General features: G+C 37.1%; 6 protein-coding genes across 7 annotated transcripts in view; 3 read left to right on the forward strand and 3 right to left on the reverse strand.

The window, feature by feature from the left end:
- Positions 1 to 11,260: 11,260 nt before the first annotated feature.
- On the reverse strand, positions 11,261 to 13,954 carry LOC122313814 (pathogenesis-related thaumatin-like protein 3.5). The gene is made up of 3 exons (XM_043129065.1): positions 13,827 to 13,954; positions 12,431 to 13,094; positions 11,261 to 11,413 (listed from the first exon to the last, which is right to left on the reverse strand). Exons 1-3 carry the CDS (start codon positions 13,888 to 13,890, stop codon positions 11,287 to 11,289), a joined length of 855 nt encoding a protein of 284 aa, XP_042984999.1. The 5' UTR covers positions 13,891 to 13,954; the 3' UTR covers positions 11,261 to 11,286.
- A 4,439-nt stretch (positions 13,955 to 18,393) lies between these two features.
- LOC122312378 (auxin transporter-like protein 3) lies at positions 18,394 to 21,496 on the forward strand. Its single transcript, XM_043126959.1, has 8 exons — positions 18,394 to 18,782; positions 18,898 to 19,083; positions 19,276 to 19,388; positions 19,511 to 19,694; positions 19,820 to 19,917; positions 20,359 to 20,566; positions 20,653 to 20,910; positions 21,026 to 21,496. The coding sequence occupies exons 1-8, from the start codon at positions 18,627 to 18,629 to the stop codon at positions 21,218 to 21,220; spliced, it is 1,398 nt and encodes a 465-aa protein (XP_042982893.1). The 5' UTR covers positions 18,394 to 18,626; the 3' UTR covers positions 21,221 to 21,496.
- A 9,635-nt stretch (positions 21,497 to 31,131) lies between these two features.
- On the reverse strand, positions 31,132 to 33,543 carry LOC122314051 (selenoprotein K-like). 2 transcript variants are annotated; one of them, XM_043129431.1, is made up of 4 exons: positions 33,388 to 33,543; positions 31,747 to 31,850; positions 31,475 to 31,637; positions 31,132 to 31,382 (listed from the first exon to the last, which is right to left on the reverse strand). In XM_043129431.1, exons 1-4 carry the CDS (start codon positions 33,404 to 33,406, stop codon positions 31,348 to 31,350), a joined length of 321 nt encoding a protein of 106 aa, XP_042985365.1. In that variant the 5' UTR covers positions 33,407 to 33,543; the 3' UTR covers positions 31,132 to 31,347. The 2 variants fall into 2 exon arrangements, with proteins under 2 accessions (XP_042985365.1, XP_042985366.1); XM_043129432.1 differs by lacking the exon at positions 31,747 to 31,850 and having other exon boundaries at positions 33,388 to 33,518.
- Positions 33,544 to 36,719: 3,176 nt separating this feature from the next.
- On the reverse strand, positions 36,720 to 40,263 carry LOC122314052 (protein STABILIZED1). Its single transcript, XM_043129434.1, has one exon. It carries the CDS (start codon positions 40,193 to 40,195, stop codon positions 37,097 to 37,099), a length of 3,099 nt encoding a protein of 1,032 aa, XP_042985368.1. The 5' UTR covers positions 40,196 to 40,263; the 3' UTR covers positions 36,720 to 37,096.
- A 16,753-nt stretch (positions 40,264 to 57,016) lies between these two features.
- LOC122314053 (probable N-succinyldiaminopimelate aminotransferase DapC) lies at positions 57,017 to 59,668 on the forward strand (the record flags this gene model as incomplete). Its single annotated transcript, XM_043129435.1, has 2 exons — positions 57,017 to 57,250; positions 58,323 to 59,668. Coding segments are annotated over 2 exons (1,386 nt in total), but the record flags the coding sequence as incomplete, so codon positions are not given.
- An 11,364-nt stretch (positions 59,669 to 71,032) lies between these two features.
- Positions 71,033 to 72,089, forward strand: part of LOC122312570 (inorganic phosphate transporter 1-4-like) — a 1,726-nt gene continuing 669 nt past the window's right edge. Inside the window, exons 1-2 of the mRNA XM_043127212.1 lie at positions 71,033 to 71,477; positions 71,558 to 72,089. The exon at positions 71,558 to 72,089 is cut by the window's right edge and continues 669 nt beyond it. Of these exons, the coding sequence (XP_042983146.1) occupies positions 71,077 to 71,477; positions 71,558 to 72,089 (933 nt within the window). The 5' untranslated portion in view covers positions 71,033 to 71,076. The remainder of the gene's footprint in view (positions 71,478 to 71,557) is intronic.

The following is a 72,089-nucleotide window of genomic DNA, read 5'->3' on the forward strand; positions in this document are numbered from 1 at the left end:
CTCATGCTTGTTTCCTTGATGTGCTTGACTCCATTGTGTAGACAACTTGAGCTTGAGACTTCTTTATTCTTTGAATTCATTTGTTATCATCAAAATCCATGTGTAGATTTATAATCACATGAAACTTGAAATCTTGAGTTCAACACTACTCTTTTTGAACCTAAATTCTTTCATCAAGCTGTTAAACTTCCACATTGGAGAACTGCCATGGCTGAAGAAATTACAGCCTTAGAACATAACAAAACATGGACTTTAACTAATCTTCCCCCTGGTAAGAGTACAATTGGCTGCAAATGGGTCTATAAAGTGAAGCTTAGGTCTGATGGAACACTTGAGAGGTATAAGGCTCGCTTAGTTGCTAAAGGGTTTACACAACAAGAGGGTGTTGACTACTTTGACACATTCTGTCCAGTAGCTAAGATGGTGACAGTTAAGTGTATGCTTTCCATAGCAGCAGTTAAGGGTTGGCATCTCATTCAGTTAGATGTAAACAACGCTTTTCTTCATGGAGATTTGTTGGAAGAAGTATATATGGATTTACCTCCTGGTTTTGGTGACAAGCATGACAAAAGAGTCTGTCGATTGAATAAATCCTTGTATGGATTAAAGCAAGCTTCCAGACAGTGGTTTGATAAGTTTTCCACTACAATCATTTCTCTTGGTTTTACACAATCCAAGACTGATTATTCCCTTTTTACAAAAACTCAGGGCTCTAGTTTCATGGCTCTATTGGTTTATGTCGATGACATTCTTATTGCCAGCAATGATATGGATTTTGTTAACAACTTCAAAGCCTTTCTTGACCAAAAGTTTAAACTTAAGGATCTTGGACCTTTGAAGTATTTTTTGGGGCTCGAAATAGCAAGAAATACATCTGGCATTTCTTTATCCCAGAGAAAATATGCTTTAGATCTCCTATCCGATACTGGTTTTCTTGGTTCCAAACCAGTTAAAACACCTATGGAACAACATCTAAAGCTGTCCAGAACTGATGGTGCTCTTCTTGATGATCCCAAATCTTATAGAAGCTTGGTTGGCAGGTTACTTTACCTTACTATTACCAGACCAGACCTTACTTTTGCAGTTCACACATTGAGTCAGTTTATGGATTCTCCTCGACAACCCCATTTACATGCTGCTCAAAGAGTTCTTCAGTATATCAAAGATTCACCTGGTCAAGGACTTTTTTTTCCTTCCAATTCAGATTTCAAACTCACTGCCTTTGCTGATTCTGATTGGGCAGGGTGTCAAGACACCAGAAGATCCATCACAGGTTTTTGCATATTTCTTGGAAGTTCTCTCATCTCTTGGAAATCGAAGAAACAATCTGTGGTTTCAAGGTCATCAGCTGAAGCTGAATATAGAGCACTAGCTAATACAGTTTCTGAGATCGTTTGGCTCCTGTCCTTGCTACAAGATCTACAAGTAGATCCTTCCAGTACCACTGCTTTATATTGTGACAACAAGTCTACAATCCACATTGCCACAAACCCTGTATTCCATGAACGCACAAAACATATAGAGATCGATTGCCATTTTGTCCGTGAGAAGATTCAAGATGGTTCCATCAAACTTTTTCATGTTAATTCTCACAATCAGCTTGCTGATTGCTTCACTAAACCACTTGGTTTTCCCTTGTTCTCTACTTTAGTTTCCAAGCTGGGTATGCTTAACATTCATCCTCCAGCTTGAAGGGGGGGTATTAGAAGTATTAGTTGTATTACTTTTTTCATTCTTTCATTCAGTTAGTTAGTTCCAGATTAGTTAGTTAGGTGTGAACTAAGTTAAGTTAGTTTTCATTTTATTTTTCCCGCCTATTCTGGCTTGTATATAAAGAGCACATGTGTACTCTGATTTCATAATAATACATTTTTCACTTCTAAGTTCAACATTTATCAACGGGGAGGTGAGGGAGGTGGACTGGGGGAAGTGTTGCCACAGCCACCGCCTCCGCCGCAGTTGTCGCTGGAGTAGCCATTGCCGTTGGGAGGGTGGATCTTGGGTTTCATGGCAATCTTCAACTTCAAAGTGCGAGTCAGAGATAGAGAGTAGCACAGTTTGTCGGTCTACTTTGCCAGAAAGTGAAAAAGAAAAGGGTGTTTTGGACTCTGTGACAGACCGTATCTTCTGCTGCTAGCAGATATATGTTTATTTAATTTAAAAGTACATAAATCACGCAGAGACAGTCACACTTTCAGATTCACAGAGGGAGAGAGAGAGATTTTGGAGTTGGAGGCGATGACAGTGACAGTAGTGGGTATAGTATGCTCGCCATTCGACTTCCTTGTAGAAGTACGTCGAGAATTATTCAGTATCATAAAAAGAGCCGAGAGAGAAGTCTCCGAGACATGCGGCTGGCTCATCCGCTTTTCTCGTTTACAGAAGCAAACTTTGCTTTACAGAATGTTCTCTTTGACTATTAAGGGCGTCTGTGTAAAATGATACTAATATTTACTTATTTTTTATTTTATTTTGTCTTCTTCTTTGGATCTGGCACCCACTATCTCAAGGCTTGGGCTTTACCCTTTCATGTTGGTGGCTTTTTATTTATTTATTATTATTTATTATTATTATTATTATAAATAAAGAATTGCGAGTAGTGGCACACATTCTTAAGCCTTGTGTATTTTCGCTTTCGAGAACATATCCTTTTATTCTATTCGATTAGTTATAATATTTTTATAAATATTTTTTTAGGGAAATGCTTGATGCAATTATAGATGGTGCAAGCAAAGAATATTCATTTAAAAAAATAAAATAAAATTTAGAATAAAAAATTAATTTTTTCATGTATAACTTATATTTATTCACTTAAAAAAACTTAAATGTCGCTTACACATTTTGTAACTGTAAATATCATTTCATTTTAATATAAATTCTATATTTTAATTTCTTGGAATTGGCAATGGCTTATACCAATCCTTTTTTTTTTTTTGAAAAGTAGACTCCATTCATTCATAAAAGTGAAGTTACAGCTTTGACTTGATACAATTACAAGCCAACTACTCACAATTGAGGCATCCCTAATACACAAATTACTTTGTGACTGATATGGTCTTAATTTCTATAACTCTTTACAGATAAATTGTCTGAAAGACAACACTATGTTTAAAGCAAAGATTCCATCCCCCATCCCTAAGAGGTGAAAAGTAAGGGTGGAAAAAAAAAACAGTGAATCAATAAATTGGACCAAACTGGTGGGATCGGTCTGGTTCGAAGTTTGATTCGATTTGATACCAGTTCTATTTTTCTTAAAACAGGTCAAAACCGATTCGGTTCTGATTTTTCTTTTTTTAAAACCGGACTGGACCGGACCAGTTTATATATATATATTATTTTTTTTATTGAATATAATTTTTATATATAATTATATATAAAATAGTTTTGTATTATATGATAAATTACTAATTAATATAATATTAAATTTTAAAATCTTATATCATTTTGTTTATTGTATTAATAGTTATACTAATATTATATCACTATATATTATAATATATCATTATATTATATATTATAATATATCACTATATTATATATTATAATATATCACTATAGTCTATAATACAATTATAATATATATTATAATATATTACAATATATTATCACTATATTATTATATATTATAATATACTATATTATATAATATATAATATAGTACATTAAAACTGAAAAACCTAACTGGAAACGGGTGAAACTGGAGTATTGGTTTAGGAAGAAAACTTGTGTGTAATCAGTTTTGAAAAATACAAAACCGTTACATACCGGTTCGGTTTTAAATTTTGTTCAAAATTAGACTAGACCAGATCGGTTACACCTCTAATAAAGAGAGCTTTCAAAACCCATTCTCCATAAGAAGAGAAGACTTTTATTCTATAGACAAAACGTTTAAGAAACTATTTTTTTATTTTTTATTTTACTTAAACAAAAGTAAATAATAAAAATAGAAAAGATAGATGTGAAAATTATACATTCAACTTAGCAATGGGTCATACCAATTTCTTATATTAATTTAGAATTTTTTTATTAACATTGAATGTTTGGATTACTAATGTTTTGGTTAACTTTATATCGCGCTGGCATTCGATAAAAAGTTTTTCACAGTATATTTTGCTAATCTAAGAGAAATTTTTTTCAATTTGATAATCCAATAGTTTAACTATCCTATTCTTTAAAATATATAATTAAAATTCACTTTTTTATTTTATGTACTAAATTTTACAATATATTATATATCAGCTTATTTATTTTCTCATTACATCATTTAAATGTTATATTATTTAATAATTTGTTGGAAAAAAAAGTACAAAGATAGAGAAATTATTATGGGAGACAGAGTACATGAAAAGAAAAAAAATAAATATATTTTTTCATATCTTTATACATATAACTTATAACATTTTTAATTTTTCATAAATGAAATTAAACTCATCTTAACATCTAAATACATTTAAATTTATTTTATATGGGTCTCATATAACTCACTCTACCTACCCAACTCATTACTATTAATGAAAAAAAAAAAAAAGATTTAAAGACTTTGCATTTTTTAACTATCCATCGCCAACCCATGTCACATGCTTCGAATGAAATGACACCCATCAACACCATAAAAATGTTATCATAGAAGTTGTATTTGTCTTGGATTTTCCGCACTAATTGAGGGACTTGAATGAATTATGCAAGGAGTTATGGGTGGGTCTGCAACTCCCCTGTTTTGTTACTTATTAATGTGACGGGGACAACGGAGGGAGATTCAAATTCATGACCCCATTCAATGGCCGGTTTGTTAGATACAATATCTGATTGCCTTTGTCGTAAGTGCCCCACACACCCCTAAATATAAGCTGATCGGTCATAGATATGATGCCCAAAGTGGACCTACAACTCATTACACCCAGCCAACTTATCGACTTAACTAGATAGTAGATATCTATGTCATTTTGTATTATTTTTATTTTTTCACTATCTATAGTTCCACATGAATTCAGCATAAACAATTAAGTTTGACAGATGGTGATGGTATCAGTTACACTGGGATGATGTGCAGAAAGAGTAAAATTCCTTCCTATAAAGAAAATGCAAACATTCAAGAATGTGAATCCAAATTAGCCGGCGAGAATAGGCCAGACTCTCTACTTTGACAATAATGCAACTTTCATTACATCTCATATGCTCCAACCCTATCCCGAGGTAGGGGTAGACAAAATTTATGATGTTCTGACTTTGTTCGAACTCTGACGACCCTCTGCTCTCTATTGGAGCTTTCGAAAATCGGAGTCCGACTCCCCTGGTTGGAGTCCGAAAGCCTTGTTGGCTCCGAACTGCAATTCCAAACTCTGACTTTTATACCTTGTATATTATATATTATAATGTAAATGTTAGATGACCAAGTGACCTAATGGTAGAGACCCGGTTTTGGTTCTTAGAGAACCTGCGTTCGAGTCCCTCATGCCCCCCATATCGTGTTTTGCAAATTTTTTTTAGAAACCCTTAAACGACACTAGTTTAGGTATATATATTCATCTTTTTCAAAGGCATTTCCTCTCCTCTCTTCCCCCTTCCAGCGCCTCTTCCCATTTCCTCTCTTCTTCGCACCATAGTGAAGATACTCTAGCCAACGGGTAGCACCGATGCAAATTTGGAAATATGATTTCCATGGAAGAGGACTCAGAGGTGGGGCTTTTGTTTTGTGAAGATGCTCGCAGAGAGCCCCATGAGAATCTGAGACTAATCAACGGCATGAGGTGAACGTGGCAGAGTTGGGACTGGGAGACAACTCCAATTTTTTTGATTCTTTTATTGGCATTCTTGCGTATCTTGATGTGGGGTATTTTTGCAATTTTATTTGGTTTCGCTTTTGCTTTCGTGGGTGATTTCAGTTATTTGTGCATATAATTTCTTGATTTGGTTTGGTTTTTACTTCTGTGGATGATTTTGTTTGGTCTTCACTTCACTTCGTAGGATTTAATCTCCACTTCTCTCCACTTCACATTTGTCTTATTCCTTATTTCTTTAGGGCTTCTGTCATTGCTTGGTTGCTAACACTGCTAGATCTCTCATCTTCATTGCTAGATTGATTTTTTTGTTGTTGGTGTTTTGGCAATCACCTCCAACATCCTAACTCCGACTCCAATTAGAGTTGGAGTATGAGTAAAATTTTGCCTCTGACTCCAACGGAGTCGAAGCCCACCCGACCCTACCGGAGATGAGGTGTAGTTCGGAACCATGTTTCAGGAAGACATTGTTTACAGAACAAAACAAATATTTTCTTGTGACAACCATCTATCTAAATGCAAACAGTATACAAATTAGGGTGCCCACCCAACAATCCTAACATGACATTTCAAAGCTCTTTTGGGTGATGTATGAATATAACAACATGATATGGTGCATTTCAGCCTTTTATTTTTCTTTTTATAATTCGACAAGAAAAGGCATAAGAAATATCAATTGTAAATGACCAATCGAAATAATAGTACTTGAGTCATCATCATTATTATCGTAGTAACATTTTTCTGACCGCTTTTAGCTAGCATCTAAGCATGGTGACATGAAGTTTACCATGAATGGATTATAGATAATAAAAGCTAAGAGGTGAAAAGAGAAAAGTAATGAGAGAATGTAAGGCCAGAAATGAATCAACGAATGAATTTTTTACTGACACATGGACAACTTTGTCTAAGAACAATATGCAAGGAGCTTGAAACATTGGGTATGTTACATTCACAATATGGTCATTGAACGAGAAGGGAGGTTGATATATTATATCTTAAAGTGAGTTATAGACACAATTAAATGGTATAACAATCAGAATACCATCCAGAATGAAGTATAAAAGAAGAAAATAATTTAATTATATTGCTCACAAACCTTTGTAATAGGATGTTGAATTGGCCTTGAAAGAGTCAACATGAGCAAAATGGAAGATTGTTGTTGGTCACCGTGCCATCAAAAGTGTTGGACATCAAAAGTGGTTATACAAAGGATTTTTCAAGGTGGCTTCTCCCAATGCTTCAGGTTAATAAGTGTTAGAAACCACCCTTCAGACTAAATTCTGGTAAATGTCATTTGAAAAAAAAAAAAAAAAAAAAAAAGAGGCTAACAATGTTGGTTTTTACATGAATGGGCATGACCATTGTCTTGAGCATGTAAGTGACACAGACAGGTAAACACCATCTGAATTCACACCCTTGTCTAAAATTGCAGGAACTTTGTATTTCACTAATGCTGAAACTTCTTGTCGCCCTTTGCAGTTTCTAACTAGTGTAGTGGATCTGGGTCGAAGGCATGGAGAGGAGACATTAAAGGATTGAATAGAGGTGGTTTGAAGTTCTTCTGTGATGGACAGGGTTTCATGTCTGTCGAGATGGATAAGATGGATGCAGAAATTATATTCAATGATGTTTTTGGCAGAATTTTGCACAGATGGAGAACATCGAAGTAGCTTCACCAATCAACATGAAGTTTTGCCACTAAAGCAAAGCCCAATGTAAACTTACCTTGTTATGGGCTGGATTTTTGTATGCCTTAGTGATTAATTAATGATAAACTAGATCATTTTGCTTAGAATATAGCGCAAATATACTTTGTGTAATATATTGCTTTATAGATTGTAATTTAATGTAAGATGCATACTATTTTAATGTATTTTTTCAATACTATTTTTTATTTTATTTTGTAGCATACTAATTCTGGCAATATATGTTCGTTGGAAATAAATTTTATTTTTGTCACAAATTTTTATTATCGTTAAGCGTAATCGATGCAAAGATGTATTTGCAACCAAAATAAATTTGTGTAAGCTTTACGACGGAATATATTTTTTGTGATGATATAATCGTCGCATAAAATTATTCGCAAACAAAATTCGTATTATAAATGACATTTTCTGGAGAGAAAAATTGTCGGGAAAAATTATATCGGCAATAATTAACCATGTTTGATTTTTTTTTTGACGACATCTGAGATTATTTATGGCTTTATAAATCGGTGCAAATAGTGCTTTGCTTATAGTTGGGAATGTCTTTTGCATCGCTCCTATTCTCCATTGGCATCAACCAATTTTACAGCAAATGTGCATATTTTTAAGATGATATTTCATTTCAACGTGAAAAGTATTTAGTATTACCGACCATGTTGCGTTGATTCGTAATTGACTTCAATTGCGACACTGATCATGCTTTTTGTAACGGTTTTAGGAGATGCAAAAAATTATTTTACTTGTACTGACATTTATATCCCAAATATACATATATTTATCCAAAAAAGTTTCAAGGAGAGAAATACTTTACCTATAAAGAGATTTCACAAGAGTAAAATTACAAATTGACATATTTTTATGTAATAAATCGTAAAGTTAGTTTTATTATAAAATAGATTTAATATACCATATAAAACCTTATCATTTTTTAGTTTATTTTTATAAAATTTCTTTGTAGATATAGCACCGGGCCTAATAGATTTTCAGCCTCTTTTTTCTTTTCCTTTTTCTTTCACTACAGCAAGTTGCTTTTGTGGGAGGCAGAACAATATGAGTCTATTAGAGCATTGGCAATGGCCTCGCCATTGCCATATGCAAGTTTAAAATAGCCAGCATGAGAGACGTTTATCACCTGCAATGGCCTGGTCAAAAACAGAAGGTTTGACATAAAGGCTACAGTAATTGTTGGGTCCTCGCCAACAATGAAGAGCTACTGTACCGAGTCTATCCAATTGTTTAATCATTTTTCTTGTACTGGTTTTCTCTCATTTCCCTCGGTTTACCGTTTTCCCCCAAAATCACAATTTCTCCTCTGCAGCTTCTCCCGAACGAAGCTCTCCCCCCATTCGGCCTTCCTCGTCCAACTCCCTCGAATCATCTGCAAGGGTTGCCTTCTCCAGCAGACGTCGTCGTCTCCGAGCTGTCGATGGTAAGTTTCTCTTCCTCTCTCTTCCTCCCTCTTCTCCGATTTACTGAGCAACATTTTCGTGCCCTATTTTGCCCAGCCATTATCAAATCACTTGACCGAACAGCAACTTGCTAATCGATTGGAAGGTATCGGTTTGCTCCACCATTCACGCCGACGCTTGTGATAGGACCCCAACGCAACATGATAATGTTGTTGTCCAAGCAACTCCAAATGACGGTGAAAAGAGGCATTTTTCAAAAAAAGTTCAACGAGGTGCATTTTTCACCGTTGAAGAGGAAAACCTCCTCGTCTCAACTTGGCTCAATATTAGCATTGATGCAATTAGGGGTACTGATCAAAAGTCCACTCAAATGTGGGAAAGAATTACAATATTTTATCATGAATATAAAAAATCGAACATTGCCAATCGTTCTGAAGGGTCTTTGATGAATCGGTGGTTCACGATTCAAAAATGGACCAATAAATTTTGTGCATATATAGCACAGGTAGAGTCATTGCACCCAAGTGGTGCAACGGAGCAAGATAAGGTATGTACCCTAAAACCTTTTTCCATTTAATTATTTTGTGGACTTACTTATGAACTAATAGAAATTAATTAATTTTTGTAGATTGAGAAAGCAAAGGTATTGTACAAAGAGATTGTTGGAAGTAATTTCACAATGGAGCACTGTTGGTATCTTCTGAGCCACCAACCAAAATGGCAGCAACACATCTCAACCGTTGGTAAGAAGAGAAAGTCACCTGAAAAGGTGACTAATATTGTTGATGTTGACCAAGCTGAGGAGGACATAGAGGTTCTTGCTGAGAGACCTCCAGGCAAAAAGGCTGAGAAAGAAAGGGAGAGGAAACGGAAGTCCATGGAAGGCAACGATGGTGAGATCAAGACTGCTTTGGCCAAAATGACCGAGGATCGAGCGACTACCATAGAAGAGCGTAGGAATGCAACCCTGAAGGCAGACCTAGAGAGATCAGCAATATTTGAACTTAAAAAAAAAAAAATTATGAAGCGAAAATGATGTTACTAGATTTAAGTACCCTAAATGCCATGCAAGCAGAATATTTTGGCTACATTCAACGGAAAATTTTTGAGGAATATCGGAAGGAAATCGGGTGGACATCTACTTTTCCTTCGACACCTTATGGAGGTGTCTAATTTATAAATGAAGTCCTTGAAGATTATTTTGTTGATAGTAGTGGCATTTTTTGTGGACTGTTGTTTGTATATTTATGGACTATATTGGAAATATGAGAAAGAGTATTATGGATGTTAGTATTATTCCAAGCAACATAGTATCTCTTTCTAACTATTTGATTAATTTTTGAGATGTCAGGTTATAACATTTCCATCAACAATATTCTAACATTGTAGGTTCATAGAGGTTATTGTGGAAATGTCACTTAGAATAACCTTGAATTTGAACAAGAAAAAATATCGAAAATTCAGCTTGGATATTCCATGAACTACAAAGAAAATAAATTAATAAACTTTGCTTCAAGTTGAATATTGAATTGACAATCACATGAACTCCAAATCTAAATTATAAAATAGAATTAGAAATCCAAGTTGTTGGCATGTTTGTTGGCTTCAACCACAATTCTAAATATAAAAGTTGGGTAAAATAAATAGTTAAATAATAATTTATTTAATAAAGTTATTAATTAATATATTAAGTGTATTTGTAAAATATAAAAAAAATTATATTATTAAAATAAATAATATTTTATTATTATTTAGACTTCAAGATAGCTAGTCCAATGTAAACTAATCTATCTAAAAATCTATTTTAGATAGATTAGTCCACATTCTAACTAAATTATGGACTTGGCAATGCTCTTACATTAGCGCATGAAATTGCTCAAAGTCTATCCTAACTAACATTTAACTTTGGCCTTTTTACGTAAAAGAGATTCAATAAAAATAAATTTATAAAATAATATAATTTTATGTGATTTGTTAAAATTATTTTTAAAATAAAAGTAAGTTTAAAATTTATAGATTTATTTTTAGGTAATTTTTTTTTATAAATAAAGCATTTTTTTTATTAAGATAACTGGATACAATCTAGTTTTTTTGATAGACTAAGCATTAAAAAACTTGTACCATCTTTACAGAGTTTATAGCATAATCTTTCTACTTACAAGTCAGAGTAGAAGACAAAACCTGCACACCGATGACATGACTGGACCCAGTTTCTAAAGAAGTTTCAAAACTTTAATTTTAATGTTTTTTTTCCTAAATATGAAGTGTCGATAATATGGAAAGTGCAAATATATATATATTTTAATAATAAAGTAAGCCCAAATTAACACACGGCCAAGAAATTAAAGAAAACATGACACATATTTTTAAAAAAAAAAAACTAATAGTCCAATATTATAAGTAATTAACAGCCAACATGGAAGCAAGAATTAGAGACCACCATCTCTCATCCGACGATTTGGAACCTTTTGATTCGTTGCAGACCAGCCTGTTGTTATGATATGTGCACACTGGTTGATTCCTGATCAGGGTTCCAGATTCATTATTAATTTGTTCAGTAAATATTGATAGCAAAGCATGAAAGTTGAGTTGGAAAAAGATTATAAAAGTTATTGTACCAGCCCATAGAGAGAAAAGGAATTACTTTAGAAATTCTTCATATCTATATATATATACACATACCATTTATAATTAAGTATCTCTCCCAAAACCTGTAGCCTGATTGACATTATTTCTAGCCTCCAAAATGAATATATGGATTTCAAAACCCGTCTCCCCAAATATATATAAAAAAAAAATTAAGCTTTTTCTGCTAAAAAATGGTGCAACTATATAATATATCTTATGAAATTAACAAAAAGCCTACAATACATCACTCAAACACAAATATATATTTTTCAATTTCAAATCTTCAACTTAATCATTTAATTATTGTCTAATCATTATTTAAACGTAAAACTTAATACAACTTTTCTAAACTTTTAAACAAATACAAAAACAATTCAACTTTTTCAAATTTTAAAATAAAAATAATATTAAAAAATTATATTATAATAATATTTTAATTTTACAATATTTTAATTTAACTTTTTCTCTCTTATTTTTCAAAACTCAATAAATTATCTCAACTCAAACTATTTTATACTATTATTCACAAACTATTTTATTATTATTTACATATTTCTCATTTCATCTCATTTCTCAAATGAAGCCTTAATACTATTGATGTGGTAGGCATGCATGCTTGTCATAGAAAATCGAAATTGAAAAATTAAACCATAACTGTTATTGTGTGTACCACACTAATAATGTTATGTGAGTGGAGTTTTGCTATAAATCAGTCACTCATGTGATACAGATCTTATTGTTAGAATATTATTTTTATTTTAAAATTTAAAAAAATTAAATTATTTATTATATTTTATATATTAATTTTAAAAAATTTTAATAATTAAATAAAATGAGATAAGATGAATTGAGAGGCTCACTCAATTCAAGATTATAAATATTATAATATCATGTGAAATATAAATATTACCTGGATGAGCAGAAAGCGACGACATAGTCCGTCCCAGAGCACGTAAATATGCTGGTGGGATCGTCATATGCATAGCTATAAGCAGTAGGGCAGACTGCCTTGAACTTCTTCGAATAATACGTCGGTTGACAAGTCACTGGGTTCCCAAAAACCCCTCTGCAACAGTACTCGTCCGTGTTGAACACATCGCATGCGCTCCGGCACGACACGACCTTACCATTGGCCTTCACTGCCAGCTCCGACGGGCATTCCGTCCTCAAATCGCCGTCACAACCGGCAATGCTGCAGTTTCCACTGCCGTGTAAGGGCGTGATGACTACCGGCAAGTTGAAGCCGTCCACGAGACTGACATCGTAATAGTCGAGTGCTGCGAGGGTGAATTCCGCTAGGGAAGCTGGGGGCTTTCCGGAGGCCGTGCACTTGAGGGAAGAACCGCAGGCTCCGGTCTGGCATGATCCCTTGCCGTTCTTGTCGAAGTTGCAGCCCGTCCGACCCCAAATCCGGCCGACCCAGCCTACCGGAGCTTTGAAAACTACGGACTGGCCTTGTTTCAGCTCAAAACCGCCTCCGTTGAAACTTGCCCCTGGCGTAACTCCCGGCCAGATTGTCTCCTTGCAGTTGTTTATAATGGTGAAGATTCTTGCGGACTCGGACACTTTGGCTCCTGGTCATCCAAGGAAAATTAGATCATTTCTATTCCTACGATAATAAAACAGTGCAAAAACTGCCCCTTTAATCTTTATGCACGTAAGATTCAAGAATTGACTTGAAGTAAGAAAAATAACTCTATTTGGCAATATAATCTCACATATATACCATGTATTTTTTAATTTTTTCTCTTTTTTTTCCATAACAAGTATGTGATATATGGATGATAAGTGAATCAACTCAATTAATTTAGTGAGAATAAAAGAAAATAAAAAAGAAAATAAAAAATTTAAAATATATTAAGTGCATGATGTGAGATAATGAGTAACATCTCTCGAAAAAAAAATATCCCATATATCAATTGGTCCAAATTTAGGGGCTTTGGTAGTAGGAAAATAGACTCATAAATTTACTACAAGAGAAACGAGTTTTTGTAACCAAAATGACTATTTTTGACGAGTACGTTTTAGTTATAAATAGTTTTTTTGATCACAAAAACCCGTTTATTTTGTAGTGAAAATAGATTTTAAAGTATTTATTTTTGTTTGTATAGATTTTCCGAATAAAATTACCTGTTCAATAAATAATATTGTAAGATTACTTCGCATGGTCACGACATCTCACTATTATTAGAGACTTTCAAACTTGGGAAAGAAACTGAGAGAATGTTGATATGTAAAAAGCAATAGATAAATAAAATTAAGAGCAAATAAAGGAGAAGACAAAGATAGACAAAGGTAGTAGATACCTGATGAAATCATGATAACTAGAACCCAGAGAACTGGTAAAAGCACATGAGTATGAAATGCCATTTCTTCTGGCCTCTCTTTTTAGTTAGTACGTTGTCTGTGGGTTTAGTTAAATTAGGTACACAACAAGAGAGGTAGAAATGCAGCACTTTATATAAAGGTGGTAGATCAGTTGATGAGAAGAATACGTGCGGAGTGAGGGATTCTAGTGGATCAAAAGCATGCACTTTTGTCCACCGGAGAAAACTCTACTGCCAAAAGACTGTTAGATTCTTTTCCTGATCCTTGAATGCAAGTTTATTCGGGTTCCTTTCTTTGCTACCTCATCATTTCACCTTTGTACGTATATTAATTAATTCTAGATGATCTGCGCGCCTCCTGGTGGCAAGCATACATACACATATTGAGTTCATGTTTCACCGCTTAATTAACTTGAATATAAATTCATTCAAGCAAAAATAATCTTGTTAATACTGAAAAAATCACACAATAGGCCAGAATGAGAGAATGTGTCATTCTCAATCTACTATGACGATTTGGGTTTCAATTGTTATGGTCTGGAGCCCCTAACAATGATCCGGTGTGGCTGTACAGCTACTGTGTGTAAATCTATGGTAATGAATGGAAATAAATGTAGGAAAAATAAATAGAGAATGAGATACACATGTTTATGTGGTTCATAATAGGCCTATGTCTACGAGTCGTTTAGAGGACAAATCCACTATAATATATATATATTTTATAATTTTTAACAGTCTCTAACTTCTCACTGTATAATGAGAACTGAAGATCTATTTGTTAGATGAGATATTATTACTAGAGTTCACGTCGTGAGGTTGAAGCTAGAAATTGTTGAAGAAGAAGTCGAACTCCCAGTCGAAGAAGCCCCCTTTCACGTCTAGTCCGATTTCTCTTTTATCCTTGTCCTAAAGAGTGATGAGGGATGACAGTCTTTTCTCTTGTGTGTGTGTCTGGCCACTTTTCCTTTTTCAATTTTTTTCTTTTCCTTTACGTCTCTTCCTTACTTTCCTCTTGACACTATTGTTCTCGTTATTTCCTTTTTGTCACTTCTTCCTCTCTATTTCTCTATCTTTTAGTGAGGCCCTTTGATGGCTAGCCCTGGTTATTTGAATCGATTCATGTGGAAATTGGCCGGCCTATCGACTAGCTCTAAAAGCCGAGGCAAACCTAATTAAGAGGAGTGCAAAGCGGCGCCAAAGGTGATATATAGTCACTAAGGGATAGATCACAATAAACAGATCAACTTTATTATATGCATATGGATGGATGAATGCACTTGGACTAGCTAGTTCGTCTAACTCTAAACCTATATATGCGCCTACAACTTCGTTTCTGAGGAAGATTTTTAATTTGGGATTTGGAGGATATGGGTCAGCTATGAATTCTGACATCCAGTACGGTGTTTTCTTTATACATTTAATTTCACTTTGGATATAACCCTACATCATATAAGTTGTGACTCTCCATGCAAAGGAACATATATATACTTGTTCTACAAAAAAAGTTAAGTCATTATGCACAGGTTTAATCATAGGGACAATATTTTTATAACTTCCCCTTCAAATGAAAGAAAATGAAATGTGTTTTGGACGTGTTTAATTCGATCTTGACCATTAACCCGTAACAAGACAATATGGTGGCCAAGTGTGTGCCTGGTGCACCTTCGATATTAAAGTTAAAAATCTATATGTATTGCCTTACAATGATGGATTAGAAAAATTACTTTGGATTTCTGAAGTTAGTCCTTTATATAGGGGTAGATTATTGCTGTTAAGGATAGTTCAATCCCTTCCTCGAATCTTGGATGTTTTAATAAGGAGAGGATTAAAATATTGAAGATAAACATATCAAATATCTTGCTGATTCTTTAGGAGTATATATTCTTGTTTGGCGACGGTTACCATATTAATCCCATTGAGCGGTACGATCTCATGGTAGCGAGTGTATAGTGTACCTGCAGTTTTTCTCTCACTCGGTATAGTTAATTGGGCCCGTACAGAAGAGATAAATAAGTCTTTCTAAAATATTTCCGAGCAAGAACTTGAGGTTTTTACAAAAAAGCTAAAATTTATACTGTTCATTACATGGTTCATGTAAACAACATTTTACCATCCGTGCTCTTAGATGAATTAACTCTGTTTTACAAAAATCCGTTCCATATACAATTCAAGGATTAAAAGGAATTCCAAATACAAACATTGGGTCAATGATATACGACTTTCATGGCTCATAATCTTGGTATCTGGTTTAGAATCCAAAATGTGTGCTTTACTGCTTAAAAGGCCTATGATTTATGAATGAAATTCGGCATACCCGTCCATTGCCAACCCAAATGTAAAGGCTATTTGGGCCCAGCCCATTTTTCTAAAGGCATATTTTATTAGGCCAAGCCCTTAATTTTAAGCCTTGTTGCATTTTCTAAACCTTGGATCTTTTTCATTTGTTCATCCTATACCGTCCACCCTAGCTCAAAACAAAGGGTAATTCCATCTCAAATTTCATGCTCAGCTTGTTGTGTCTTAAGAGAGGAGAGAATGTTTTAATAGTAGATTCGATCATTTTCATTAATACTTGATCATATAAATCATTTTAAATGAATTTTTATCAAAATGATTGACATATAAAACTATTTAAAATGTGATATAGAATAATTGTGATTGAAAATGATAAAATTTGACATAAAAAATAGGGTTGTTGTAATGAAAATAACTCTATGTCCCATCGAAACATGCCGAATGATCAAATGATCATTAGGAACTAGAGAAAAATGATTGATGTCTAACAAGTATATATGGTCAAAGTGGGGATTTCAATGGCTTCTTGGTCCCCCATTGCTAGTATCGTGTACATTAATTTTCTTTTATGTCTATACTTGCACATGCAAGGTTGGTTAGGACCTACTGATTTGGACATGTAACGATTGGGTTATCCATTATCATCACTACCAAAATCAGGCTGCATGCATAGAAAGACTGACTTATCGATGCTTTATAGCATTTTTAGATCTTGAGATATCATGACATTGTATCTATTGTAACTATCTACAATCTTTTAGAAAGCAATAACTCAGATAAAAGTTATAGATATGGGGTCACTTTTATGGATCGTGGCATGCGATATATACAAGACATTTTGATACATTAAAAGCATAAATCTAATTAGAGAACCTTTTTAACCAATTATGAAATTCAATAAGTAGAGTAGTCTAGTTTTAGGATCATAGTTTATGAAGGGAAAGTTACTAATTTAAGAAAAATGATTCGTAAAGTTTTAGAGAGTGTAAGTCTTGCATACTCACTTTATAAAAAGTAAATACATTTGAAACTCACATGAAAAAATCTATTTTTAATGGTTTTTAAAGAGGGTGCGCAAGTCTTATACACTGTAACATTATGAGTTTTGCTACTCATCATCCCCCCTTTTACCAAGAGTTTGATAGCTTGATGACATATAACACAGTTCTCCAAATAGAAAACCTTAGTTCAAAACTCCCCACTGCCCTCTATCAAAAAAAAAAGAAAAAATCTCCCTCTTTCTTTCATCATGGCCAAACATATTCATAAAAAGATACAAAGAAAATGACTTCTTTTATAGTCCAAAAAATGATTAATTTCATTTGAATTTCTTTTTTTAAACTTCAATTCAATCAGCATTGAGACAGCCATAATGAGGAAGCAGTCAAATCACTTATTGGCTATCTAACAAGACATACTACCCAAATTTATATTTCATGAAAATTATTCCAAAAGGCTAAACAAAAACTTAAAGAAAACATAACTATTTGTATAATGCACCAAATTCATCATAATATATACTTTATTTTGCACTCACTAAATAGTCCTTACATAGATGTGTAAAACAAAAAAGATAAATGAAAAAGATGACATGACACTATCTTAAAGGAGAGGAAAAATGGTAATTTCGGGATAATTATGATTAGGTTGGTAATTTGAGGTTAACTGTATTTATGTTTTTCTAATTATACCTTAGTTGAACTGAATTTAGACACGTTGGTCCAATCTCAAAACTTGCCACTGAAATGTGACTTCAGGAGGCACTTAGGATCATGATTAAAGGATGCCAAATCTGTTGCCATATAGCTTTCTTTGAACGGAGGAAAGGATTATTATTACATCTTTTTTGTGAAGCCAGTTGGCACACGTGTGTCACTGATCATGCTCAGCACCAAGCTCACCTCAAAGTAATGATTTTGTCCATCTTCTTCACTCTGGATTAAGAGTCCCCTACCACAGAAATGAACCTTCTTTTTTCTGTTCTCTGTCTGACTATGAAAAGCTTCTCTTTTCCTTACTTTTCCTTATATCCATTCATGTTCACTCAGTTTTACATGGGTTCTTTCTCATTAGAAAAAGCCCATGGTGAGCCATCCCGCTCGTGCAGTGCATGTTGGTCCAGGCCCATTCAAGCCTACAGATGGAAATTAGCATCTTTAATTCTACTATTCTAGAAAAGAAAACGAAAATGTATTATCGAGTATACATGTCACCTGTTGGGGACATATCTGTTTCACCTGCAAATGAAGCTATAGGGGTAGAGCCACATGATACATGTACTAAATTTGCAATCACAGTCCTTAGGGGGTGACCCAGTTAGGTTCGCAGTTGGGTGATTCCATTATTGGTTGTAAAAGTTGTAGAAGGGAAAGAGATTTAGCAGCATAAGAAGTAGTAGCAAAGAGTGAACAGCACTTTCCCCATCTATTTATAGGATAAGCTGAATTAGTCCTTTTCTTCTCCTATATCACAGAGGCTATAACAATGGCTTCTGAGAAGGTTGAGACTGTTATAGTTGGAAACTATGTTGAAATGGAGCGGGAGGAAGGAGATCCCAAGTTGGGTAAGAGCAAATTATCAAAGCTGTTTTGGCATGGTGGCTCGGTCTATGATGCTTGGTTTAGTTGTGCTTCTAACCAGGCATGCACTTGTTCATGATCAAGATATAAGATTTCATTGTTTTTGGACTCAGATTGTTATGGAAACTTCATTGTTCAGTGGGTTACTTATGTATTTTTTGTGTTATGGAATGCAGGTTGCACAAGTGCTTCTTACACTTCCCTACTCATTTTCACAACTGGGAATGGCATCAGGAATCATTTTTCAGCTCTTTTATGGGTTGATGGGAAGCTGGACTGCGTACCTTATCAGTGTACTTTATGTTGAGTACAGAACTAGAAAAGAGAGAGAAAAAGTTGACTTCAGGAATCATGTTATTCAGGCAATTACATCTCTCTCCCATTAATTATTATGCAGCTAGCTAGATTTGGTACAAATATTACCTATGAGAAACGGTGCAGAAGAGATGCAAGTTTATCACCATCTGTTCTTTCTTTTTTTTTTTTTCTTTTTTTTGGCTACAAACCAAATTTCTCTTTTCTGTTTCCAAGATTCTTACTTTGATTGTGGGCAGTGGTTTGAAGTTCTTGATGGGTTGTTGGGGAAACACTGGAGGAATGTAGGCCTCTTTTTCAACTGCACTTTTCTTCTATTTGGGTCTGTAATTCAATTGATCGCATGTGCAAGGTAATTAAATAGAGAATTTTTCATTGCCATATATATATAACAACAATAATTTTCATTTTAATGAAAGAATTATTATATATATGTTGACTGACTCGTATTTTCAATCAACATTATTACTGCAGTAATATATACTACATAAACGACAATCTTGACAAGAGAACTTGGACTTATATCTTTGGCGCATGTTGTGCAACAACTGTCTTCATTCCATCATTCCATAATTACAGAGTTTGGTCTTTCTTGGGCCTTATAATGACCACTTTCACTGCATGGTATCTCACCATTGCTTCCCTTGTCCACGGGCAGGTAAAAATCAGACTGTAATATATGAATTTAGATCAATAAAATTAAAAAAAGTGAATACATGCACAATTTCTTTCTCAGGATCTATTTTTCTTACATCTTTTGCTATCCTATATCTGCTCCTGTAGGTAGAGGGAGTGAAGCACTCAGGACCAGCCCAAATGGTTCTCTACTTCACCGGGGCCACCAACATTCTCTACACCTTTGGTGGGCATGCTGTCACAGTGTGAGGATTTACTAATATTTCTAGGGTCATTCTATTTGTAAGTAGGTGTAGAGGACACCCCTCCACACGCTTATATAGTAGCTACCAAATACTATGGTATTTGATTTGAGAAATGTAATTATATGTCAGTAGTGCAGAGGGTGCATCTTCTACACTAACTTGCAAATATAATTTTTCTGTGAGACTCACACGCACATGTACAATGTGCCAGCATGTGTATACAACCATACACGTATGCATGACAGCCAATGTTCATTGGAAACTATTCACCTTCAGAGGGAACACTTTTTATTGAGAAGCTGGTACGAAGCACGTGGAGTATGCTGAGTTGTATGTTGTCCATATTGAGCATGGACAAGCACTCAAGTCTATGATTAATTGCACAGGCACTCGTGAATGTGAAATTTTTTTGTTAACGGGGGAATTGAATTTACATTGCAGGGAGATTATGCATGCAATGTGGAAGCCTCAGAAATTCAAGCTAATATACTTGATAGCAACACTATATGTGCTCACTTTAACTTTACCATCAGCTTCTGCTGTCTACTGGGCTTTCGGGGACTTGCTTCTCAACCATGCCAATGCTCTCTCTTTGCTCCCAAGGACTGGATTTAGAGACACTGCTGTCATTCTTATGCTTATTCACCAGGTTATAAATATTACAGTTATATAGGCTTAAGTATTAATGGAATCATTAATTCACTTTGAACCTAAGAATTTTGGCTTTCCTTGCAGTTCATAACATTTGGGTTTGCTTGCACCCCACTGTACTTTGTGTGGGAGAAATTCATTAGAATGCATGATACAAAGAGCATGTTCAAGAGAGCTATAGCCAGACTCCCTGTGGTGATCCCCATATGGTTCCTCGCAGTTATTTTTCCTTTCTTTGGCCCCATCAACTCAACTGTTGGATCTCTTCTGGTCAGCTTCACCGTTTACATAATTCCTGCCCTAGCACACATGGTGACCTTTGCTTCTGCATCTGCCAGAGAGGTTTGCTTTTGGCTAAAACAAGTTTTCATTTTTCTTAGGAAAACCTTTATTTATCATTTATATGAAGATTTTTAAGACAGACAAACCTAATTTGTTTTCTTATTGTTCTTGACAGAATGCAGTGGAGAGACCACCATCATTCATAGGAAGTTGGGCAGGATTGTACACCATGAACATCTTTGTGGTGGTGTGGGTATTGATTGTAGGTTTTGGGTTTGGAGGATGGGCAAGCATACTCAATTTCATTCGACAAGTTGATACCTTTGGTCTATTCACCAAGTGCTACCAGTGTCCCCCACACAAGGCTTGATGATCAGCAGATTCCCTTCCTGCTTTTTAAAAGGCTTTTACAAATTAAGTATACATATGTAAGCGTGCAAAGTGATTGGCATTTGAAACCTTTTCTTCCTTGATCTTCTTCTCCCCCTCCATGGCCCCTGGCCTTTTGTAGAAGCAATTGCTGATTGGTTTACAGAGGTGTGATGGCCATCATGGCCACCCTAATCAGACTTACCTACAATTGTAACCTGTGTGCGGATTAATCATCATTTTTCTTCTTTTTGAAATGCAACTTCCTTGTTTTTTTTGTCGGATGCATACAACTGAATTCCTTTTGATCATCTCGAGTTCTTGATAATAAAGGGATGGCACACTAGAACATGACCTAGCTAGTCTGAGAACCAAGTGAGCAGAGCTGTTTTTCTGTTTCTTTTCCTTGTTTTGTTTTTGTCCCCCAGCTGCAATATCCAGGAAATTCTCTCAGCGGTTGATGAGATACTAAGATTAGGTCATTAGTCATATGTATCTTAGCTCATGCATACTTTCAAGCTGGTAGTGATATTCTTTATTTCCCTTTTTTTTTTTTTTATATATATCTTCTTAGTCCATCTGAAAAAGTAAAGTTGTTGTTAACCATCTAAAACCACTAGTCGCGTGAACAGTGCATGAGCAATAACCTCCCTTCTTTGTATAATGCATTATTCCTGTGAGTTTAGCATCACAGCTCTTCAAAACCAATATTATCTATGGCCAACTTTATTTGGAAAGTTGCATGAGAAGGTCTAGTACTAGAAGCACCAAACTGATAATGACAGTGCCATGGAGTACTTGACCAAAAGGACATGCAACTTTAGGTTCAATTTTCCACATATTCATTAGGTTCTTCTCATCAGATAACTCTTTACACATTAGCAAGACCAAAAACCTCACCATCTTTGTTTTAAGTAATCAAAAAGCTCCATCTGGTGTGAAAAGTTGGCATGGAGTTGGAAAGGAGAGTGGTGCCAGAACCATTATGAGTGATGATGGTCTTTGTTTTGAACCGAATGATGTAAGGGACTAATAATTTAGGGCCATGTGAAGTACTTTATTTTGGCTCCTATCACATAACCCAAATGAGCAAATTGTGCGTTCTTTAGACATGCACTAATCGACAAAAAGAATGAGCAAATTGTGAATTCAGCCGTTTATCAATTGTAAATTTAGCAAATTATACATGACACTTGAAAAAAGTACAGGGTTTCTTCTCCAACTTTCTCCCCCCTCCCTTTTATTTATTTTTCTTTGAGAAGTTGATGTATAAAGATCCAATAATATAGGGCTATTCTGATGAGAAAAAAAGGGTTAAAAACATGGAGAAAAAGGCTTGAAAAGCAAGCAATATTATTGATGCCCACCATACCTATCCCACATGAAACTCGTACGTAAAAGCAGTGCTTTCATACACCAAACCCTGTAGAATTGAGTGTGAGAGAAAGGAAAAGGCAGCTCAAGGGATAGAATTGGGTGTCTACAGTGACAGAAAAAATGGTTCTGGGTCTGATATCGTGTCCTCCCTACTGACTTAGTTTGACCAAGATTTTCCAGGTCATCAATTGGGTAGGTGGTGGGGTCATGGTAAAACATGACAAGTTTTTTGACCAAGAACTGTTTTTTGGTGGGTGTTTTTTTAAGGTACGTTACGTTTATTTTCTTCTGCTTTTCAAGAGCAATGAACTTTGCGTGATCCTAAAAGAGAAGTGCTTTTGACCAGCAATTGATTTATTTATTTTCTTTACTTATGAGACTATGAAATCAATTTTTAGAGGAGTTCTTTTGACTGGCTATTTAACTTTTTGATGTCCATCTCTTTGTCTGTTTATGGTTTTGTGAAGAAATAGAAACAAATTTTTCTTAACATCTAACAAATAGGTATATAAGCAATTATTCATACCCTATTTATAAAATACAGAAAAATTACTTATATCCCACTACATATTGGACTGTAATCTGAGCAACATGAATCTTTTTTTTTTTTTTTTTTTTCAACAGATTTATATAATGCAGATATATATATCTTGAAATTCCACATCCATAACAGATCTTCCCTTTTAAGATTTGTAGATTTGGACGACATATTATTGAGATTTCCACTTTCTCTCTCAAGATTTTTGCCAAATTATTAATGACCCACCACCTTACCTCAAAAGTTTTGGCCAAATCACTAACTAAACCCACCGTACAGCCACCTGTGAAGTGACATGTGCCATCTATTAATTATAAAAAATTTTTTATATCACATTATCTATTTCACTTTTATCTTATTATAAAAAATGTAATATATTTATCATTATTAAATAATTCTTTATTTGATTATTCTTTATCATTTAATAATGATAAATGTATCACATTTTATATAGTAAAATAAAAATAAAATAAAAGTATAGTATATAATATTATTTATTATTTATATATCCCGTGGAGAGTGGAAAAAGACATCCAAACGCTCGTACTCATCTTTTTCTTTTACACCCTGTCAGTTGATGAATGCTTCCAATCAAGGGCATGCAGGGAAGGGGAAGGGGGGATGTTGCCGTGTTTGATCAAACTCGAGATGGGCCATGGGAATTTCTTGCAAAGCATAAGGCTGCTATTTCTGAAGTACACTGATTCTTATATTGGTTCTTCAGGACCTGTCTTTGTCCAAATCTTCACAAAGTCTACACAATACAGTGTTAATTATCTATACCAATTGGAGCATTAGCTTTCGAGTAGGCAAAGTTTAGTTAAAAATCCAATTTTCCTGTACTAACTACCAACTTTTGAAAACATCATGCTTCCTACTCCTTTTAAGTATTTGTTTACTCCATTTGTAAATATAAATAGAACTTCCCGAAAAAATATTCAAATTTACTACAATGGTTAGATACACTTGGAAAGCAGCAGTAAGAAGCTCAAAAATCACTGTAACTGTGTGTTGGGCACAGATTTGCCAGGCCCAAATGTACAGACGGTCCACCAGAGAAAAAAGCCCATTAATTCAAACCCACCAAGTGTGAACTTTTAATAATTCTGAAAAATATAGATGTGTTATAAACTGACTTGTATGACTATCTTTAGCCGTCAATTATGACGGCCCGTAGTCGTTATAATTGACCATCCTTAACAGTCAATTATGACTACTCGCAACCGTCATAATTGACCGTCCTTAGCCGTCAATTATGACGGCCAAGACCGCCATATATATGGGTATCATTCAAGATTTTCAAAATTGAATAACAAGCACCTCTCTCTCTCTCTCTATATTTTTCTCTAAGTGCGGCCAATACCAACAATATTAAAGTTTCATAACACGTTATCAGCACGAGGTTCTGTTGATTTTGAAGTTAGTGGTCTTCTACTTCAAGTAAGTTTTTCAATATATTATTTGCAATCCCCAATGTAAGTATTAAAGATTATATTCCTTACTATTACTTGATAAAGTTATATATTTATTCACATAGTTTATATACAAATTCTATTTATTTTTTATACTTGTTATGAATTATTGATGATAAGATTCATCTTGGAATAGAAATTGAGCATCCCTAAAGGATCGCTCTAAACCAATAATTTTATTGAGTATCTTATATTAAGATTCATTTTGGAATACAAATGGAGCATCCCTGAAGGATCGTCCTAAACCAATAATTTTATTAAGTATCTCATAATAAAAAATCTATTGATTCTGTGAGATATTTTAAGGGAGTAATACTTGTACCAAAAGATTGAGATTCTCTCAAAAACTCATTATGATTAATGCATCTAAAGTTGCATAATTGAAATCGTGTAGATAAAAGCTACTAAAAAATATATGTTTAAAATGAATGCCTCAAATTTGCTCATGAATTAGCAATACAGTATCGAGTGCGAAAGTTTACAAGATATTCTAACTTTTAAGATATCCTAAATTTATATCTTGTATTCTAGTGGCTGAGCAAAATAATAAGTTTTTGTTAAGAAATCATGAATCACGTTCTACTAGTGAAAACATCATTCCCTGAAGTGAATAGTATTGGATTTATATCATTCCTAGAAGCAAATGGTGTATTTTTTCAAAGAAACCAAGAGCTTGGACGTACTAATGAATATCTTTATAATACTTCTATAATTTTGAGCCAGAAGCTCGTATTAAAAAAAACTACTAGCTTTCTCTTTGAAATGATATTATACAATTATTGAATCAAATATTATGATGCATCAAAAGTGATATGATTCAAAATATTTGTATGTTTTTCATGATTATCTTGATCATCCAAAATTAATTACGATAAGTCAAATAATTTTCATATGGACGTCTATAAAAGAATCAAAAGATTATTTTATTATAAAATCTTCCCACCATGAGTGGAAAGAAAAATTTGTTAGAAGCAAATAAAATGAAATAATTCGACGTTATCTTGATTATCATAAGTGAACTGGAAGTTCGAATGATAATTAATTTATGGATGTAATAAGATAAAAATGTCTCATATTTCAGCTGCTAAAATTCCAGCGAGGAATGAAGTCCTTGTAGGACAATTAAGAAATTTAGCAATCTAATGAACATAAGACATGTCTAAAAACGTGGGAGACTTATTGATACAAAAGATAAAGCATCTTGAAAGAGAAAGCACAAAGAAAATAAATTGGTGCTCCTAAAAAGGCCATACCCACAAAACAAGCAATAAGATCCATCCAAACTTTCTATACAAAATTTTCTCATAATAAAAAATCCTGAAGAGTATAATCCTCCTGAAGAGTATCTCCTAAAGAATAATCCTCTTGAAGAGGAAACTACTGAAGAGTACCTCTTAAGGAGGTTTTTCATGAAATGTCTTCCCTTGAAGAGGGACATGTACTTGAAAATAACGAGATCTCGATACATTTCATGAGTATTGGATAAATTCTGGATAGAAATAAAGCCGTTGTCGACAACGTATTTTTATATAAGATGGCACTTGACATTACCAGAAGTAATGAAGAAAGTGAGCCAAGAATCGTCGAAGAATACTGACGTAAAAGTATTTGCTAAAATAGAAAGAAACAATTCCTGCAGAATTGATATCATTTATAAAATGTGATACATATGGACTTGTAGTCCAAACACCTAAGAGGTGATGCTTGTTGAATATCAGTGGATATTTGTATAAAAGAAATGGAAATGTGATATATAAATAACGAGTCGGTTTCTCGCAGAGATAATATTGATATGCTTTTGAAGTTGATAAAATTATATTGATATTTTTATTAGCTTGATAGTTACCGAGAGTTTTGGTATGCATGATTAATTGCATATTTATACGGATCACTAGATATGAAATGCATTAAACATATAGTCCTGAAGTACTTATTCTATAAAGTTTCAAAAATCCTTATATGATCTAAAACAATCTAAACGCATGTGGAACAAGTTATTTTTCATATATTTTCAGTATTTATATTAGCTTTTATTGCAGTTTATATAGATGATTTAAATGTCATTGAGACTCCAGAAGAGCTTATAAAAACTGTACATATTTGAAATATAAATCAGAAACCCTTTCGGCTTCAAGGGGGAGATGAATGAAATTATTAGTTCTAAAGTACCATCTCTTAAATGCAATTAGCGTTTCAAATTATTACGGTTTTGTAAAAATGTGCATTATTAAAGGAGAAATAAAATGTAGTATACAAAACATCTACCAGAAGATAGAAACACAATATGAATATTCGTAAAATATTACTTTATTATCTCGAAACAAAATTATAGAAATTTGAAGCTCTTCGCCTCATTTTTTAAACGGTCTTACTTTTCAAAAATTTGTGTGACATCCTTATCTAAAGGAGTAGCCAATCGAAAAAAAGAGTCAAGTAAGGATTTTAAATTCTTATTCTCTTTCTTTATTGCTCCTATTTTCATGTTGGATTTCAAAAGAAGTCGTTAAAGGATAGAAATTTTCTCGTTGAGTTTGTCAACCTCACAAGTTTTGAATTGTAGTCGCTGAGAAAATGCGATAATGGTTAATGAGTATCGGGTACCGAAACTCACAAGCTCGTAGATAGCATCATTATCTAACATATTAGTCAGATTATTATTGTATTGCATTATAGCACCTATGGTAGAAGAAAAAACAAATGGTGAATGAGGTGTAGAACACCTCATATATTGGTCATGAGAATATTGCTGGGTCATTGCAAAGTAAGAATGCAGAAAGAGATTACAGAGTGAGAATGTAGACTAATTACAAAAAAATAAAGAAAATGGGATGCGAATGAAGACGAGCTGAATATTTCTTTTATAGAGAAAATTATGAAAGAAAGATAAAATTACATATATTGATAGAAGATACGCTAAACAAAGATATCCTACAGATATTTATTAGGCTGTGAAATTAAAAGCAGCTTGTCTCTACTCTCTTTGAAGTTAGACTTTTTCAGATATTCACGGCGAGATTAAATGCAGCTTGTCTTTATTCTCTAAGCATTTGGATTTCTTCAAATATCCGTTGCTGCTGATCTTGAAAATCACGGGCATACTGTTTTAGCCCCTTATTTCCTCCTTCAGTTTCTTATTCTTACGACTCTTCGCAGAGAGTTTCTAACACAATTAACATATTTGATTATTGAGTTGGTTGACCTCATTCAATTTAGCTAATAAACTTCGAGACATGGTCATAACAGAGGCAAAATATTGAACACTAAGAAATCTTGATTCTGAAACGACATCAGAATAAATCATTCCAGAAAAATGAATATCTGCTCCTATCATAAGAGTAACATCATCAGGTAAGTAAAATGAAGGACAAAGTATCTCTATTGCTTCACAGCATCTCTCATGAAGCATCTATCTACAAGAGACAAGAGATGTAGCATCATAGCCCTGTGGCGCCTGACAGCTACATAAGAGGTATAAAATCCTACGGTACTTATCTGATCTAAAAAGGTGGCCACTATTTTTGTTGAATATGGAGGTTGGTGGCTTAATTTTGATGACTTCTCCACTAACTATGTTATTTACAAGAACTCCAGAAGAGCACAACTCCAAAAGATTAGTGAATTTAATGTTAAAACGGTCTTAAATCAATATGGCGAATTTGTTTACCAAAATATTACCAACTGCATCATTTAAAAAGTTGGTACACAATATTGAGATGCATCAACCAAATACCTTTCACTATAAAGTCTTGAAGAACTTTTACATGAACAAAGCTCATCTTCTGAGTACTCCAATGGTTGTTCGATCATTTGATGTGCAGAAAGACTCATTTGTCCTTGTAAAGATGATGAAGAAATTCTTGGTTCTAAAGTATCTTATCTCAGTACAATTGGAGTTCTGGTGTATCTTGCAAATTACACTCAATCTGATATTGCATTTTTAATTAATTTATTTATAAAATATAGTTCCGCACCAATTCGAAGACATTGGAATGATATTAAACATGTCATTTGTTACCTTCGAGATACGATTGATATGTAATTATTTTATCAATATGGATCAAGTCCACGATTAGTTGGATATACGGATGCAAGTTATCTTTCATATTCACACATAGAGATCATTGCAATTCATGAGAAGAAATGTGAAATTGATATCAAAAAGATATAATCAAGTGATAATCTAACAGATTTATTCACTAAAGCATTACCAACTGCAACATTTAAGAAGATTGTGTAAAACATTGAAATGTAGAGACTTGAAGACCTATTATCATGCATTTTTCAGGGAAGTAATGTTTTCAAGACTTGTACTGATTGTACTTTTTTTCTTTCGCTAAGGTTTTTTCCCATTGGGTTTTCCTTTGCAAGGTTTTAATGAGGCAATCATAGAGCGTTTGACGGTACACATGAATACTGTACTCTTTTTCCTTTACTATTGATTTTTTTTCCCACAGGATTTTTCTTTGACAAGGTTTTAACGAGGTATATTCTTTATATGTGGTCATCCAAGGAGGGAGTGTTATAAACCGACTTGTATGACCACCTTTAGCCTTCATAATAGCCGTCATCATTGACTATACTTAGCCGTCAATTATGACGGCCCGTAGTCGTCATAATTGACCGTTCTTAACCGTTAATTATGACCGTCCGTAACCGTCATAATTGACCATCCTTAACTGTCAATTATAATTGCCAAGACCGCCATATATATGAGTATCATTCAAGGTTTTCAAGATTGAATAACAAGCACCCCTCTCTCACATCAAAATCTCTTTCTCTCTCTATTTTTCTTTAAGTGCGGCCAACACCAACAACATCAAAGTTTCATAACAAGATACATCTATCAATCCTAGAGCATTAACTGCAGTTTGTGGGCAACATTAAATACACTAAGTTAGGTTCCACCTATTATATCTATATATTTCGAATTATAGAAAAAATTTAAGAAAGAAATTATAGGAAAAGATATACTGATTTTTGGGTCTATAATCAAATTGTTATGAGAACTAGTATTTGACAACTCCAATAACGTTAGTGATGTGTTACTTCCAGATCCATAAAACTACGGTATCTGAATGTCAATTATGCTGATTAAACCTACTATCGTGACGTGTCCATTTAAATGTTCACGAAAAGATTATAATTTACATGTTGAAAATTATTATAAATATAAAGAGATTACACAAAAAATAAATTTATAAAATAACGTAACTTTATGTGATACATTAAATCTATTTTATATTAAAAATAACTTTACAATCTATTATATCAAACCACGTCAATTTATCAATTTATTTTTGTCTAATCTCTTTATAGTTATAATATTCCTCTTTAATGTCTCGTTTTTCTGACTTTTGTAACAAGTATATTGTTCAAATTGAAGGGGATGGGGAAAACTCAAGAAACCTAAGACAATCCTTTCAGCTTCTCATCGAGCATGGACTAGATCCTGTCCAGGGTTACATAGCTCTATCCACTCAGGTTCATTGCCGCATTTGATCAGTAACTATTTATTACGCATACTGACCATCAAGCTTTCTGTCCTAGCGTGTCACCCAGGACATAAATGTGTGGATCAGGGATCTATAAAATTCTGATTTTAAAGGTGGAAAATTGGTGGGAGCCGAATTAAGCGTAACTAACAGGTTTTTACAAATAAACTTACTTCTAGTTGCCATGATTAACCCAATAAAGATATATATATATATATATATACTTCAAAACCAATGATATATGCCTATGGGTATCCTACCATAGACAATTCTAAAATGAGTAATATTATTTTATTAACTTTATTTTTTATTTTTATAACAAGGACTCAAAAACCATGCACACGCAGCATATTTTTTACTCGGATAAATCCCATATAACATTCGCACTACTTGGATCGGATAAATCATCGACTTTTCACCAATACAACACCGAAAGATTTGAACCACAGACCTAAGGGGAGTGTAGACCCTCGTAATGAAGATTCAATGTCCTAACAACTTGGCCTAACCCTTAGAAGTTTCATGCATATCACTAACCCATAAAATACGAAACAATGGACAAGTTATTGGGTTAGTGATATGCATACTAATGGACAACTTATACTAATGGACAACTTATTGGCACAAGAATCTTCTCAATTTCAAATGAATGGAATTGTATCTATCAAAATGTAAAACGCGAAGTGCTGTAGTTGTTTCGCTTTAAATAGAGAAGATCCGTTTTCAAAAAAAAAAAAAAAAATAGAGAAGATCCCGTTCCTTCCATTGTTTAGATTCAGCTATGGAGATGACAACTGGTTACAGCAGGACTCCAATCAATCAACCCGAGTCTCCACGATAGGTTGAGCAGGATTGTTTCCAGGTTATGAAGAGAACAGATTAAGAAATTCCCTTGAAATTTTAACAGGTTTAGGTTGCACCAGGTTAGAATAACTGACCATACAGACAGGGCAAATGGGAAACCCAACTGAGCCCTGCCTCTTCCCCTAGAGACAACAATGTTTGTACACACCAGTGTACTTCTTACAGCATGTTTACACAGATAATTTATACATTCGAGTCATTAATGTTTATTAAGTTCTCTTTAGAAATCTTTCAAGATGCACATATTACACAACTTCAGTTCCTTGCATAAAACTTGAGACACAACTTCAGTTCCTTACAATATCACGGAAGTAATTCCCTACACTATTCCAAACATACCACTCGAGACACAATGTTGAAAGTGCACAAAAGATGCCTCTGAGGATTAACCACAGCAAGAGCCACATGCAGGTAAAGAACCTGGGAGTTTAATAGAATTCATTTTTATGAGACGGGGTGCACAAGAAAAAAAATGATAATCAAAATAAATGAGGGAGCCAGCATAAACTTACCATGGTCAGCCCCTCTAACACTATCAAGTCCACGAACATTGTCTAGTCCACGAGGTGGCCCGCGTGGCCCACCACCATATGGTCCTCCGGGACCTCCAGGGCCACCACCATCCCATTTCTTGCTAGCACCAGAGCCTTTTCTGTAAGCATCTGATTTCTCCATCTGAAGCATGAAAGCATTGAGAACATAAGCTTTCAATAAATTAAAGACTGATTTGATACTACCAAGTCAGCATATATCATTAAAAGTCAATAAGGAGAATCAGGATTACCGAAAACATAGTTGCAAAAAACACGCCTATGAAGTTAACAATGGCCCAGAAGAAGTCGGTGATAGTCTTTAGGCGCCATATAGATCGCTTTGATTTCACAACACCTATGAAGTGTGCATGCATAATCACAGTTAGTTCTCTCGATGGTAACAGTTGAAAGGAATGAAAGCATCTCCAATGTGTTCTTTTGGCCTCTGGGTATTTAAAACTTGGAGACATACTTCAAAACAAAATTTTTTTGACTCAACTATGCCACCAAATGACACAAGTATGTCATAGAACAGTATGCAAAGATAAGCAATTTCAAATCGATTGAGTGTTACACACACATATTACCAATCTCAGCACCCCAGTCATCAACTCCAGGAAAAAATAGTAAGGAAGTAACATTTGTGAAAAATTTTATCGTTCAACCAAATTATATGTTCTGGAATATTCTTAATACAAAATCTTATGTTTCTAATTAAGTGTTTCTCTTATATAACATCTTGTGTACTCAATTTAACTTTTGTGTCATTCAATAAAATTTTCAATTGCCTATGAAAAAAGATATTCTCAATACACATAAATGAAACATATATTCCAAATTACATGAATGAAATTCTAGAAATATCTGAGGAGAACAAGTAAAGAAAAGACAAAAAATACTTTTGCAGAGGAGAGAGAGTACGAAAGAGAGAAAATATTGTTGCAGAGCAGCAGAAAGAAGAAAAAAGAGACGAGAATTAAATAAATCAAAACTCCGTACTGTGAACAAAGCCCAGCAGCAGAAACAAGAAAAAATAGTATAATATAAAAACTACATAAAAACGTAGACACAAAAATTCAAAATCCAGCTCCCCCCACCACTCCCCGGTACCCCCCAAAATAAATAAATTGAAGCCAAGGCAATAACCCAATAAACAAAGACACCATATCAGCCAAATGCAATCTTTCCATAGACAATTGTATCATCTTTAGATGGACAGGAAAGGCATCTGAAATGGGTTGGGAAATGACTGGCCAATTGACGAGAATCTGTCTGATGTTTGAATCACAAAGTATGAGAAAATCATAAGCATTACAACCATCCCCAAGCCACAAAATCATTTATCTTATGCAAATCATCGAAAGGTTTCATCTTGATCAAGCTGCAGCCCATTAGATTACACGCCAAGTCGTGCCAGGCAGCCAGCTCATTCACAAGCCCAATCATGGTATAACGAACCAAAAGAACACGTTCTGTCCCTAAGGGAGTGACTTAAATGATGTTTGGGGGGACTCGGATCAAATTGCTCTGAAAGGAAAGCTATGTCAACACACTTGTAATTGTCTATACAAGTATAATAATCCCTAAAACATTGTTTACATTTGATTCAACTAACCAATACCGTTCGAAACGAATCAGAGAAAGGAAGGGGGGAAGGGGGGGGGGGGGGGGGGGGAAGGAGACATGCTCATAAATTACGGTGTAACGATCCAAGCTACGGAATAATCAATGCCATGATTTATAGAAAAAATGATCAATCAAAAGCCCAAAATTCCAAAATCTCAATAAGCGGATGAACGATCTGAGAAGCGAATGTGGAAACCCTATTTTACCACAACAATAATATTTTATAAATTGAACACAAAAAGAGATGACAAGAAGAGAGAGCTAACCGCGTTCAACGAAAGCCATGGAGGAGAGAAGAGAGAGATTCCAAAGGTCTTCCTGGGTCGTCGTCTGATCAATTTTTGTGAGGGAGAGCGGTGTACTTTGCTTTTTACTATATTTATAGTTTGGGCGAGAGATATTACATCGACCGGCTTTGGAGTATTTTTTAGGTCAGAAGACGTGTTCTCTTGGTTTTAATTGGCCACCGCATGTCAAATTCTATTGCTCAAGTACAAGTTTCATGTTTTGATTGGACACAGGGGAGAAGATTTATTTAAAATATATTTTTAGCAACGTACCATTATTCCACCATTACTACTTTTTTTTTTTTTTAAACAAAAATGTATCCAAAGTAGTTTTTAGTATAAGCAATATTGCATATAGTTATGAAATTATAAATGCTGTACAATCACTTTAAAAAAAAATAGAATTTACGATTAAAAAGTTAATTTTTTTTTTTTTATATAGGTCCCATATTAATTCATTTTTTTCAAAACGACTGCACGTCGCTTTCACAATCACGACTGTAAATATCATTTCTCTTCTAGTATATTCTAGTTTTTTTCGAAATAAAGTCTCCATTAATTTTAAAGGTATACAAACGCTCGGAAAATATTTACCCACAAGTATTTCTTAAACAATTTAATAGAAAATTTTTCAATCCGATAACTCTAAAATTTTTTAATCAAAAATCATTTCATCTTATTATTATAATTTTTTTAAATTTTTAAATAAAATATAATAAATAATTTAATTTTTTTAAATTTTACGATAAAAATAATATTTAAAATAATATTCAAAAAATATTTTATTTAACTTTTCATCTCATCTGAAATTACTGTCCAAACCTCCACTTAAAATGATCATATCATCAAAGACCAAAACTTTTTTAACTCTTGAGCCAACCCTGAGGATTCCAAGAAGCCCTGAGTTGCGCATGCTGAGCATGACTGTGGATTAATACCAACAATCTCCAGTTTTGCTTAAAAACCAATTTGTTCTGTTATGCCGCCCAACGGTCATTGTCACTTTTTTTTTTTAATTATTATTATAAAAATATCTTTAAATTAAAAAAAAAAAAAATCAATACACTAATAATTATTTTCTTAATCATTAAATAAAAAGAAATTAAATAGGTGAACGGTCAAAATGAGAGGATAAAACATAGAGCATAATATCATTTTCCTTTGATCGAACCATTCCAAGCCCTAAAAATAACAACTCCGGCAACTAAACCAAGCTCAAATAAAGCCGAACGAACAACCTGGAAATGGCACATAATTCAGCTGTGAAAGAATTGCCCTCAAAGGCTGAGAGAACTTCCAAAATCTGTCGGAATTGCCAATGAGAACTATACCGTTAATGCATCTCAATCTTTCCACCCTTCCCTTGACATATAGCCTTTACCAATTAAACGTACAAAGTGTTTTTTTTTTTTTTTTTTGGGGCAAAAGGAAATTGCTTGTGACATTCATAATTGAGTCTTGCAATCAAACCTGATATCAGAAGTCAGCATAATCTGTGTGTGTTTGATGGGAACAGTTTTGAACAACAGATTGTCACAACGACAACATACGAATTCTAGGCAATACAAAAACCTCGGCTGGAAATGTGCCACCAAACTCAAAGCTTGGGGGATCTGGTAGGTTTTTGCAGGGGGCTTGAATGGGCTAGACAGCTCACTCTTGAAGAATTCAACAGGCGCTACCATGGGGAAATAGGAATATAACCTTTTTCTTCTATGTTTAGGGACTAGGGAGTACACAGGCTCATTTAGGGAGAACACATCTCTTCTTCAGGCTTGTTTAAGGCTATGTTTCTGAATAAAACGTCGGGAAAAGCTTTGTCGCAGCTCACCCAGTCTGACAACGTCTGGTGCTCAATGTAGATGGAACAAGTACTCCACAGCAGAGCATCCACATTGACTTGGCCAAATGAGGTGTTTGGCCAAATTTTATATAATTTGACTCAAAAATCCTTCACATTAGATTGGGCAAATCTAAAATAATTTAAACTTTTACTATAGCGGTTGGCTAAAGATGGAAGACCACTATTTATTCATCAAACATTAAAATATTAATTTCTCATTCCAAACAAATAAATTAAATTAATTAGAATATAATTAACATTTAACATTTAGAATATAATTATTATTAACAATATTTTTTAATATTAATTGAATATAATATAATTATTATTAACATTTAACAATACTTTTTTTAATATTAATTTAATTAGAATATAATTACTATTAGCATTTAATAATACTTTTTTGTAATATTAATATTAATTTAATTAGAATATAATTACTATTAACATTTAATAATACTTTTTAATATTAATTTAGTTAGAATATAATTACTATTAACATTTAATAATACTTTTTGTAATATTAATTTAATATAATATAATTATTATTAACATTTAATTGGTAGAATTACAAAATATGAGAAAATAAATTAAATAAAAAATTTATTAATTTTATAATATTTTATTATTATGTAGAGAATAAATGGCTAATCCAATGTGGGAATTGAATTTTGATGGAGTAGGCAAATGTAAAAAAGTGTTGTTATTGGAAGATGAATTTGGCCAAACCAATGTCAATGCTCTTAAAAAACCAGCTTTCCAAAGAAGTAAATAAACGATGTACAGAAGCATTTAAGCTATGGGAGATCAGTGAGAAGCTAGATGCGGTAGTGTAAACAACCACCAAGGATTAACTTCCTCAACACCTTTGATTATAAAGGCAGCACCCTGCACAACCTATTAGTTAGCACTTCAGAGTTGATCTTGTAAACCTGCTCACCAAGCTAATAAGAGTCTATACCCTTTAATATCCACACAACCCTGATTTTTGGGTGATTTTTCAATCTTACAAATTTACAACGGGCATGTAGATCATGAAGCACTCACATTATATCTCATCTAATCACATCCCAGCAGAAGACTTGAAAGAAAGCTATGGAAAAACCGTCTAGGCATGTTGCCTTCTAAAAACTAAGCTTTAAATATCTTTCACAACTTTAAGAACCTTCATCTCCTCAAAAGGCCTGTCAAGCCTTGAAGACTCCCCCACAATGGATTAAAAGGCTACGCCGTCCAGCTTTTAAACGTCCAAGCAAGCAGACGATATGATTCCTAATCTCAGTTTGATCAGTAGATATTGAGCCGTGAATCATGAGCATTTGTTTGTATGGCGAGGAATCTTTAAGACTGTGCAAACGAAACATGTCTTTTACCCAATCAATCACGAGCATTTCAACAGAACTGATTTTGCAATTCCAGTTGGTCACTCAATGAAAAAACTGTGCATCGATCATACATAGTCTATGAATGGATCAGCAGGAAAACGATGTGGTATTCAGACAGAATGAGAACAATCGTTACAATCATACCTAATCTTGTAAATTAAGGCAAAAACATACAGCAGCGGGATCCAAAAAAAAAAAAAAACTTCACTATAGTATCTCAACAATGAAAAAATAATAATAGAATCTCCACTATACTAACTCAAAGATGAACATAAATCTAAGCCTAATAATCGGTTTCAGTGCTCCAAACAGTGTGCGAGGGAATGAAGGGGTATATTATCATTAAAGGCCCTAAGGTAAGTAACACAGGTTTTAAGAGGGAGGCGGCACATGGTAATCTCTGTATAAACAAACATTTTGCGTGCATAAAGCAAGAAGAGAAGATCGGAAATCTACAAGCTTACTGGAATTGGTGTCTACTATTCTCAGCTGCGTTCTCTTCCTTCCCCAGTGCAACCACTACTTTCTTCAAGATGGCTTCAGTCGGTTGGTGTGAATTCTCCACAGACTTCGAAATTGCTTGCCACTTCTCGCCATGTTTTGGTTCTGCAGCAATGCATCTCTTCAGCACATCCTTCTGATTCTCGTCACTCCCATGCTGAAGTTCAAATTTGTAGTATAATGCCCAGAAATCTCCGATATCCGGGGCAAGTGTCACAGCCCTGTTGAGCCACGTCCTAGCTTTATCTACCTTCCTGTCATGCCAAAATAACTTCGCCACAGCTGCAATGACATGGGGATCATGATCACATTTTTTGAGAGCATCCATACTCTTGGATTTACGTTGGGGACGAGGAACCATTTCAATCGATGCTGCCCACAAAATACCACTATTGGGACACTCCTGCAATGCCTTGGCCATCAAGATATCAGATTCCTTCTTATTGGCATGCCTCATTTCAGCTCGAACTGCAGCAAGCCAGAGTTCAGGGTTCTGGGGATTCTTCTTCCTGGCCATGGTGAGGACCGCTCTAGCTTTACTCAGCCCATTCATCTTTTCTTCCAGATTAGCAAGAGAAAGCCAGAGGTGTATGCAACTAGAGCAATGCTTAAGACCCAACTCGTAAGCTTCCTTAGCCTTCTCCAAATGACCCAGCCTCTCCTCTAGCTGTCCAAGCATCAGCCACAATTTGAAGAACGAAGGGAAGCGTTTCAACCCTTCATCCAATAACCTCCTCTCTTCATCAGTATTCCCCAATTCTCTCTCCACAATCGCAGATTTCATCCACACTCTTTCCGTGCCTCCTCTTTCTCGGGCTTTGGCAAGAAGCATTCTAGCTCTCTCAGGTTCATGATTCTCAAATTCAAGCTTAAACGCCGCAAGCCAAATCTCCTCAGAATTGGGAATAGCAGCATAAGCTTCTTGAAGAATTGCCCGCGCCGCAGGTACATCTCCAGCAAGCCACTTCTCTTTAGCACCCATAAGCCACAAAACCTCAGCCTGAGGACGGTAAGTAACTGCCTTACGAAGTAAAGCATCAAGGGATTCCCTCGTCCCATGGCTCTTCTCAAGCTGCGCGGCTTTGAGCCATATGCTCTTCTTTGTCAAGAACACACTGAGTGCATGAGCATAAATAGCTCTCGCCGTCTCAATCGAACCCCTTTTCTTACACTCCTCCGCATCCGCCACCCAAGTCCTCTTTCTATCCTCTTCCTCCACCCCGATCCCAATTGTATTCGCAATAATGGCCTGGCAAGTCACTACCGACCCGGCACGCTCAGCAGCCTCAGCCTCCTTCATCCAAGCCTCCCTGTCAATCTCCAAACCCTCTCTCTGCAATGCCCTTATACCCCTCTCTATAATCTTCCCCACCATTCCTGTATTCCCATTTGCCTCCTCCAACTTTGCTGCCGTTATCCAGATCGCTGGCTCCTTGGTCAGTCTCTCCCTCGCCCTATTCAGCACCTTCTTAGCACTCTCATAAGTTTCCAACCTCGCCAACGCCAGCCATAGCTCCACATGCAACGGGCAACATTCCACCGCCCTATGAAGCAACAACCTTGCGTCCTCCTCGTTCGCGAGCTCCACAACCGCCTTCCATAGACGAACTGAATCTGGTATATGCTCTAACCCTTTCCTCAACACCCTGCTCTTCTTATTCACATCGTCGTTCTCCAATTTCGCTGCCTGCAGCCAGAGCTTAACCGAACTGGGTATGGACTTAACTCCTTTCGCGATCACCGCCTTGGCCTCTTCCGGGCTTGCTAGCCTACAGGCCTCCAACCACACGTCTTCGCTCTTTGGACACTGCTCGCAACCCTCCTTAATCAACTGCCTCGCCGCCTGAATCTTCCCCGCCACCTCTTCCAGCCTGGCCGCGGCAATCCAACCCGGCGGATGTTTCGGGTTCGTTTGAGTCACGCTCTTAAGCAACAGCCTTGCCTTCTTGATATCCGAAATCTCGGCATCGCTCGTAATCTTCATACTTTTCAAATCAGTGAGATACCCTTTCGGGTCGACAACGGTTTGTCCCGAAACCGAATCCGAGAGCCGATCCAACTTCAACGACAGCACGGTTCCTCTTCCTTCACCCACCGCTGTCAAATCCGTGACAGGAGTTTGCGCCCACGGCGTCTCGGTGCCACCAGCAGATCGGCTCTTGGGGTCCAATGCTGTGACATGCTCTTGCTCTTGTCGAGCTTTTTCTAGAAGCGTGTCTGGCACCGGCACGAAGCTCTCGAACCGTTTTTTCTTGTTTCGCAAGGAATAATCTCCAATTTCTGGGATGCTCTCCCACTCTTGGGTCGATAACGTATACAATTTTCTCTTCAAATCCGCGAACTGTTCGGTGATTTTCGGGTTTGAGGCGCGGTACTTCTCGATCTCCTGTTTCAATCGTGCCTCTCTCCGGTCCTTGCGCCGCGAGTCCATTCGCTTGTCGATGGCTTCCCAAACGGCGTCGGCTTCCTTGTCGTCTTCGTCATACTCGGCCGAGGCGAACAGACCGACATCATTTCCTTCGAACTCGTCGAACTTCTGGTTCTCATCGTAGCCCTTATCTTCGGCGTCTTCTGCTTCATCGGCGTCCTCATCTCCGGGCTTCCCTCGGCCTCGACCGACCCCGGAGGGACCACCGATCGCAGCAGCGGAGCGGTCAGGGAGGTCTGGGGCGGCACGGGCAGGACCGATATCGGACCGGGTGGTGAAGCCCGTGGCGCCACGACCCAACCCGGCAACATAGTTGGGAGGGGGCTTGGAATTGAGGAACTCGAGCTTGGGCTTGGAGGGTGGGACGTTGGGTGGCTGGGTGCCACCAAGGAGAGGAAGATGGAGGGTGAGAGTGGAGAGAGGAGTGACGCGGAGGTCGGAGAGAAGGACAACGGCGTCGTTTTCTGGAGGAGGGAGAGGGTGGCTGTGGGAGAGAAACAAGGTTCGGAGGAGGTGAATGGGAATTTGGGTGTGGCGGTGAATGGAGAGCTTGAGGGAATGGAGGGAGGTGGCATTTGGGTCTAGGGTTAGGGATAGGGTTTTCTGGTTTGGGATAGTGATGAACACCATGTTGACGAGAATTTGCACGAGTGAGTTGCTCGAAACTCTGAAAGTCTCGAATCTTTACTTTGGATTGGGAAGCTGAAAGGCCATTTATAGTGTCCAAAGCGTCACAATCCTTATGGATCATAGGTGCAGTGGGCTTCTGTCCGTGCATTGAGTAGCCCAAGTCGGACAAGGTGAGGCAGGTGAGCTAACTGTTTTCTTCATTTTTAATTTTATTATTTTGAATCAAGGCCGATTTTTAATGGTTTTTTACTTAGCTAATGGCTTATGAGACATGTAATCGTGAGTATATAAGTGTTACATAATTATTTAAAAAAATAAATAAATACAAAATTTATATAAAAAAAATTAATTTTTTAATAATAGATCTTACTCTTTTTTAAAACGACTACATGACGCTTCTACACTTTAAGACTGTATGTAGTATTATCCATCTCTATAAAATGAGAGAATCTGCTCAGATTTGAAAGAGACTTAATTATGCACAGAGACTCTTCAAATCTTCTCTCTTCCAAAGGATAACATCTTCTTCAACCTCCAGTAAGTCTCATTTTCTTTATTCTATTGAGAGATAGTTATAGGTGGGGCCATAAGAGATTATGCAATAATTAAGTTTAGTGATTTTGCCCCAAAATAACATGTGAACGTAAACTTTTATTCCGAACCATGTAAATATATGTGTCTATCTCTTTATTTACATTTTATATATTTATTTCTTGTTTATTCTCATTAATGTACATCCGAGTACCAAATTGATGCCCAAACCACCATCGATTGTAGACTTTTTGATTGCATCATCGAGGCCTCAAATTACCATACGTGTTCCTCCCTTTCTAATTGCACACTTTACGACTGTATGTAGTATTATCCATCTTTATAAAATGAGAGAATCTGCTCACATTTGAGAGAGACTTGATTACGCATAGAGACTCTTCAAATCTTCTCTCTTCCAAAGGTAGCATCTTCTTCAACCTCCAGTAAGTCTAATTTTCTCTATTCTATTGAGAGATATTTATAGGTGGGGCCATAAGAGATTGTACAATAATCAAGTTTAGTGATTTTGCCCCCAAATAATATGTAAACGTAAAATTTTATTCCGAACTATGGAAATATATGTGTCTATCTCTTTATTTACATTTTATATATATTTATTTCTTGTTTATTCTCATTGATGTACATCCGAGTACCAAATTGATGCCCAAACCACCATCGATTGTAGACTTTTTGATTGCATCATCGAGGCCTCAAATTACCATTGTGTTCCTCCCTTTCTGAATTGTTGTGCAAATTTATACTCTAACATGACTTACAAAATTAATTTAAATAGACTAAATCATTTGAGATTATTAGAAATATTAAAATATAACATTGAGAATAATATTATTTGATTAAATAATCATAATTATAAAATCAATTTTGCTAATTAATCAGCCAAAAAGCAAAATGATATGGATTGCTAAAATGCTCCTCTAAGGCAATATTCACAGTTATTCTAGCAGTTCAGATAAGATTCGGACCGCCACTTCTCTGAAAGCATAGTTCTTGCCTCCCTCTTTCCACCCTCCTTGGAGCTCGTCCATTTGTTGAGTGATCCCTTGCTCTCACGTTTGAGTGTTTGGTCATCATTTTTCCCTACACTGCACACTAACGTGGTGAATCTAGTCTAGGGCCAAATCATGGTTCTTAATGAAAAAATAATCTCTCGTGCTTTGTCTCTCTTCCATCCTGTCTGAAATTTTCTAACTTCCCTACTGTGCTCCTCTCTCCCATCCCAATTCTCTCTCTCTCTCTCTCTCTCTCTCTCTAGGGCAAAGCCGATTCTTGCAAACTCGAAATGGTGTACACCAAATTTGCGAACTCAAGTTGACATCGAAAAGAAACTGTGCCTAATTTCAAATCTACAGCCACATCATGGTAAGCTTTCAGAGAAATCTAACATAGTGTCAATGTAAGCTAGTTTTTCTGGTATATATTTACACTAATTTTGGTTGGTTAGGCGTGATTGTTAATTGATGTTGTGTGTAATTTTTTGTATGAAGGTTGTTTTGTGTTAATTTTTACATGAATTGGAAAGGATATGCCACTCCTAACCCATTGGATTGGGCTTGGGCCAGGTACTAAGGCCCCCTATAGGTTCGAGCCTACCCTCCAAGGGCCTAGGAATCGTCAAATGGGCCTAGCCCATGAGCTGTGCTAACAGAAAGGAAATATACCGTGTGGGAAACAAGTCAAATAAGACAGACGGGATGTGCCGATCCTAACACTCGCCTGTAATGACCAGCATTAAAGGATCCATGCTGGCAAGTGAACAGAAATCATGGGCAACCCTCCATTCTTTGACATTGGGGACAATAAGTGACTGTACCGATTGCTAATCATTGAGACACCACTTAGGAAGCTACGTCACATTAATGTTGCCACCTTAGGTGCCACGTCGCATTAATAATGCCACCTTAGATGTCACGCCACATTAAAGGCAATGACTGGTGTAACTATGGGCATGCCATAGGTACCTGACACAAGATATGAGAATATCCCCCCTGGGCGAAAACCTCGTATAAAAGCCATGCTTCACATATGAATGAAGCTCTTTGAAATTTGTTATTCCCCTATAATTCTCTTAGACGAAATACTAACTTTGGTATCAGAGGCTCCCTGGACCACCACCAAGCCCGCATTTGTCTTCGCACTTGAAGGTTGGAACATCCCGACCTAGATTGTAAGATCTTAGACCAGGCATATGGAACACGACGTTAACAGTGGTGCCATTTGTGGAATCTCTATAGATGTAACCTATCATTTGTATGCTAGCTACTACACACTCACAATCAACCCAAGAACAAGAAGTAATGTCGACAAACATGGAAGAACGTTTTATACAGATGGAGGAACGTATGAGAAAAATGGCGGAGGAAGTTGAGAATCTTCGTCGCAAAAATGAAGTTCTAAGACAAGTCAACATCGAACTGCAAGATGAAGCATGGCCAAGTAGGAACGAATAGGGAGAATCCTGAAGTGCTAGCAGGGTAAATGTCATGTGAAGAAGAAATGAGAAAGATGCAGTCGCTTTCGGTATTTTCAGATTCAGCAAGTGCCCAAGGTGGAAAACGAGAAGGCCGATAGGTTGGCACAAGCTGCTTCTGGGTAGGAAGAAGCCCCTCTACCAAAGCAGATAGTGATCATAATAGTGGATGCCCCCGCAGTAGGGGCTGAGATCTCTGAAGTAAGGCCGGGAGCTCTAGAATGGGCCGCAGAGATAATCATATATCTAGATGCTAAAGAAAAGTGGGAGGCAAGGAAGGTTAAGAGAAGGGTAGCACATTTCACCCTTGTAGATGGAGTTCTATACCAGTGGAGTTACTTGGAAACTCTGTTAAGATGCATTTCGCCTGGAAAAATATAGTATATCCTTACGAAAATACATAAAGGAGTGTGTAGGAACCACTCAGGCAAGAAAGCACTGGTAGGAAAGGTAGTGAGGGCAGGATACAACTAGCCACACGCCTTCAAAGATGTAGAAGAATTTGTTAAAAAATGCCAGAAATGTCAGGAGTATGCCCTAATACGTCACTGTCTACCGGAAGAGTTGATGTCAATCATGTCACCATGGCCCTTTGTGCTGTGGAGAGTTAAACTAGTCACCCCCTACCCCTAGGCAAAGGAGGCGTGAATTTTGTAGTCGTGACTATTGACTATTTCACCTAATGAGTGGAAGTTAAAGATTTGACGACGATAACGACAAGCAATATTACCTAATTCCCATAGAAGGCCATAGTATGCAGATTTGGCATCCCTCGCTGCATAATCTCAGACAACGATAGACAGTTCGACTCAGAGCACTATCACGAATGGTTCAAAGACTTGGGAATCAAATTTCAAAACTTGTTCCCGGGACACCCACAGGCCAACATGCAAGTCGAGGCAACCACCAAAACGTTGCTTACTAAATTGAAGAAGAGGCTCGACGAGAGGAATGGGGCTTGGGCAGAGGAACTCCTTAGGGTGTTGTAGGCCCCCAAACCACTGTCAAAACTCCTACAAGGAAAACCATTTCACCTTGCCTACAGGCATGAGGTGGTGGTGCTGGTCAAGAAATGGATGCCCACGTAGAGGATCCACCATTTTGACCAAGACTCCAATGACAAGAGGCTAGAAGAACAACTCAATATACTGGATCAAAAAAGACAAGAGGTCGAGATGAAACAACGATTAACAAAAGGAAGACCTAGCAATACTTCAACAGGAGAGTTAGGCCAAGATATTTCAAGGTTGGCGAACTAGTGCTAAGGTAAACGAGGACAATCACTAGAGAATAGGAAAAGCTAGGGCCACGATAGGAAGGTCTATAAGTCGTCACCGCCAACAACTACCTAGACTGCTATCTACTCTAAGACGTCCAAGGGAAAGAGCTGCCGCACCCATGGAATACAGAATATTTATGGAAGTTCTTTTGTTAGGAAATGTAAACATGTATACAAATGATGAACATGTTCGTTAGCGCTATGTGCTGTCTCACATGACTAATTACCTTCCCGTAGAGAGTTCATAGGTGGGTCCAACCTCAGGCCTACTCGACCTCCCTCATGGCAAAGCATGGGTCCAACCCTCTAGGGTAAGTTTAGTCCTAGTGTGAGGCTCAAAGGGGTGAGCTTAGTCTCCAGGTTGCTTGACCTTTCTCATGAAGGAGTGTGGGTCCAACTCTTGGCTATCTAAACGATTTACCTTCTCGTGGAGAATCAACATGAGGGTCCAACGTCAGACTGCTTGACCTCCCTCATGGCAAAGCATAGGTCTAGCCTTCTAGCTACCCGACATCTTACCTCCCCTTAAGGCTCAAAGATGCAAATTTAGTCTCTAGGTTGCTCGACCTCTCCTACGGAGGAATGCAGGTCCATGCCTTTGTTGCTCGAACGATTTACCTTTTTATGGGGAGTCAACAAGCGGCTATAGCCTCAAACTTCCCAACCTCCCTCACGGCAAAGCGCGGGTCCAGCCCATTGGCTACCTAACATCTTACCTTCCCATGAGGAGTCATTAGACGGGTCCAACGATTGGACCTACACTCCTCTGTGAGAAAGATGTTAAGGCTATGCATTGTGTAAAGTGGTAGGGTTGTTGTGCAACCATGATGTAATTAGTGATGTGGCAATGTGTTGTGAAGTGGCAGGATGTCACTTAAAGTATGGGGGATGAGCCATGTGGTTTGAAGTGCGATGTAAAGCGATTGGATGTGGTGTAGTCATGACGTGGTTGTACGTTATGTGGGTTGACTGAAGTATTGAGATAAGTTATGTAGTTGAACAGGTTGTGTGAAGTGCTACAATGGTTGGATGTCAATGTATGGGTGCACGAAGCTTGTTTACACAAAAAGACGTTTTAGTATATTATATGTTGATCTTAGGTGATAAAAGAGGTGAGGTACATGTGTAAACTAGTTAGACACATGTGCTAGACAGATTTGCTATATGTAATGGATAATCTGTCTTAACCATAATTACACAATGTTAAGCTTCAAGGTTGGTTTAAAGTTTTGTATTATGCATGGTTAAGGTTACAAGGAAGTGTTGGCTAGGTTGTACACAAATGCAAGAAGGGATGTGTGTATTGGCTAAGGTTGAGACATGCAACTTGGTTGGTCTGAGTTGTGCATCAAAGTGGATTATTTAGTAAGTAGGGAGAACGATGAAGGCGACTGTGTGTCTTATGTTGGTTATGTTGGTTATGTATGCATGTAGGTTTCCATCTGACACGTACGTGAATAGATTGCATTATATGAAAAAAGCATGATGAAATGATTTATGAAAGTATGCTATATGATGTTTAAAGATATAAGTATGTATAGCTATTTTTGGCAGCCGCTATTTATGCACTCAAAGTAATAAGTTGTATGCATGTGAATGGATGTTATAAGTAATAGCTATTGTCTTTATTTTAAATGATGAAGTGAAATGTTAAGGTTTACGCTTGATGATTTTAAATGATATTTAAAGTGACACGATGGAAATGTGTTTTTAAATGACGCTATGAAATGGATTTTAATGGGGCTATGAAGCGATTTTAAATAATGCCATGAATTGATTTTTACGATGATGCTCATGTTTATACTTTTAAAGGATGTTTTAAATGTTGAGGTTCAAGCTTATAATTTTAAACAATGTTTATAAAATGAATGGACTGGTTAAAAGAATAAATGAAAAAGAAATGACTGAATGTATGAAAGTGAGGAAGAAGCTGCAGGACAGACATGGCCCTTACCCTTATCAGAAAAGGAAAAGAATGTTAGTTTATTTTGACTGTATGGAATAATACTTACTAAGTAATTAACTCACTTTTAGTTTTTATATTTGTCATTCCCCCTCTCAGAGACAAAGTGAGGAAGAAGCAGTAGGACAGACATGGCCCAAGGGAAGAGCGACAACAACCTAGGCTAGTTTTATGTAATGTAGGAAAGGGTGTTCTTGTAAAAATTATTTTTATTTAATTTTAAGATTTTCACTACACTCTCTTTTAATTAATAGAGTAGGTTTTAAATTTAAATATAGAACATTTCATATGCTGGGATGGAAAGAAAAAAAGTTTTAAAAGAATTAGTAATTCTCATCTTATTTTTTAAAACTAATTTTTAAATCCACACATATCTTTTTACTTCTCTCTACTTTTTTTACAATAGAACTGGTGAAGAAAAAGGACTTTGGCTTGGCTTTATAACCCCTTTTTTTAATATGTGCTGTACAATTTTTGAATCTCGATATTTTGGTAGTAAAGATATCTGTAAGGTCTGACCGAGATAGGAGAAATGCCTTCCTTTAAAGGAGTCTGGTGATCAAAGGATCTTGGGGGTGGAAACCCCACTAGCTCTCTAAAGACTCCTTGAACCTCAAGAAGCACCTCTACAACTTCATTTTGGAAGGTTTTAGCTTCCTCAAAAACTTTTAATACATGCTACTATTTGCAGTAACCAACCTTATTTCATAAGAAAAGAAGACTTTAAAGAGCTTGCCACCTGCCTTCGCTGCTACATTTTCAAAGTAAAGACCTTGTAAAACAACAATTCTTTCCCCCACATCAAACTTCATAGTCATTGGTGAAGTCTCAATTAATGGGATCTAATATTTTCAGCTACCGAACTCTAAAGACTATGTCACAGCCCTCCAATGTTAATATGTGAAAGGGAACTGAAAACTTATTGCCTTGAATTTTAATAACCTCTTCACATCTTCCCTTACTTAGCAGTTTATCCCCATTGGTTATCTTGACCTGTAAGCTAGAATCTTTTTAAATTTTCAACTTGACTGTTTGAATAACTTATGGCTCTAAAAAGTTATGGGTGCTACATGAATCCACTAAAATTTCTACTAAAAGAGTACCAATCTTTCCAAGAAACCTCATAGCATAGCCAAAAATTGCTTGGATGGATATTTCCATATTCTTTCTCTTCCCTTCCTTCTGGAGCTTTAGGCATATTACCATTATTTTCTTGCTCCATCCACAATTGAATTTCAGCTTGCAAAAGATAAATTCTGGGATTCTCACACACATATGTTGGGGTTCCACATCTCCTCACAATGGTGTAACAAAGACCCTTCCTTCTCTTCTCATCCATCTGTGAAGAAGAAATCTTTCTGGGTTGATAGTTATTCTTCTAAATTCTAGTTCCCCCTTCCCTTACTATTTCATGAAACCCTTTTTCACCACTAATCCCTCTTGTTTTAATTCCTTTCGAGAAGTTAATATATATTCTTCTTGGATTTCAGCTAATCCAAAAGTTGCATTGAGATTGATAGGATTCAACATTTCTATAGAAAGACAACCCTAATCATTCAACCAACTCAAAAAGAAACTAAGTTTATGCCTCTCCAACAATCCCTTCAATCTATTTGACAATTATTCAAATTGAGCCTTGTAGGCAGCAATAGAAGAAGTTTGTGTAAGGCGAGTTAAAGCCTCTATGAAATCATCATAAGCTATAGGGCCAAATCTAATTTGTAAAGCTTTAACAAATGAGTCCCACCCCGTGAACTGACCACAATCTACTGCATCCTGGTACCAATACTCTAGGGCTTCACCTTCCATATGGTATGAGGCCATTAAAAGCCTATGGTTTGGAGGTGTTTGATGAAATTCAGAATACTAAGTGGCTTTAAAAACCCACCCCATAGGGTTGTTCCCATCAAAATGGGAAAATTCTAATTGTACCCCTTTTGAAAAAAAAAAAACCTCCTATCTTCCAAACCCACTACCTTAGTTTCATGCTACCCCTCATCAAGAGGTTGAACTTGATGATTCTCAGTTAACGTACGAATCATGTCGGTTAACTGATCTAACGTGACTGTAACCACGTGGATAGATTGTTGATGTTCAACAAGTTGCTTCTGGAATGCTTCCTATTACCTTCGTGAGTTTTTATGATGCATCTTTAGAGTTGTTGAGTGCATACCTTCTATCATGAAAGAATCAACCACTCTAATATCAATTGTCATAGTCTTCCTTCTAACACACAAGTAAAGAATTAAAGAAAGGAAAGAATTCGAGAACAAGATTCAAGAATGGCAATCTTTAATCTGGAATGGATTTTTCGAGGAAATCCCAACTCCACAATTGTTTCTTACAATTCGATTGACCTTTTGTGACATCTGCTTGATGCTTACATACAATTAGTCTATTATATCATCTTATAAGGGTCTAATGCATTATTTCAAGTTTATTAAACGCATCACTTTATTATACTAAAATGCACCTGTAATAAAGCAGGGGTGCCCTTAGTGGGCATGCTCCTGCCTCTTACCATTTAGAGATGCTGGCATTACTCCAGGCGTTATGCCTGGAGTCAAGGCCCCTAACTTTGGCTGGCCAACGGTTACCATATGAAGGGGCGCGGACGACTGATAAATTAGTCCTCCATTCCTTGGCAGATGTAACTCTCTCTTGGAAAAATCTCTCTCTGTCTGTGAGTGAAAATACTTAGGCTGTGGGCATTTTGAATGTGACTCTAGATTCATCTACGTAGCACATTCACGCACTGAGTGGAGAAATCTACTTGAACACTGGATTCACTCATGGAACAACTACACAGACTATTCTTGAGGTATTTCTTCCGCTGTGTACGTTTATATTATTGCTAACATTGGTATCAGAGCATTACGTTAGTTGTTCCCAGTGTTATACTCTGAACAACACTGAAAGGATCATGAGGTTTTTGAGAATTGGCTCAAAAAGGATTGGTGTGTGCGCTTTACTATGTTAAGTAGTATGCACAATGACCTTATCGGGGAGTTCGAGGAGTATAACACTGCTCAAAGTATGTGGGAAGCACTAAAAGTGAAGTTCGGGGGAACTTCTGCCACGAGATTGCGCGAACTGACTATGAAGTTTGACTCTTATAAGATGCGCTTTGAACACACGATAAAGCAGCATCTTAGAACGATGTCATCAATGATCCGTGAACTCAAAGTGGTTGGAAACAATCTGACGAATGAGCAGCAAGTCCAAGCGGTTATACGCTCACTACCCAATTCATGGGAAGCCATGTGCCAAAATTTGACGCACAATGAGAACATCAAAACTTTTGATGATGTGTCGCATCATTTGGAGCTTGAGGCAGAGCGCCTAGAGGCTATTAAGCCTAAACATTCATCCTATGTGGCTGAATCTGGCTCGTGTAAGGCAATTAGGCCTAAATGCAAGAATAATAAACTTGAGGTATCCACTGGACGTGTGCAAAAAGAGTCAGGAACTTTCAAACGCACCAAGAGAGGGAAGCGTGGAAAGAACAAGTCCAATATGGATTGTTTTAACTGTGGAAAGAAAGGCCACTTCACTCGTGACTGTACTGAGCCGAAGAAGGTACAATCTGACTATTCTCTTTCTGTTTATGTAACAAGTCATGTGATGGTTGCTCACTCATATCCTATGTGGACTGTTGATTCAGGAGCGACTGAGCACATAGCAAGAGACAGAGTCGGATTTGTCGAGTATCGTCGAATTCCAGTTGGGAGTCGTGATATCAAGGTGAGGAATGGAGCTAGTGTCGAGGTGCTGGGAGTTAGTACCTACAAGCTAGTATTGCCAGGCGGTCGCATTTTATTACTTCATCATGTGTTATACGCTCCCGGAATATGACGAAATTTACTTTCCGTAGTTACTTTAATCAGACTTGGTTTCCGCATTTTATTTGAAAACAATGGTGTTTCCCTATTTTTGGGTAATGTTTTTTATGGTTCTGCTTTTCTTTCAGACGGTTTTATGATAATGGATTTGGATTATTCAAATGTGAATGAATCTACTATTTTTATCACTGAATCTGATAATTTAGATTCGCATACATGGCATGCTAGACTTGGCCATGTTGGGCAAGAGAGGATGACACGGTTGGCTAGAGAAGGCCTAATAGGCAATCTCGCTAAAGTCACGTTGCCCACTTGTGAACATTGTTTGATGGGAAAATAAAAAAGAAAACCGTTTGGAAAAGCAGCAAGAGCATCTTCTCTATTGCAATTAATCCACTCAGATATTTGTGGCCCAATTAGTGTGAGGGCGAGACACGGGGCTTTATATTTCATCACATTCATAGATGATTATTCACGATATGGTCATGTTTATTTGATCTCCCATAAGTCTGAAGCATTGGATTGCTTTAGACGATACATGAGTTTAGTTGAGAATCAATTAGACAGAAGTATAAAAGCTCTAAGAACAGACCGTGGACGTGAATATTTATCTGAGCAATTTAAAAGGCTCTGTGATGAAAAAGGAATTAAAAGGCAGTTGACAATGCCATATACGCCACAACAAAATGGCATGGCAGAAAGAAGAAATCGGACACTGCTTGAGATGGTTAGATCGACGATGGCGCAAGCAAACCTACCAATATCATATTGGGGGGATGCACTTTTGACTGCAGCCTATATCCTTAACCGAGTGCCCTTCAAATCGGTGCCATCCACCCTGTATGAACTTTGAACCAGTGAGAAACCCAACTTGAATAACTTGCGGCCATGGGGTTCAACGGGCTTTGTTCATGATTCTTTCCATAAATATGGAAAGTTGGGTCCTAGAGGAAAGAAGTGTATCTTTATAAGGTACCCTGATCACTCTAAGGGATATGTATTAATCGGTGAACAACCTGATGGGACGGTATCTGAAATTGAGTCATGAGATGTGAATTTCATCGAGGATGAATTTCCAATTAGAGGCGAGGTTGGTAGGAGTTTGGAACTCCAAGAACTTGTGGATCAAGAGGAAATCACTCCAAGTGTCGTAGTTGAGAATGATGAAATTTCTCAAGCTCTTAGAAACAGTGGGAGTGATTTAGCTCTAAGCAACAAAACACCACTTGTTGATTATTCACAACAGTTTCAACCACGTAGAAGCTCACGCGGAAATATTCCCCGTCGTCGATTTGAGATTGAATGGGAGATTTTCATGGTGGGACTGCAAGATGATGATGAGCCTAGAACCATCCAAAAGGCTTTCTCATCTTCTACTAAAGATGAGTGGATAAAAGCACTAAACAATGAGATGGAGTCTATAAGGACTAATCAGGTCTGGGATCTGGTAGACCTATCGCCAGGACGAAAGGCCATTGGGAACAAATGGGTTCTAAAGGTCAAACGTAAAGCGGATGGGTCAATAGAAATGCATAAAGCTCGCCTAGTAGTGAAAAGATATACCCAACAAGAGGGTATAGACTATGAGGAAACCTTTTCTCCAATAGTAAGGTTTGCCTCAATTCGCTTGATTCTAGCCATTGTAGCACAATTGGACTTAGAACTCTATCAAATGGACGTTAAGATAGCTTCTCTCAATGGAGAACTAGATGAAGAGATCTATATGGATCAATCCACGGGCTTTGTGGTCAAAGGTCAAGAGCGCAAAGTGTGCAAGCTCAAACGATCTATATATGGCCTAAAGAAATCATCTAGACAGTGGTACCTCCGATTCCATCAAGCCATTCTTTTGAATGAGTTTACGATGATCGCAGAAGACCACTGTGTTTATATAAAACAGTCCAAAACGATTTTTGTGTTATTATCATTATATGTTGATGATATTTTAATGGCTGGAAATGATAAGAGGATGATTGTCGCCACTAAAGAGTGGTTGTCCCTCAATTTTGAGATGAAGGACATGGGTGAGGCTGAATATATTTTGGGGTTAAGATCTATAGAGATCGTTCAAAGAAGCTTCTGTGTTTGTCTCAACAGACTTACATAAAGAAGGTCCTTGAACGCTTCCAAATGAGTAATTGTAAACCCATTGACAATCCCATTGCTAAAGGCGAGACCTTATGCCAAGAAATGTGTCCTAAAACTCCAAAAGAGATAGAGAAAATGACTCGTGTTCCCTATGCTAGCGCTATTGGTAGTCTGATGTACACAATGATGTGTACTCGACCGGATATATGCTATGCAATTGGCTTGGTCAGTAGATTCCAATCTAATCCTGGACTGGCTCATTGGAAAGCAGTCAAGAGGATTTTCAGATACCTCAAGGGAACTGCAGACTATACATTGTGCTATTAGGGTTCAAATTTGTAGCTAAATGGTTACAGTGATGCTGATTGGAGCAGTGACCTAGATGAGCGCAAATCGACAACTGGATATGTTTTCTTGCTAAATAATGGTGCCATCACATGGAGTAGCAAGAAACAACTCTGTATAGCTTTATCCACTATGGAGGCAGAGTACATAGCATGTTCAGTAGCAGTTCAGGAGGCTGTTTGGTTGAGGAGGTTCCTTCAACACTTAGATATCGGCGCGGATTATTCTGATCCAGTGAAGATTTTTTGCGACAACATGGCTGCTCTCGCGTATGCTAAGGACCCAAAATATCATGGAAGAACCAAACACATTGATATCCGATATCACTACATAAGAGATATCGTGGCACAAAAGGAAGTGGTCCTAAAACATTTATTTACGAATCACATGGTTGCTAATCCCTTGACAAAGCCCATAACGAAAGTCGCTTTTATGACTCATGTTAGGAGTTTAGGACTGCGCAGATTGTGATTCAGTTGACACAGTTATGTAAACTTTCTTTGGAGAAATTAATGCAGTGTGTTTTTTTTTTTCTTTTGATCATATTGCATGAATTGTACACACACACAAGGTATGTTAACAGGTTTAGATCGACTCACTCACACGAGTGATCACCTTTGGCGTTGTAAAGTGATAGCGAGCAAAGATGAGACATTGTGTCACTTGTTACTTGTCCTGAGAGAGATAAGTATGACACAAGAGATATGTTGCCTTAGTAAGAACTAAGATGAGGTTCATTAAATTTAAAAAAACTGCGCATGGACACTCCACAATCCATGTAGCCTGTAGTAAGCCAGATGTGAGATTCTTTTTGGCACCTTGGGGGTGAGCAAATTGAGAAAATCGGGTTAGACATGTGTCCAGACTAAGATCTGTACGGTGTTTGATATGGACATACGCTTTTTGATAAAGAGAGATTCACTGTAGCATGTATTTCATACTACATGTGCTCTTGCGACCAAATATGGAAGTGAATGAATAGTTCCCTATTTGTTCACTGTGTGAGTCCTTTACTTCATATTTTAAAATGATGCCCTTTTATAACTTTTGACAATGTCATAAGATGGAGGTTCTGATGTTTGCTACTCTAGCATACTCTCTATAATCATGATTGATACGGTCTAAAGAGGTATTGTTGGGAAAGCAGTTAGACTAACATTAAGTGACATGAGGGCGAAGGGAAGACTATTCGACAACGCATTTAGATTGTGTTTGCTGACGTCAAACTTTGGCGCTACAATTTGGTAGTGACAATTTTTGTGAACACATCATGAAAACTAAGAAGCAATTAAAGCATAGTTCTGGGTTTATTTTTAAACTCAAAAAGGGATCGAATATGCTTGATTAGATGCGATCGAATGAGTCTAGGGCATACGAGACACTTTAAGGATGATGCTATGCTCGTCTTCTCGAGGAGAGATTTGGTATAGTGCTCCCAATTTTTTTTTTCAGGTGTACTCAATGGTCGCATGGCCTATTTATTTTGTATGAACGAGATAGAGAACATGTTGAGAAATATATGCCTGGGGATGCCCACTATGTGCGAGTGAGAGATGTAATAAAGCAGGGGCGCCCTTAGTGGGCATGCCCCTACCTCTTACCATTTAGGGATGCTGGCATTACTCCAGGCGTTATGCCTGGAGTCAAGGGCCGTAACTTTAGCTGGCCATAAATGGCCAGCCAACGGTTACCATATGAAGGGGCGCGGACGACTGATAAATTAGTCCTCCACTCCTTGGCAGATGTAACTCTCTCTTGGAAAAATCTCTCTCTGTCTGTGAGTGAAAATACTTAGGCTGTGGGCATTTTGAATGTGACTCTAGATTCATCTACGTAGCACATGCACGCACTGAGTGGAGAAATCTACTTGAACAATGGATTCACTCGTGGAATAACAACACAGACTATTCTTGAGGTATTTCTTCCGCTATATACGTTTATATTATTGCTAACAGCACCATTTCATTTACCCATTACGCACTGAATTTGTCTTTTACGTTCAAAATGATGTTGACTTCTTTTATTTTAACATGTTGGGTTTCATTATTTTATAAAATGATGTGTACGGAATTTGTATACTTGATACTTGTACAAATTATTACAATAAGATTGTTGCAAAGATATGGAAATAATGATTGCATGCAGGGGATACAACTAATTCTGTTCCTTCTGTTTTTGTTTTTATGGACATTGAAAGCTCAACTTAATGGACTAAGACTAATGCTATTATACTTAGGGGTGTGCATAAATCTTTATAAACCGGTTGACCCGATTGACCTGATCAGATCCACCTGATAAAACTCGGGTTAAAATTGAAGCGGGTCATATGAAATGCTATGCGGTCGAAACCGCAACTGAAGAAATCAACCCGTATCCCTCAGTCAGATTCCCATCTCCCTTCGTCTTCAACCCTAGCCCCCCTCCCTTCATCATTATTGGATAGGTCCAAGGTTACGAGGCTGCTCATGTCGCGCATTTCCTCTGGTATGCAGCCGGTGATCCTGTTATGGGAAAGATTCAGAGTGCTAAGCACCGTCAACTTCGCAATGTCTTTTGGAATTTCCCCGAAGAGATTGTTTCGGCTGAAATCGATGGAGTCAAGAGAAGTACAACGGGATATAAAAGATGGGATCTCGCTGCTAATGTGCTTGTTGGCGCTGATGTTGATACTTGCCAAATTGGGTAAATCGAACAGTTCACTAGGAATCTCACCTGAAAGTCTATTCAATTCCAGTGATAAAGTTCGCAGGTTTTTGAGATTACCGATAGCAGGAGGGATTTTCCCAGTAATTCTATTGTTGGAAAGTTTGAGAATTCCAAGAACGTCCCCTGAGATTTTGGGGGGAAGCTCATCGGAGAAGTAGTTATCGTTAACTTCGACTACTTCTACCGAGGGCAAGTTAGAAGTCCCAGCCGGGATCGTCCTGTTGAGTAAGTTTTTCGCGATTCGGATTTTTGTTAACGACTTGCAGACGCTGAGCTCCATGGGAATTGCTCCAGAAAATAAATTTTCGATCAAAATCAGATTCTTCAACTTACCTCCCACACACAAAACCAGAGGAACCCTGCTGGTGAGTTGGTTCGTCGCTACATCAAGGAGTTTGAGTTTTCTTGTGATGGTCCTGGGTTGATACTTCTAAAAAAAACTACAGATTTAACTCGTCAGGTCGGGTTATCCTGTGATGGTCCTGGGTTGCAGGCCACAATGGGTCGGGCCAAATCTTTGATTGGGCGGGCTGTTGTTCAGGCCTAATTATACTCTTTAATTTATTTATATCACTCATTTTATTCTTTGACATGACAATACTATATGGTGCGATTTGGCTTATTAAAAAAAGAGAGAAGATATTTACAATCGTGAATTATGCAATCATCGTGTAATTTTTTTAAAAAATAATAAGATATGAGACTCACATGAAAAAAAATTAATTTTTTAATAATATATTTCACTTTTTTTCAAAACGATTATACAGTGTTTACATATTTTATGATTATATGTAGAATTACTATTAAAAACATAAACATAATAAGGTAGATGAAATCTAGGATTTTAGTCTTCATCATTTTATTTTGAATATATATTTTCTTAATAAGTCATGTATGGCACATCAAAGAAACAAAATAAGTAATATAAATTAGAAAGTATGGTAAGACTACTGGTGGACTAATTGTCACTTGTTATACAAGGTAGAAGTAGTTGAATCCCTTCAATACGTAAATGGGTCGGCACATCTCGTTTTGCATGGACCCAAAACTTTTATTTAGACTACAAATAGACGAAAATCCTAATAAAACACATTTAAGGCCTAATAATATGTCCATGCCATATAAATGTTACTTACCCTCTCATATCACATAATTTATATATTTTAAATTTTTATTTTATTTTATTTTTACTAAATTAATTAAAATATTTTATTTATTATCTCTATACTATATATTTATTATTAAAAAGTTAAATAAAAGAGAACTAAGTGTGGGGATTGTGTGAAGAATAATGATAGTTTTATTATTATTTTATTACTCTTTTATTATTTTTTTTAATTTTTAATTTTTAAAATTTTTTTTTTTACTTAATGATTAAATAAGTGACTATCACTAAAATTATATATTTTTAAAATTTTTTTTAATGGTTAAGAATGTTAAAAAAATATTTAAAAGAAAATAATAAAAAAATAAATACATTATAAATAATAAAATAATGATAAAAGTGTAATAAGTGTATCATTACCGTATGTGAAATGCTTGGCCCCACAACCTGTCCTCCCACCTACTCTGCGCTTAAAACATCAGCAAATGCACCTGGACATGTCCCGAAATGCGATTTAATCCATTGTCATTGGCCTTGCTTTCCATTTCCAAGCACTTGAGTGAAAGCCACGGTGGTAGTCTTAGGGGCGGAATCAAACGGAGCTGCGGTTTCCCATATTTCTTCGCCGCCATGTCCACCGTTTCTACCGAGGAAGACGCCTTTTCGGCTCCTACCCAGCCCATCCCCAAGTCGCCTCAACCTTTGCAGGTATTACCCAATTTGATTTCCGCTGTCTATATATATATATATATATATGTATGTATGTATTGGCGTCTGGTTTGAAATGAAATGGGTTTCCCCCCTTTTTGGTAAATATAAGAAAAATCTCTTCCTATTTTTAGCCTTTGTATACTTGATGTCAATCTAAAAAGAAGGGCTTGCTTGGGAAATGGATTGGTATTTCGTTTCTTTGGAAATTAAGCTTGCCTTTTTTTCTTTCTTTTCTTCATACAAGCTGAATATTTCTTTACAAATAAAAAAATAATTTAACCAACTTCCCCAACAATCATTGTTATCTCTATGCTACTAATTGGTTCTTTAATTTTGTTTTCGATGGAAAATATAAGGTTCTTCCGACTAATCACTTTGCCCACTTTAGTTGAATTGCGGGGCTCTGTTGCTATACGCAACTTTTACTTAAGAAATTGAGGCTTTTCTTCTGTTAAGAAGTTTTCAGAAAGGAAAAGGTTCAGAGAAAAAGTGCTACATGGCCATTCCTGAGTCATTGCAAATATTACCATATTGACTACAATTCAATTCAAAAGTTAGCTACAATAGTTGGTTTTATGAAATCCTCCACCCGAAGCTGAAGCATGCGTATTATGATCAATTCAAAAGTTAACTTTCAAATGGTCCATGATCCCTTTCCAATCTTGTTAGGGAATCAGTGCTTGGATTTTTAAATAAGAGGAACGCGTTTAAATGTTGACAGAAACTAAGGAATTCCCACGATCGGGAATTATGTTCGTCAACAAGTATCTGCTGCCATCTCTCTCTCTCTCTCTCTTCACTTTCGTTAAATCCTTTCGGTCTTGTTTTAGTTTTAGCATTATGTAATTCGGCCTCTCACTGTGTTACCTCCAGAAGCTTTTGACATCCAAGGTTCTAAACTAGATGTTTGAAGTTGATAAAATAACCTATCGAGCATTTGTTAGTGCTTTTTCTTATGGCTAAACCTTCTATTCAGTTTTCTTTTCTAAGAAAAGGCAACAAATTGTTTATCATTATTTTTATTCTGTCAACTATTCCTAATTCTAATGAATTGGCCTCTTTTTGTCAGGTTGCAAAGCGATTGGAGAAGTTCAAAACGACAATTTTCACACAAATGAGTAGTCTTGCCATCAAGCATGGGGCAATTAACCTTGGCCAAGGCTTTCCCAACTTTGATGGTCCTGAGTTTGTAAAGGAAGCAGCAATTCAAGCCATTAAGGATGGAAAAAATCAATATGCTCGTGGATTTGGAGTTTCAGAATTAAACAATGCTATAGCCGAACGGTTCAAGAAAGACGCTGGACTTCTGGTGGACCCTGATAAAGAAGTTACTGTTACCTGTGGTTGCACTGAAGCAATTGCTTCTACTATCTTAGGGTTGATAAATCCCGGGGATGAGGTGATCCTCTTTGCTCCCTTTTATGATTCATATGAGGCCACTCTCTCCATGGCTGGTGCCAATATCAAATGTGTAACGTTGCGCCCACCAGATTTTGCTGTCCCGATCAATGAGCTGAAGTCTGCTATCTCAAAGAATACACGTGCAATACTTATAAATACTCCCCATAACCCAACTGGAAAGATGTTCACCAGAGAAGAACTCAATCTGATTGCATCTCTCTGCATTGAGAATGATGTGTTGGTTTTCTCAGATGAAGTTTATGATAAGTTGGCTTTTGAAATGGATCACATTTCCATGGCATCTCTTCCAGGAATGTATGAGCGTACAGTTACTATGAATTCGTTGGGTAAGACATTCTCCTTAACAGGGTGGAAAATTGGGTGGGCAATAGCTCCTCCGCATTTGACGTGGGGAGTGCGGCAGGCACATTCTTTCCTCACTTTTGCTATTTCCACTCCAATGCAGTGGGCAGCATCAGTTGCCCTTAGAGCCCCAGACTCTTACTATGCGGAGCTTAAGAGAGATTACATGGCAAAGAAGGCAATTCTGGTGGAGGGATTGAAGGCTGTTGGTTTCAAGGTATTTCCATCAAGTGGAACCTACTTTGTGGTTGTAGATCATACCCCTTATGGGCTGGAAAATGATGTTGCTTTTTGCGAGTATCTGATCAAGGAAGTTGGGGTTGTAGCAATTCCGACAAGCGTATTTTACTTAAACCCTGAAGATGGAAAGAATCTGGTGCGATTTACATTCTGCAAGGATGACGAAACTCTGAAGGCTGCAGTTAAGAGGCTGAAGGAGAAGTTGATGAGAAAATAATGCTGATGTATGTACTTAAATCACTTTGGACTTGAGTCATTCATCAGATGGAAGTGTTGGTGTTGCAATATTAAGCACTTGAGGTTGATAGTGAAGTATTTTGCTGTATACCAATTTGAATACAAGTTTCTCAACTGATGATCTATCAAAATTGTCAGTAAAAGGATACTAGTGACTTTGCTTGCAGATACAAAGATTTGGCTCCAAGACTAAAAGCAGAAAATATTTTAACTCTTCCATGCGAAGATAATATTGGAGAAAAAGAAAAAAGCGGAAAGTAAATAACTGCAAATGCAATAGAAATTTGTATTATCTTTTCGTTCATTTAGGGTCTTTAATTAAAATTCCCTTTACCTTTTTCTTTCTCCTTCTCTTTTCCTTTTGCCTGCGCTTTCAGCAAAACAGCCTATGCAGGTGCTTTATTGGCTTTGTTTATCTCCCATTTGGGTTATTCTCTAAATTTCAATAAAATGCAACTAGATCTAGTATGAATGGGCGATCAGAGGCCTTGCGTTGAGGAAGGAATGTTTTGTTCTGTTTTGAGTCGGAGGCAAGAGTTCTTATCGATGGAATCGTTTGGCACCTCCATTTCTTCTTACAAAAAATATCCCCGACTCTAATGGAGGGCCTTAAAACTTGGGTGGTGGTGGACGATCAAGGGTGATACCAGCTGCCCCATAAGTTGCAGCTTGACGGACAGAAGTAGCATTCCTCTTCATTGCCACAACCCGAGCCCCTGCTGCCAATGAACCAAAATCCTAATGTTCAACAACAACATCTGCTGCTTGGTCGATCAGCTAGCTTTTTTCTTTGGTGCCTCTTTCCTTACACCCAAAGTATCCTAATTAGGATGCTGCTCACTTCCAGTTCAACAAACACTTCAGGCAGTGATTCGACCTCCCTGGCCAAGAATATGACCCACCATGTTAAGATTACAAGAAGAAACTAAATGCAGGAAGAAGGATCCACCAAATGAACGTGACATGCACAAACAGAGGAATATAAATCCGTTGAAATGAGCTGTAAATACAATTTTTTTCTTTTTTAACTCACTCATTTGTATCTATAAATAGCACTAGGTACTCGTACGTATGCATGTAAGAATCATGCAATAACATTTCTTTCCAATAACAACATTTTGTTACGTCGTCTTCTACTCTACTATTAGGGACTCCGGTCTTGTCCCTAATACTAAGGACCACGAGTTCACCTTGGTGATGTTGGTGACCAAGTGATCTTGCCAACTTGCTTGGTCTTCAACAAAGGATAGTGTTTGGGTGAAGGAATGATAGCGGATATGGTGGAATTGAATAGGCTAAGTGTTGATTCGGTGTGTTTAATGCAAGGTGAAATGACTTGATGGTTGCCCTTGATGTTGGGGCTACTTGGATGATTCTTAGGGTGGGTATGGTAAAGTGTAGTTAGGATTTTAGGTGGTGGCTAAGGGGGATTACGAAATTGAAAAGTGATGGATTATGGTTGGGGTGTAAGATAGATTGCTCCTTGACTTTAGGAATTGGCTAAGGTAAGATAGGGAATGTAGGATTTGGATAAGGTAAAAGGATGAGGATCTTTAGTAGGATTTGAAAAGATGGAGATGATTGAGGGAGAATTCCTAAGTTGTAGGAATCTATCAAGGAAAGAAAGGGTTTCGGTTTTGGCAAGTGGAGAGGGTTTTTCTTGACTTGAGGAATTCTAGGAATGGAGTGATTTTAGGAATCGGGTGGTTTGAGGGATTGCGTAATTTAAGTGGATGGAGGATAGGGTTTTGTGAGGATTCCTAAGTGGTAGGAATCCTTGAAGATTTGGTGGGGCTAGTTTGGTAAGTCAAAGTGGACTTGAGAGATTTAAGGGATGAGAGATTTAAGGAATTGAAAATGATTGACAATTCCTTAAATTAAGGGATGAGAGATTTAAGGGATTGTGAGGATTATCAATTCCTTAAATTAAGGGATTAAAATTGGAGGAAGTCAAGGCTCCTATAAGGAATGAGTTTCCTTATAGAGCATTGGAGGTGGACTAGGGCAAACACTATAGTGGGCGGCACTATATGGTTGGATGGATCAAACGAGGCAAATGAAGAATGAACACTAAGAACAAAATGATGAACACTAAAAAATAAAATGGTGAACACTCAAGAACAAAGTAAAATGCTTAAGAACTTAAATGAATAAAATGTAACAAATCAACTAATGATTCGCGGATTGCACAATAGTTGAAATAAACCTCATGAATTGGTAATTTGATAAAAACAAGGATAGCAACAACTTGGATTCATGAATTGCACCAAGTTGCAAGAACAAGATAAATGAATCACACCTATTCACGAATTGCAAGGTGTGATCCTCTCTTTGGGATTCATGAATTGCACCCAAAAAGTTCAAGTGCCTAGCACCGATTGTTGATCTCCTAAACAAAATAATCCTCTTCTAGAGAATTTGCCAAAAGATGTAAATGTAAAGACTAAGGGTCCTATTTATAAGGATTACAGCTTGGAACTCCCAATAGGTCCCTTGGAAAATAAATAATTAAATTAAAATAAACAATAAATAATAACATAGTTGGCATGGACCAAGTTGACCCATGGCATGCATGAGCCCATGGGTGGGCTAGGTTGGCCCTTCTCTTCATGGGGTCCTATCATTCCCCCTCTCTTCAAGAATATCCTTGCCCTCAGGGATTAAATTTGAAAATGCGCATGACCTCTCCTCATTCTCTTCCTTAGCCATTTCCATAGCAAAACAATATGCCCCTCATTTGCCCAACTTTTCTAACATTGAGACATCACCCGACTTGGCCTCATTGGATGCTAAAGTTACCCATACATTCTTCTTGGATCCTAACTTGAATTTCATGGTCCTTTTGTTGTAGTCAAGCACTACCCTTCCAAGGCCCTTGAGCCATGGATTGCCCAATATAACATCAAGCTCTACTAAAAGAAGTATATGTAAATCCGTCACTACTCTCACTCCTTGCACACTTATTTTTACTTCTTTCACTAGCCCTTCACATTTCATCTTGTCCCCACTAGCCATCTTTATCTCAAATGGCTCTATAGCAATCGAATTCAACCCAACTTTGGAAACAAGTGTAGAGTTAATGAAGTTGTGCGTGGAGCCACTATCTACCAACAAAGGGACTTCAATTATTCTTATCCATGCCATTACCCTCATGAACGTATATTTTTGGATCCCCATCAAGGTATTAAGGGACAACTCGGCCTCCTCATAATTTTTATTCACTTTGGTCTCCTCTTGGTTGTACTCTTGGCTAGAGGCTTCCACAAAATAACCATCATCATTTTTCTCACTTCTCTCATCAACAAACATGTACACTTGTCCCGATTTACATTTATGCCCTATGCCTCATGCCCCATTTATCTCCACACTTAAAACAAAGGCCCTTCTTTATTCTATTTTGGACCTCTTCTCTTGAAAGTTTTTTCACTTCTAGTGGCTTTGATTTAGAAGCACTCCCTATTTCCTCCTTGCCTTTCCAAGGAACATTGGTTTGCAAGGGTGTAGTAACCTTACTCCCCATTTCCTTAGATTGACGTTTCTCTATATTAGTGCTCTCTTCTAGGATCTCCGCCATCCTCATAGCTTCTTGAATTTTAGAGGGTTGCTTCAACTTAACTTCCTTGGCTATCCAATGCTTCAACCTATCCACAAATGTGCCCACAAGGGCCTCCTTGGACCACCCTTTCACAAGAGTTTGTAGTTGCCTAAACTCTTCAATGTAACTATACACTTTGCCTTCTTACCTCAACTTGGCAAGTTGGCCATGGTGGTTAATGGTAGGGGATGATCCAAATTCCATAAGGAACTCTTCTTCAAAAGCCGTCCAACCTAATCTTCTCCTCTCCTTCTCATATTGGTCCCGGATCCACCTCCACCACTTACTTGCTTTCCCCTCCAAATAAAAACATGCCATTGACACCCTCTCATGTCTAGGCACCTCATACACATGGAAGTAGTGGTCAACCTTGTCAAGCCATTCATATGGATCTCCCCCATTAAACTTGAGAAAATCCACCTTTGGCCTCTTAGGTCCCCGGTTATAAGCTCGGTTTCCCCTTCTATCTTCATGGTGGTCAACATCATACCCTCTCTCATGATGGTCTCTTCTTCTCTCATAATGGCCTCCACAGCCATAAGGCCTCTCATAACCATGCTCATGCTCAAATTCCCCCTCAAAAACTTCTTCTCTTGGTAGCCTCTCAATCCTTACATCTTGATACTCTTCTCTCACACTATGGGTTTTAGTGGGTTGGTCAATATTGGGGATCCATCTCTCAACAACAACTCGATTGTTTTCAATTCTACCACCCCTTCTAAACTCATTTTGTGGTAGCTCACGTAAGGATCCTGTGACACTTGTCTCGGCCCCATCCACAAGGACCTCATGCGCTTGCCTATTCGGACTTGGTAGTGGCCTTTCCCCATTAGTTTCCACCATTCTCCTCTCAATCATCTCAAGGCTTGCATTGGTCTCCCTCTTTAAAGTCTCCATGTCCCTTCTATTCTCCTCAACCGCACGGTTGGTAGCATTCAAGGACATTGTAAATTCGGCTAAGGTAGTCTTGACCTCATTAAGGAGGTTGTCAAGCCTTAAACCTTGCCTTTCTATGGCCTTTATGCGTTCCCGGTTGGAACCACCTCGTTCCTCCTCTTGAACCACACGACTCATGGCTACCAATTTGGTGGTGGGGCTTGTTCTTAGTTCACAAATCCAACCTTGGGTCCCCCACCTTCAAAGGTGGTCGACCCCTCTTGCACAAAAGGTCCAACCTTGGGTCTTCCATCAACTTGTGTGGTTGACCCCTACAATCACACTGCTCCTTTCTCCTCCGCAACCTCCAAACTTCGTGCAATCAACAATTCAATTAACAAAAATTTTGGGATCCACAAGGGTCTCCCCCAACCAATTCACAAAGTTTGGGTTAACGCGTCGTTTACCTCTTTAGAGAAATGTGAGCTTCTCAAAATGGCCAAGCAAGATAGCCCTCTCAATGAAAGCACCAATTAATGTTAGGGACCCCAGTCTTGTCTCTAACACTAAGGACCACAAGCTCGCCTTAGTGATGTTGGTGACTGAATGATCTTGCCAACTTGCTTGGTCTTCAACAAAGGATAGTGTTTGGATGGAGGAATGATAGCAGATATGGTGGAATTGGATAGGCTAAGTGTTGATTTGGTATGTTTAATGTAAGGTGGAATGACTTGATGGTTGCCCTTGATATTGGGGCCACTTGGATGATGCTTAGGGTGGGAATGGTAAAGTGTAGCTAGGATTTTGGGTGGTGGCTAAGGGGGATTACGAAATTGGGAAGTGATGGATTATGGTTGGAGTGTAAAATAGATTGTTCCTTGACTTTAGGAATTGGCTAAGGTAAGATAGGGAATGTAGGATTTGGATAAGGTAAAAGGATGAGAATCTTTGGTAGGATTTGAAAAGATGGAGATGATTGAGGGAGAATTTCTAAGTTGTAGGAATCTATCAAGGAAAGAAAGGATTTCGGTTTTGGCAAGTGGAGAGGGTTTTTCTTGACTTGGGGTTGTGATACACACGCATCCAAAAATCCATTAACACCTAAAAATCTAGTTTTCAATTTCCAACACATGTATATGCATGCACCATGAAATGAAAATGACAAAACAAATTATCTAATAAACCCACATTATCTAAACATAAATAACTTTATCCTCAAATCTATCCGACTCCTAATTTCTCGGACTCAGTCTGGCACAACCAAACAAATCATAATGTATTGTTAAAGTAAAAATATATTTAAATCTTAAAGGAAATTTGGAAAATATTTACGGCACTTTAAAGGTAAATTTCTGGAAAATTAAACATCAACTTTAACTCCCAAAAGTTAGCTTGAAAATAAACTACCAAAAATATAATTTTTTAGACTAAAATGGGTTTCGAAAAGAAGATGATTTTAAAGTGAAATTTTCAGATTAAAGTGCTGATTTGCTAGGATAAAATGAGAAGATTAAATCTGGAAATCGTGGGACTCATGACTGGAACACAAATCACCAAAATATAAGTTGAGGCTCACGGACAAAGTGCAAAAACAGAGGCACATCAAGGGCAACACAAAGCGTGGAAATGGAGCTAAAATTAGGCATGGTTTGAGGCCAAAATAACCGAAAATACAAGGGGTAAACACAAGCATGAACTCATGAAAATATTAGAGGGAAAACAAAGGAAAGCATAAAATGGCCAAGAAAATAAAGCATACTTTTAGGTACAAAATAGGACATAAATTTCTAGGGAAACTAAGAAGAAAGCAGGGGTTTTACACCACAACCAAGAGCATGAAATTAATAGAGAAAATAAGAGGAAAAACCTGAGCTTGAAGGGCCTCACATTCGGATTTGCAAAAGGAGGGAAAAACAGGGGAAAAATATAAAACAATAGAGGAGATGAAAGTTTCGGTTTACAGGAAAAGAGAACCAAAAATAGAGGTTGAAATGGAGCTTTTACCAGTCGAAAATGGAAGAAGGAGCTTCGGTTCCAAGCTTGAAGATGAAGCATAAATTTTTCAAGGTAGGAGAAAAGCATTCGGCACAGTAGGGAAGGAAAAGAACAACAAATGAAGGAGAAGAAAAGAAGTAGCAGAGGCACACGACTTGAGGAAGGAGAAGACGAAAATGAAGAGAAGAGAAAGAAGGAAAAGAAACTGGAAAAGAGAAGAAGGGGGCCAGAGCAGGGAAGAATAAGGAAGAAGAAGAAGAAGAAGAAGAAGAAGAAGCAGCCCTAATGGTTGAGGGTTAAACGGCAACTTTAGGGAGAAAAATAAAGGGGCTGGGCTTCAATACACGGGCTGGGCTTGGAGGCCGAATGGGCTGGGCCCAAAAACAAAGGAAAACAAAGCTCAATCCGAAAATAAAGGTCTAGGAAAGGAAAAAGATATAATTAAAATAAATAAAAGCCAAGTAAAAATACTACAACTCAATATTAATAAAATAAAATATTTAAAGTCCAACAATAGAATATTTTAAGCTAAAGAGAAATTTAAATGCAAAATAATAACTAATAACAAGAAAGCATATTAAAATAATTTACACAACTTAAAATCATAAAATAAACCCAACAAATAACACATTAAATTTAAAACAAAAGAGCTAGAAACTATGATAAATAAAATAATCATTCAATAAAAATACATGCAAAAATGGGGCATCACACTTATGGCAAGCATCCAGGCAATGGAACACCAAGCTTGTCAACTCTCTAGTCGAATTTGGGTTCACCCAATTCAAAGCAGATTACAGTCTCTTCACAAAAAGCACGCCCACTTCCTTCATGGCTTTACTCGTCTATGTTGATGATATCATTCTAATGAGTTCAGACACTAATTTGAGCACTGCTATGATGCAATTTTTGGAGACAAAATTCAAGATAAAGAATCTCGGCACACTTAACTACTTCCTTGGCATGGCAGTGGAACGATCACAAGTTGGAATCCAACTTTGCCAGCGTAAATACGCACTGGATATATTGGCTGAAACAGGCTTATTGGCATCTAAGCCTTCTCCATTACCAATGGAGCCTAACATGAACCTCAAAAAGGGATGAAGGTGCACTCTTTCATGATCTTGCATTCTATCGTAAATTGGTTGGCAAGCTTCATTATCTAACCAATACACGGCCAGACTTAAGTTACAGGTCAATTTACTTAGTCAATTCATGAAAACACCAAGAGTCCCTCATTATGATGCTGTCATCAAGGTTCTCAAGTATGTCAAGAGCACACTAGGGTAGGGCATCTTCTTCTCTGCTAGTTCAAAGATGAAACTCGTGCCTTACTCATATGCTAATTGGGCCAACTGCCTAGATACGTATAGATCAACCACTGGATGTTGTGTGTTTATTGGCAACTCCCTTGTCTTCTGGAAGTCGAAGAAATAGAACACATCTCTAGGTCATCTACCAAATCTGAATACAGAGTCATGGCAGCAGCTATATGTGAACTCACCTGGCTCCGTCATCTACCAAATCTGAATACAGAGTCATGGCAGCAGCTATATGTGAACTCACCTGGCTCCGTTATCTGGTCAATGACTTATGTGTTTTCATCAAGGCACCAGCTACTCTGTATTGTGATAACTTAGCCGCCATGCACATTGCCGCGATCCCCATTTTTTACAAGCGAACAAAGCACATTGAACTTGACTGCCATCTTGTCTAAGAGAAAATCTTAGCTAGTCAAGTGATTACTAATCATGTCTTCTCTTTTGCTTAACTGGTTGATTTACTCACAAAACGTCTCCATTCTCCCATGTTCAGTAGGCTACTATCCAAGATGGGAGTCATCAATATTTACTTTCCATCTTGCGGGGAGATGTTAAGATTACAAGAAGAAAATAATTGCAGGAAGAAGGATCCACCAGATGAACATGCCATGCACAAATAGAGGAATATAAATTTGTTGAAATCAGCTGTAAATACAATTATTTTATTATTTTTACTCACTCCTTTGTATCTATAAATAGCACTAGGTACTTGTACGTATGCATGTAAGAATCACACAATAACATTTCTTTCCAATAACAACATTCTATTACGTCGTCTTCCACTCTGCACTCACATTGCTTCATTGCATTTTTTCTTTTTGGCTCTACATCTGTACCTTTATCAATACACCAAGCTATCAGAATGAGTCATGTTCAGGTCAATTGTTGTGTCAACCCCAACTAAACCTCCTTGCACTACAAACTGCAGCTCATTCATGCACTGCCTACTGTGAAACCCCTCTTGTGAGCAGCAGCGAGCAGTTGAAATTATCATTCGCATCTTTCATCACGATCCTATAGGGTGAACTTCAACGATTCAATTCACCTTTAATCCCCCCTGAATGTGCATCCATCAGCAACGTCGTCTTTGATTTCAATAGCATCTAATACTGGCTTATTATTATCAAAAGACTAGACGACTTTAATCATCTTTGCTGGAGACTTTTTCACCACATACTCGCAAACAACATTGATATGATAATACACATCAAAGCAATGTAGAAATTGGAACCGCTGATTGTTAAAGAAACCCAACCATTGATTCAAAAGCCCTAAGATTGTTAGATACTAATTTTGTTAAACCTTTAACCCTCAAGATCATAACATTTCACCACGCTTCCGAATCCGACATCCACGGTAGTCCACTCTATCAACACTAATCCAGTGGTAGACCTTTTCCTTTTGGCGGCTTCACTCATTTATCAATATTCAATGACTTAACATCATGCCTACAAGTACCAAGGCATTTTAATCCAACCTATAGGTTGCCCTTTCCATGACTTGAACTTGTGACGTGGTTCCTGCTTTGATACTAGTTGTTAAACACCCAACCATTGATCCAAAAGTCCTAAAATTATTAAATACTAATTTAATTTGATTAAGGCTTTTAACCAATGCACACTTAGTGACAATCCTCAATATATTGATTGCATGATCGGTGTTGTTCAATGGCTTCTTGCTGCTTAACACAGAATACGTATACATACTTCAGAATAAAGATGATTGTATGTGTTATATGCGTGAGTTGCATGCATGAATATCTCAAAGCTTGTTGCTCATGAAGCGTGTGATCAAGATGCAGGCATTCCATGAAAGTGATCACCTGAAACAACATTCGGCCTCCACTGTCTACCCAACCTTAAGAAGGCATTCGGATAACAATAGCTAGAAGGGGTCATCATCGAAAAAAGAGGATCTTCCATTTCTCTCTCTCTAAATTCTCCATTGTCTCTTAAGACTAACCCAAACACTCCAGAGCGATCGACGGGGGTGGGAGTTTCGGCTCCCCCCTCTTTCCTTCCCCCTCCGTTTCTCTTTAATTTCTGTTTTCTTATTTTTCATTTTCATTTATTTTGTGTTTTTAGGAAAATAAAGGGGAGTACCGACAAGGTTGCTTCCAGTCACCGATTGCCAACACGCTTCCCACTAAGATGTTGGCCAGCTGCCGATCTTCAAGACAGCTGAATGTGATGGGTGTCAAACAGAGGGGAGTGTAGCCCGCACGTGCGGGACGGAGTCTCAGATTGTACCAAAGCGTGGTTGTCATGCGCCACTTAGGAGCCACTTCCTGACTCAAAACCTAACTTTTCTGGGACCTAAGACTCCAGAAGATCATCGACCGACCGTCGACTCTCCTCTAAGAGTGGTTTTGCTCTGCACGCACCACTTTTTTTTGTTTTTGTCCATCTATTTCCGTATTTTTTTCTAGTTTTGTTCTGTTGTCCTTGTTTAAACCAAGCGGGGTGATGAGCTTTTTTGATCGGACACAACCTGGGGCTAGTGTTAGTGGAGTATGGCAGATGATGTTATGGCCGGTGGACGTTCGACTGACCTCTGCAATGGAGGTTGTGTGGTCCATATGCGAGCTGGGTACTCGTGCTGTTCTTAGGCTCCTGATGCTGACACCTGCAGTGGGTGTGTCATTGGGCTCATGCCAATACTTGTATTTCTATTGTTTTGTTCTTTGTTTTATAGTGTAGTTTTTATGTAGTTTTATTAGTAAAATTTTAGGAATAGGCTTTAGGACTTAGTGTCCAAACCAATATTGTCTCATATTCCACCTCCTTAGGAGGATGGAGGGACTGGTCATTCTGTTTATACAGAGTGCTCTCTCTCTTCGGAGAGGTTTAGAAGTTAAGACAATGTCCGTCATATGTTCGGGATGCTCCAGAATAGATGCGTAAGTTGGCTTATAATCTGAATTTTTCAGTATTGATAAGTCACATTTATAATTTTAATATGACGATTGAATTTCACATTTTAAAAAAATAATAATAATAAAATAAAATAAAATGATGCGGGCATTCCTGATAGGCAGCGAAGAGAAGCAAAGCCCCGGCCATATAATTGCAGCCCCGTTAGGACAATATCGTACCCCGAGAAATTCGCAAAAAATATGTCTCGTCCAAAGATTTGCAAATCCGGGAAAGTCGCGAGGTAAGTGTTTGATCAAGATGCTCGCATGTTTCCCGGTACAAATCATCCCGCTTATAACTCCATCAACAGAAGAGGAATTAAAGAGCTGCTTGGCATGATACTCTATGGATATATATATAGCAATATATATTTATCAGCAGATATATAAGGGGAATTAGTCTATACAAAAATAATCTAAAATTTTAAGTAATTCTGTAATTAACTATTAATTCTTTTATTTTTAATAATTAAATTAATTATAAGTACTAATTAATCATCTTTTATTTTATCTCACAAAAGATAAAATTCTACTAATTATCTCACAGATTAATGCGCCCGCAATTAACACACGTAGGATTAATTTCCAGTACTTCCGAGAGAAAATTAACCTACAGATCATGTTAGACTTCGTTAAGGATTATAAGATTATTAGAACTGGGACAACAAATCCTCTACGTAACAACTTCTGACCTCTGCATGTCCGTCCTCCCTTTCTTATATATATTGATCATAGCAATTGATAATTAATTCGTAAGTACTCAATCCTCTGTATTCGTATTTCGTAGAGATCAAGAACCTGTTGTGAGAGACCGCTAATCAGCAGCAGAAGCAGAAGATACTACAAGTTTAAGGGATTGAAATCCAAGGATTTCAACGCCATGGCCAACGAGCAGAATGTCGTCCTGAGCACGCTAGACAAAGCCAAGACTCAGCTATACCACTTCACCACAGTGGTTATCGCCGGCATGGGGTTCTTCACCGATTCCTACGATCTTTTCTGCATCTCCCTCGTCACGAAGCTACTCGGTCGCATATATTTTCACGTCGAGGGATCATCGAAGCCAGGTACTCTGCCGCCTAACGTCGCCGCCGCTGTTAATGGAGTCGCGTTCTGCGGAACCCTAGTCGGGCAGCTCTTTTTCGGTTGGCTTGGTGATAGGTTGGGTCGGAAGCGCGTCTATGGCATCACGCTCTTGCTTATGGTTGGGAGTTCCATTGGTTCTGGACTCTCGTTTGGGAGCTCCCCAAAGGCGGTGATGGCGACTCTGTGTTTTTTCAGGTACTGCCTAGGCCGGTTTGGTACGTGTCTGGTACTTGTCATTTTTCCTTGGTGTCAACACTTCTAACTTGTTTTTTCAGGTTTTGGTTGGGGTTTGGTATCGGCGGAGATTACCCGCTCTCTGCAACAATCATGGCTGAGTATTCGAACAAGAGAACTCGGGGGGCTTTCATTGCTGCAGTTTTCGCTATGCAAGGGTTTGGAATTCTCTGTGGTGGAACTGTGGCTATATTAGTTTCTACAATCTTTCGTGCTCTATTCCCGGCCCACGCTTACTCCGTCGATCCTACCGGATCCACTGTCCCTCAGGCAGACTATGTATGGCGGATCATTCTCATGTTCGGCGCAGTCCCGGCCGCTTTGACGTTCTATTGGCGCATGAAGATGCCGGAAACCCCTCGTTACACTGCCTTAGTTGCCAAGAATCACCAGAAAGCATGCCAAGATATGTCAAAAGTTTTGAACATTGAGATTCAAGCAGTGAAGGAGGTGAAAGAGGAGGATCAGAAGGTCGTGGTGGTTGATCAAAGAAGCAATTCTTTCGGGTTGTTCTCCTCAGAATTTCTTGCTCGCCATGGGCTGCACTTGTTGGGGACGACAACGACATGGTTC

The sequence above is a fragment of the Carya illinoinensis genome, chromosome 6, assembly GCF_018687715.1.
Source record: "Carya illinoinensis cultivar Pawnee chromosome 6, C.illinoinensisPawnee_v1, whole genome shotgun sequence".
NCBI lineage: Eukaryota > Viridiplantae > Streptophyta > Magnoliopsida > Fagales > Juglandaceae > Carya > Carya illinoinensis.

Bases quoted from the DNA above. Each gene is read 5' to 3' on its own strand.
- LOC122313814 (XM_043129065.1), bottom strand. From the start codon at position 13,890: ATGGCATTTCATACTCATGTGCTTTTACCAGTTCTCTGGGTTCTAGTT. The intron at 13,095-13,826 runs GTATCTACTACC...TTGGATGACCAG, and splicing joins AGTTATCATGATTTCATCAG to GAGCCAAAGTGTCCGAGTCC. The intron at 11,414-12,430 runs GTAATATTTATA...AACCCTGATCAG, and splicing joins GTCGCTTTCTGCTCATCCAG to GAATCAACCAGTGTGCACAT.
- LOC122312378 (XM_043126959.1), top strand. From the start codon at position 18,627: ATGGCTTCTGAGAAGGTTGAGACTGTTATAGTTGGAAACTATGTTGAA. The intron at 19,084-19,275 runs GCAATTACATCT...GATTGTGGGCAG, and splicing joins TCAGGAATCATGTTATTCAG to TGGTTTGAAGTTCTTGATGG. The intron at 20,911-21,025 runs GTTTGCTTTTGG...TGTTCTTGACAG, and splicing joins CTTCTGCATCTGCCAGAGAG to AATGCAGTGGAGAGACCACC.
- LOC122314051 (XM_043129431.1), bottom strand. The intron at 31,638-31,746 runs GTAATCCTGATT...TTCATGCTTCAG, and splicing joins TTTTTGCAACTATGTTTTCG to ATGGAGAAATCAGATGCTTA. The intron at 31,383-31,474 runs GTAAGTTTATGC...TTAAACTCCCAG, and splicing joins TGTTAGAGGGGCTGACCATG to GTTCTTTACCTGCATGTGGC.
- LOC122314052 (XM_043129434.1), bottom strand. From the start codon at position 40,195: ATGGTGTTCATCACTATCCCAAACCAGAAAACCCTATCCCTAACCCTA.